At 44.6% G+C, this 72089-nt stretch overlaps 3 protein-coding genes and 1 pseudogene across 4 annotated transcripts; all 4 read left to right on the plus strand.

Annotated features, from left to right (window-relative positions):
• The first annotated feature begins 220 nt into the window (after positions 1 to 220).
• LOC121840986 (E3 SUMO-protein ligase RanBP2-like) lies at positions 221 to 20265 on the plus strand. The gene is made up of 14 exons (XM_042306445.1): positions 221 to 865; positions 1208 to 1303; positions 1482 to 1715; positions 1836 to 1992; positions 2394 to 7004; positions 10346 to 10432; positions 10547 to 10752; positions 10875 to 11667; positions 11820 to 11930; positions 12078 to 12223; positions 17760 to 18033; positions 18142 to 18317; positions 18433 to 18606; positions 18826 to 20265. Exons 1-14 carry the CDS (start codon positions 290 to 292, stop codon positions 19129 to 19131), a joined length of 7947 nt encoding a protein of 2648 aa, XP_042162379.1. The 5' UTR covers positions 221 to 289; the 3' UTR covers positions 19132 to 20265.
• An 8121-nt stretch (positions 20266 to 28386) lies between these two features.
• On the plus strand, positions 28387 to 31453 carry tpt1 (tumor protein, translationally-controlled 1). Of its 2 annotated transcripts, XM_024388540.2 has the most exons (6): positions 28387 to 28523; positions 29271 to 29344; positions 29595 to 29779; positions 29954 to 30059; positions 30280 to 30396; positions 30798 to 31453. In XM_024388540.2, exons 1-6 carry the CDS (start codon positions 28496 to 28498, stop codon positions 30798 to 30800), a joined length of 513 nt encoding a protein of 170 aa, XP_024244308.2. In that variant the 5' UTR covers positions 28387 to 28495; the 3' UTR covers positions 30801 to 31453. The 2 variants fall into 2 exon arrangements, with proteins under 2 accessions (XP_024244308.2, XP_042162698.1); XM_042306764.1 differs by lacking the exon at positions 28387 to 28523 and having other exon boundaries at positions 29271 to 29361.
• Positions 31454 to 43368: 11915 nt separating this feature from the next.
• On the plus strand, positions 43369 to 45160 carry LOC112224847 (annotated as a pseudogene).
• A 20765-nt stretch (positions 45161 to 65925) lies between these two features.
• LOC112224945 (BTB/POZ domain-containing protein KCTD4) lies at positions 65926 to 67531 on the plus strand. The gene has a single exon (XM_024388539.2). It carries the CDS (start codon positions 66073 to 66075, stop codon positions 66841 to 66843), a length of 771 nt encoding a protein of 256 aa, XP_024244307.1. The 5' UTR covers positions 65926 to 66072; the 3' UTR covers positions 66844 to 67531.
• The last annotated feature ends 4558 nt before the right edge of the window (positions 67532 to 72089 follow it).

A 72089-nucleotide genomic window follows, 5' to 3' on the forward strand; every position in this document is an offset into this window, starting at 1 on the left:
GTCTGGTTCTTACTCTGATAATTAGAACCTAATACTATCAACACTTTTTTTCTACCTGCAAATACAGGTAACTTTCCATCACTTACGTTTCCTAAAAGAGACAGAGTCCTGTTTTAACAATCCTAGCCTGGCCTCTGTCCAACACCACACCCCCTACAGACAGAGTACAGCACAAACAACACCCACCGAATCAGGAAATGTTCCCAATCTCCCACACAACAAGCATTTCCAGAGAAACGAAACTGATCTGTGATACTTTGCTGCTCAGCCTGTTGATGTGTTTACTATAATGTCAGATGCAATGGACTTGATGAATTGTTCAATTTGCCTGGATCTACTGAAAGATCCGGTGGCTATTCCCTGTGGACGCAACTACTGTATGGGCTGTATTGAGGACTGCTGGAATCAGGGTGATCTTAACGGTGTCTACAGCTGCCCAGACTGCAGAAAGACCTTTACCCCGAGGCCTGTTCTGAACAAAAATACTCTACTGATTGAATTGGTGGAGAAACTGAAGAATACAGGACTACATGCTGCTTCTCCTGCTCACTGTTATGCTGAACCTGGAGATGTGGAGTGTGATTTCTGCATTGGGAGAAAACTCAAATCTGTGAAATTCTGTCTGGTGTGTCTGGCCTCTTACTGCGAGACTCATCTACAGCCTCATTATGAAGTAGCTCCATTAAAGAAGCACAAGCTGGTCAAAGCATCCACACAACTCCATGAGATGATCTGCTCTCATCATGATAAACTGCTGGAGGTTTACTGCCGTACAGATCAGCAGTGTATCTGTTATCTTTGTACAGTGGATGAACATAAAGGCCATGATACAGTGTCAGCTGCAGCAGAAAGAACTGAAAAACAGGTAAGGACATGAGCTTTTGTATTTCACTCTCATGTCTATTACCACAGTTGATTACAAAGGAAGTGTTTTAAGGGCTCAAACAGGAAAAAGCCCGATACACCATAAAATATCCTGTGCCTCTTATTAAGTCTTATTGTCTTATGAAGTCTACTCTACATTGTAAATCTATTCTACATTTGAATTATACTTTTCTTATTTTTATTACCTCACGGTTTTGATTTACGTTGGGTTTTTAAAATATTAAAATCTATCAACATTTGATATTGTACATAGCACAATACTTTCTTTGATTTGGTGTTTTTGTGATGTATTTAATATTTATTTTGATTTATTTTTGTTCAGAAACAGTTGGATGAGAAACAGCAGATATTAAAGCAGAGAATCCAGAAGACGGAGATGGGGGTGTTTGGGGCGAGACAGTCTATACAGTTTGTCAAGGTAATTCTTGAAGAGGTCCTTTGGCTGATGGCCTTCTCAAAAAATGACTTTATTTTTGTCTAAGAAACTGTAATCCCACTGAGCCCCACTGTGGGGAACGAGCTGACTAGGGTCCTGATGAGAGCTGAGTGAGCGGAATGGTTGAAGTGGGCCCTGTCCTCTCTCTGTGTCCTAACAGAGCTCTGCACAGGCAGCAGTGGAGGACAGTGAGAGGATCTTTCCTGAGCTGATCCGCTCCATTGAGAGAAGGAGCTCTAAGGTGAAGCAGCTGATCAAAGCCAAGGAGATGGCTGAAGTGAGTCGAACTGAGGGACACCTGAAGCAACTGGAGGAGGAGGTGGTTGAGCTGAGGAGGAAAGACGCTGAGCTGGAGCAGCTCTCACACACAGAGGATCACATCCATTTTCTCAAGGTGACATCACTCATTCTGTTAACAGAGGAAACAGCCTCTCTAGACTTCTGTGGTATGCCCCCCCAAAAAATCTCCTTTCTATGGTTACATGACTTTACCTTGTTTTCTGATCTCTCATAGAGTTTCCAGTCTTTCTCTGTCCCGCCGGGAATTGAGGGCGTACCCAGCACTTTTAACCCTCATGTCTCCATTGAGGATGTCAAGAAGTCCCTCTCTGAACTACAAGACCGAATGGAGAATGTATTCAATGAGGAAATGGTAAAGATATCTAGAAAAGGTAAAGCTTATGTCTCATGCATACAGAACAATGAAGACTATATTTTAGTGATATATATATGCTCTGTTATATGCTCTGTTCAATTAAAAGTCCAATCTGCAATATTTATTGATATATATACCCATTGATTCTTGTCTCAGGAGCTTAGTACACACGTATTACCTCAGCATAACCCACAAGATACACAAACAAGTGTGTATAGTTAAAAATTATGTTTAAATCTATCCTTTGATCTTGTCCTTGCATCATTTCAGTTATTTATTTGAAAGAGGTTACATTTTTCCAGCCCCATCCCACTGCTTTAAAACAAACCATGTGGCTGGCTGCAGTTTGGCTAGGGAAAAAATAATAACAATTGTGCCTTTTAAAAATGTATTTATCTAACTTTTTTCCTTTTGAAGTTGGATATGCCTTTCATTTAGCCAGTAGCCCAATGAGGAAAATCCTCTTCTGCTTTGGAGAATGCACCTCTGGCTTCAGCTTCCAACCAGTTATCAGTCCCTCCAAGTCCCTGGCCAAGCTGAACCGGATCAGGGTGTCTGTGGACGAGGACCAGGACGTGACTCAAGACAAACAGGCTACTAAAACCAAAGTCTTTACTGGTGGGTCAGCTTCAGTGGGAGGATTTACTTTTAGATTTGGGGCCGACTCTCAGCCCACCACCAACCCTCCCATCCCTGAGTCTGGCTACTTCATCAAGCCCTTCGTCGTACCTGTCCAACCAGCTAAGAGCATTGAGCGAAAGCCTGTGGACTTTGTGAAGATGTCTTTTGGCCAGCCGATCCCTGCTGAGCCTCCTAAAGTGCTTAGCTTTGGTGCTGAAATAGTCGCCCAGTCCACTCCATCATCCGCTGCCTTTAAATTCAACTCCAACTTTAAATCCAATGATGGGGACTTCACCTTCATGTCCAAAAACAGTGAGAACCTGTTGAAGCTTCTGATGTCAGACATTCCCACCAAATTAGAGGGCCCCTCAGAGGGGAAGCCCCAATATCCTCCTAGCCTGGGAGGGATACTTACCTTTGGCACTAAAAGCGCTCCTGGGTTCTCCTTTAATGACTCAATCCAGATCCAGGACAAACCAAACCCATTTGGAAAATTTGACCAGCCATTTAGTTTCACTGATGTAACCACACCGGTATTTGGGCTGGCAAACACAGCAGAGGAGGAGAAGGGAGCTGAGAGCAATAACAACAGCACTCATGTGGAGGAGGACGAGGATGGGCCTCACTTTGAGCCTATTGTGCCCCTCCCTGACAAAGTAGACGTGAAGACTGGAGAGGAGGAAGAGGAGGAGATGTTCTGTAACAGGGCCAGGATGTTCAGATTCGATGCAGAGACAAAAGAGTGGAAAGAGAGAGGTATCGGCTTTGTCAAAATCCTAAAGCACAATACATCAGGGAAAGTGCGTCTACTGATGAGGAGGGAGAAGATTCTAAAGGTCTGTGCTAACCACTACATCACGCCAGATATGCTCCTGAAAACAAACGCTGGATCTGACAAGTCCTGGGTCTGGAATGCTGTTGATTATGCGGATGAGGAACCAAGGCTTGAGCAACTGGCCATCCGGTTCAAAACGGAAGTCAAGGCATTGCTCTTCAAGACAAAATTTGAAGAGGCTCAGAAGATCGTTCCCAAATCTCCAAAAAAGCAGCAAGATCAGTTATGTAGGAAAAAAAAATATCCTAAACACTCTGCCCCAGAGGCGACAAACTTAGGTGCCCAGTTTGCAAAGAAGTACGGGGAGTGGGACTGTAATGTGTGCTGTGTAAGAAATGCAGCTAAAGTTATGCAGTGTGTTGCCTGCCAGACTGCCAACCCTAATGCCCCATCAAAGCTGGACAGCGCACTAGCTACTGACATCAAAGGGTTTACTAGTGGGGCAGCTTCAGTGGGAGGATTTACTTTTGGATTTGGAGCTGACTCGTCAAAAGACACCAGCAGCGCAGGATCTATTGGAAAAGGATTAGGGTCTTTTGGAGCTCAGACACCCTCCTCCTTTACGGTTGGAACCAGTGGCACCACTTATATACCTGCTGCTGGTTTTGGTGCCCAGTTTGGAAAGAGGCAAGAAACCACAAAAGTTGCAGCAGAATCAAAGCCCTCAACCATGCCATTTGGCTCTGGATTTGGTGTGCAGTTCAGCATGAATCCAGGTCAGTGGGACCGCGATACATGCGCTTTAAGAAATGAGGCATTTGCAAACAGTTGTCTCTCTTGTCAAACTCCGAACCCTTCAGGAAAACCTGCTGCTGGTGCCCCAGCTTTGGCAACCCTCTCAACTGGGTCTGGATTTGGTGCCCAATTCAGCAAAAAGCTAGGGCAATGGGACTGTGATACATGCGTTGTAAGAAACGAGGCTTCTTCAAGCAGTTGTGTTTCTTGTCAAACTCCGAACCCTTCAGCAAAATCAACAGTAGAGGTAGCACCAACAACAGAGCCAACAGTGTCAGACTTTGGTGCTGATTTTTCAAGGAAGGATGGACAATGGGACTGTGACACCTGTCTAGTGAGGAATGATGCATCTGCCTCTAAGTGTGTTTCCTGCCAGACACCCAACCCCAATGCTAGCAGCTCCTCTCTTAGGGCCATGTTTGCCAGGCAGGAGGGACAGTGGGACTGTGACGCATGTCTAGTCAGAAACAACAACTCTGCTAGTCAATGCGTCTCCTGTCAGATGCCCAATCCCAATGTTAAGAGCATAGCCACAGCCGCCAATTCCAGGTCATCCTTCAGCTTTAACTTCGGGAGTCAGACTGCCTCTACTCAACCCACAGGCACTGGGTTTAAAGCGAACTTCAACGGTGACAGCTCTTTGCAGTTTGGCACAGGCAAAGTTGATAAAAGTTCCCCTGCATCCTTCAAGTTTGAGACCCCTCCTCAGGCTGAAAGCAGTACCCCCAGTGCTGCAGGCTTCTCTTTCACCATGCCCATCCCAGCAGGTGGCTTTAAGTTTGGCACTCAGGAAACTGCAAAGGAAACCCTACCAGCTGAAACTCAGACTCCTGCTTCAGGGTCTGCGTCAATGTTCCTGAAGAATATCGCAGAGCAGCACAGAGAGAAGGAATCTGGTGTCAGTGTATATGCATCAGTACTGTCAGTGGACAAGACGGGTCAGGATGAAAATCCCCTCTTCATTGGCAAACCCAACGACTTCAGTTTTGCAGACTTGGCTAAAAACTCACAAGGAGACTTCCAGTTTGGTCAGACGGACTCCAATTTCAAAGGCTTCACCCGCGCTGGTGAGCAGCTGTTCACATCCCTTCAGTCAAACCAGAGGGCAGACACCTCAGCTGACCAGGATGAAGAGGGCATATACAAGACAGAGGATAATGACGATATCCAGTTTGAGCCTGTGGTCCAGATGCCAGAGAAAGTGGACCTGGTCACAGGAGAAGAGGACGAACAGGCCGTCTACTCCCAGAGAGTGAAGCTCTTCAGGTTTGACGGAGACATCAGCCAGTGGAAGGAGAGGGGTGTTGGGGTCCTCAAGTTCCTGAAGAACGCCACCAATGGCAGGCTCAGGGTGCTGATGAGGAGAGAGCAGGTCCTGAAGGTGTGTGCCAACCACTGGATCACCACCACCATGAACCTGAAGCCCTTGGCTGGCTCCGACAAGGCCTGGATGTGGCTGGCTAATGACTTCTCTGATGGAGATGCCAGACTGGAGCAACTCGCTGCCAAGTTTAAAACCCCTGAGCTGGCTGAGGAGTTCAAGCTGAAGTTTGAGGAGTGTCAGAGGCTCCTGTTAGACATCCCACTACAGACTCCTCACAAGCTTGTTGACACCGGTAGAACTGCACATATCATCCAGAAGGCAGAGGAGATGAAGTCCTGCTTGAAAGATCTTAAATCTTTCCTGACCGATGACAAAACCAAGATCAAGGAGGACGACAGCCATGCTAACATCACGACAGCCAGTAACACCTCTGGTCTTAATATCAAGCCCCACGCAGAGAACACTGGCCCTACCTTAGAATGGGACAACTATGACCTGAGAGAGGAGGCTCTGGACGACAGTGCTGACACCTCTGTCTACGCCTTACCCCTGGCAAGCAGCCCAATCAGGAAGAACCTCTTCTGCTTTGGAGAATCCACAGAGGGCTTCAACTTCAGCTTCCAGCCTGTCGTCAGTACCGCCAAGTCGCTGGCCAAGATGAACCAGAGCGGGGTGTCTGCGGACGAGGAGCAGGACATTAGCCAGGAGGAGGAGCGGGACGGCCTGTACTTTGAGCCTGTGGTTCCCCTGCCAGACCTGGTGGAGATCTCCACTGGAGAGGAGAATGAAAACGTGTGTTTCAGCCACAGGGCAAAGCTGTATCGCTATGACAAAGACCTGAACCAGTGGAAAGAGAGGGGCATCGGAGACCTCAAGATACTGCAGCACTGCGATACCAAACGAGTCAGACTCATCATGAGGAGAGACCAAGTCCTGAAAATCTGTGCCAACCATTGGGTCACATCTTCTATGAAGTTGGAGCCCATGAAGGGTGCTGAGAAGGCCTGGGTCTGGAGCGCTATTGACTTTGCCGAGGTAACTAAGGGAAATGTTGAGCAGTTAGCTGTCAGATTCAAACTGAAGGATGTGGCTAACTCCTTCAGAGATATATTTGACCAGGCTAAAACTGCCCAAGAGAATGAGATTCTGGTCACTCCAATCACCTCCAGTGAGACCCTTACTCAGGAGGAAGCAATAGCGACGGGGACAACCATGTGTGGACAAGCTGCTGTGGCCATCCTGGAGGAGACCACCACAGAACGGACGGAGCTGTATCATGAGACTTTACACACCCCTGACTGTAAGTCCTCCACCGGTACTCCACATAGCCCTCTCAACCTCTCCAGGATGGTAATGTCCCCACCCAAGTTCCTCTTTGGAACAGACTCTCTCCAAAAGTTTTTCGGCAGCAGCCCACCATCATCCAAGGAGGATAGTTCTCCAGAGAGCTCCAAGGTTAAAGACAGCGGTCGGACCTCCCAGCCTTTAACTGCATTCAAAATCTCAGAAAAGGGTAAGCCTTTTGTTTTCCTGTCTTGATTGTTTTTGTTGATCTTGTGGTTCAGTGTAAACTGCTTGTTTTTGAGTGGTGACGCCCATTATGGAGTTTTCACATAATTTGACCCCATTGTGTTGTGATTCCATTCATGTCGCATTTCTCCTCCACATTGCTCCTCCCAGCAGCCTTGTGTTCATAGGACAGAACATAACCGTCACTCCCATTAGCCTAACTCCACTCTTCCTCACATTTGCTATTTTGATATAGGTTGTTTGATATGATAGCTGATGTAATGGATTATAATCCATTACATTTAGCATATTATATAAAATAATGCAGTCACAGGTTTTATTGCAGGCTTTGTCTTCATGAAGGCAGAAATGGGGACAGGACATAGTTAGAGGACTCTAGATTAGGCCTGGGCAATTCCAGTCCTCGATGGCCAGATTGGTGTCACACTTTTGTCCTCTAACTATGCCCTGTCCCCACCATTCTTAAAGTAGTCAACTGGATGGGACTTCCTATGGGTTACTTCATCCGAGTCATCTGCCAGTAAATTATACTTCTGAGCAAACACTAGGTGGCAGTGTGCACCCTTTCAGTTTGTTTGCCAAGGAGGAGGTAATAATAATGGAAATTGCCTCAATGGCGCTGCCCGTGAGTTTACAGACACCATAATGGAACTTAATGGAACTATATAAAGATATCTCTAGCATTCTCTATGGGACAGGACCAAAATATAGAAAGATTGATATAGGCCTAATCCATTACGCTTACTTAATGCAATGACGTTCAGCAACTGGAAGCTAACCAAAGATGCATTAATACATTTTCATTTCTTAATCCAACCACCCCCAATTCTAGTTTGTCTCACATGCCAACCATTATTTTGTAGGATTGGACTTTAGGCTTTTCAAAGATAACCCAAAGACTTTTTGGACCAGCACCTCATCCACCCAATTTGAGCCCCCAGGTACTCTGTCACTACACTGTGTGTGTTCTGTGACACGTCACCTACACAGCTGGGCACCTGTCTGGCCTTGCCTGGTAGCCGGTCTTAACCAGCCGTTGACTTTTTCCACATTTTGTTACATTGGTCAAATTCTAAAAATGATTTTTTTTTAAATATTGGTCCTCATCAATCTACACACAATACCCTACAATGACAAAGCAAGGTTTGTAGACATTTTGGCAAATTTATAAAAAAATAAACGGAAATATTACATTTTATAAAAGTATTCAGACCCTTTACTCAGTACTTTGTTGAAGCACCTTTGGCAGTGATTACAGCCTAGAGTCCTCTTGGGTACGATGATACAAGCTTGGCACACCTGTATTTGGGGAGTTTCTCCCATTCTTCTCTGCAAGCTCCCATTCTTCTCTCAAGCTCTGTCGGGTTGGATGGGGAGCGTCGCTGTACAGCTATTTTCAGGTCTCTCCAGAGATGTTAGATTGGGTTCAAGTCCGGTCTCTGGCTGGGCCACGCAAGGACATTCAGAGACTTGTCCTGAAGCCACTCCTATGTTGTCTTGACTGTGTGCTTAGCTTTTGTCCTGTTGGAAGGTGAACCTTCGCCCCAGTCCTGAGTGCTCGGGAGCAGGTTTCATCAAGGATCTTTTTGTACTTTGCTCTGTTCATCTTTCCTTCGATCCTGACTAGTCTCCCAGTCCCTGCTGCTGAAAAACATCCCCACAGTATGAGGCTGCCACCACCATGCTTCGTCGTAGGGATAGTGCCAGATTTCCTCCAGATGTGACCCTTAGCATTCAGGTCAAAGAGTTCAATATTGGTTTCACCAGAGAATCTTGTTTCTCATGGTGTGAGAGTCCTTCAGACCCCTTTTGGCAAACTCCAAGCTGGCTGTCATGTGCCTTTTACTGAGGAGTGGCTTCCGTCTGGCCACTCTACAATAAAGGCCTGATTGGTGGAGTGCTGCAGATATGATTGTCTTTCTGGAAGGTTCTCCCATCTCCAGGTTCTCCCATTTCTGGAGCTCTGTCAGTGTGACCATCAGGTTCTTGGTCATCACCATCTTGGTCACCACCCTGACCAAGGCCCTTCTCCCCCAATTGCTCAGTTTGGCCTGGGGGCCAGCTCTATGAAGAGTATTGGTGGTTCTAAACCTTTTAATTTAAGATTGATGGAGGCCACTGTGTTCTAGGGGACCTTCAATGCTGCAGAAATTTGTTGGTACCCTTGCTCAGATCTGTGCCTTGACACAATCCTGTTTCAGAGTTCTAAGGACAATTCCTTCGAACTCATGGCTTGGTTTTTGCTCTGACATGCACTGTCAAGTGTTGAACCTTATATAGACAGGTGTGTGCCATTCCAAATCACGTCTAATCAATTAAATATGCAAAACATTATTGTCCTCCCGAGTGGCTCAGCAGTCTAAGGCACTGCATCACAGTGCTTTATGTGTCACTACAGATCCGGGTTCGATCCCGGGCTGAGTCGCAGCCGGCCGCATCCGGCTCCATGAGGCGATGCACAATTGGCCCAGCGTCAACCGGGTTAGGGGAGTGTTTGGCCAGCCGGGATGTCCTTGTCCCATCGCGCTCTAGTGACTGCTGCGGCTTGGCAGGGTTGTGTTTTGGAGGATGCAACCTTCTCCTATCCCAAGTCTGTACTGGAGTTGCAGCGATGGGACAAGACTGTAAACATCAATTGGATATCAAAATTGTGGAGGAATTTAAAAAAATATTTTTTACTCTATAGCTGTTTTTGCTTTGTTTTTCTGGGATACTGTGTGATTTTTTAATTTAATCCATTTTAGAATAAGGCTGTAACTTAACAAAATGTGGAAAAGGGGAAGGGGTCTGAATACTTCCTGAATGCACTGTACAAACCTATAGTACAACAACCTAATGAGCTGCATGCCCATGTGTGATACTCAACAGTCACACTTACTCTAGTGAAATATAGATTTCTACAGATGAAAGTTAGGATAGCTGTTTAGCTATTGGAGGGGTGAAATGACTAAGTTCCTGGTAGCAGCCAGTTGTGTTGACGGCGATTCAGAGTACTTCTCCCTCTGTTTAAAAGGAGACACGGGGAGATTCCTGCCATGCTTACTGACAGAAATGTGCTGTCACACACACATTTGTAGTCCAGGATGTGTAGCAACAGTGTAAAATCAAATCCCAGTCTGGTTCGGTTTGTTCCAGAGATTTACAATATGTCCCAGTGAAAGAGCCAGAGTTGAAACTCCGGTAGCATGTTCTGTATGTCACAAGCAAAACTTGTTCTACCACTGGACAGTAATCTTTGAATTGGTTTTCTACCTGCATGAGCAACCGTTTGGTAATTGTAGTTGACAGTGTTGCTAACGTTAGTTTGTGCTGTGAATATTGCAGATGAGGACTTTGAGACAGCAGTTAAAGCCCTGAATGGAAAACTGTACCGGGATCCTCCTGAGAGGGAGGCTGCCAGTGCAGGTTCTGGTAAGTTTCATGGCCAAAGCAGCTATAGAGATGGGTATGAATAGAACAGGTTGGGGTGTAATTTCTCCTCAAAAGTTATTTCACGAATAACCTGCCCCACTCATCTCCTCTCAGCAGGCCAGGCCGAGGCAGGTGTTGAAGGTCTGGACCCGGAGGTTGAGGTTTTATGGGAGAAGAGGCCAACTCCAGAGGAGGAACAGAAAGCCAGGAACCTGCAGCTGCCTTCAACCTTCTTCTGTGGTGTAGGCAGCGACAGCGAGGCAGAGAAGGACAAGCCAGAGGACTTTGAGACAGAGTTCCGCAAAGCACAGGAGGCTCTGGTGAGATTATATGATATGCATTTGTTTGCACAAAGGTAAACAACTTTTGTGACATTGGGTTTTAAGAAATTAAAAGTGGTTCTCTCAAGCAAATGTTAACTGTTTTAGTTATTGTGTTTTAGGATGCTGAGAGAAGCTCAGACCCTGAGGATGTGTCCTCCAGCACCTGCGATACAGTGCCAGAACAACAGGTCCCAGACCAGTACCCCAGCAGCCAGGAACAGGCTTCAGATCAGTCTGGGGCAGAAGTCCAGTCCACTCCAGCAGAAGAACAGGTCCCAGATCAGTCATTAACCATACAGGAGGCTGAAATCCCAACCCCAGGTAGCCAGGAACAGGCCACAGAACAGTCAGTTACCATCCAGGATGCAGACATCCAATATTCTACAGCAGAGGAACAGGTCCCAGTTCAATCAGTAACCATCCAGGAGGCAGATGTCCAGTCCTCTACAGCAGAAGAACAGGTCTCAGTTCAGTCATTAACCATTCAGGAGGCAGAGGTCCAGTCCACCACAAAGGAGCAGCAGACTCCAGATCAGTCAGACTCCACTTCAACACCATCGCAGACTGCCGTCTCCTGCAGCAGGGAGCAGGCTACCACTCCAAACCCTTCAGAAAAACCTGCTGCTAGTGCGCCAGCTTTGGTAACCCCCTCATTTAGTTTTGGATTTGGTGCACAGTTTGGCAAAAAGCCAGGGCAGTGGGAGTGTGACATGTGTCTTGTTAGAAATGAGGAGTCTGCAAGCAGTTGTGTTTCTTGTCAAACTCTAAACCCTGCTGCCAGCAGCGGGGAACAGGCTCCAGATCAGTCAGACTCTACTCCTGCAGCTATCAGCAGCAGCCCTATAGACCTTTCTGCCAAGAAGACCTCTGACCCTGACTCTAATACTACATTTACTACAACCACTACTCAGGGTATGAAACATTTATCACTGCAAAGCCTTTTCAATTCTACCCTCACTTAACTCTTGGCAATGCCTTCTATGTCCTCCCAGCAACACAATCCCACTTCTGACACCAATGCAGCAAACTGAGCTGTCTTCTCTTCCTTATTTCCTCTTTTACAGATGCTCCTAACTCATTTGGCTCATTGGGCTTCAGTGCTCTAGGAGGGGAAGGGTTATCCTTTGCTGATCTGGCACAGAACACTGGGGGGTTATTTGCCTTTGGAAAACAAGGTTGGTACTTCTAAGTTTTCTGAATACAATTGACTGAAGAAAATTCAATATGTGTGTTCTTAAGATTTCTATTCATCACCATGACAACTGAGCTTTGTTTCTATGAAAACAAACATTTCATTTAACCTTTTTATCTTTCATTGTTAGATTCCAACTTCTCGTGGGCGAACGCCGAGGCTACGTTGTTTGGAGCTGCAGCCCCAGCCAAAGCTGAGGGAGGGGAGGAGGAGTGTGATGAAGGGGACACTAATAATGTGGGCATTGACTTTGAACCCATAGTCTCTCTACCAGAGGTACTTATCAATGCACTGCTACTCATCTATCTCCACTTCCCCTTACTGGGAATGTCATGTTATGAAGTAAAGTAAGTAGCCTTGGCGTGTGCGAGCCAGAACGGCTCATAGGAGCAGACCGGTTTCTGTAGTGAGGCAGCTTGTTGTACAAGGACAGGACTGGACAGGACACCAGTCTAACGCAGGGCCTTACCCCAAGCTCGCTCTTTAAAGGAAAAATCCAAATAAAACCACTCATTCTTTAATTTACAGGGTTAAATAACACAAAAATGTGAGAAACATTTTTTGTGAATTTATTTTTCATTTTGCCATCATAATAAGGTTTGGAGCAACATGGAAAATTGTTATGGAAATTTGTTGCATCTCAAGTTGTCTACAAAATCCACAATGCAATGCTCTCTCTACGGGCAAACGTAGCTCCACGCTATAATACAGAAGATCATATCAGCATGTTAGTTAGCTGTAAAATCTCCTAAACAAACTGCACTATCAATTTAGGAGTCTACAATCTCACCGTGTTTAAACTGCAGATCGATGTGCCTTACAGATTGGAGTCTGTAAGGCACATGCGAAACGTTGCCTTGGTATGTCAATGGGTCGCGCCAGTCCATTCTGGGTTAAGGAGTGCTCTCCTTCAAGGAGTGAATGGGAGTTTATTGGGAGCATGCTCAAAAATCCAACATTAGCATAAATTTCGTCAGCAAAAAGTACAACATTACAAATCTCTTCCGAGAGGTGAGATACATAATTTGATATCTGTAATACCGTATAGCTTTGGAATCGTAACATTGCATACTTGCAAGGAAAATATGCATGTTTATCGACATACACTGACTTTGAGAAAGGATTGCGTGACGATTAGCTTAGCAACCATGTGACGCAGCATTACAACGTGAACGTGATTGGTCGACAGTCTGCTGAGTGGGGGTACACGTTCATTCATTTATTGGATTCTTATCTCTTTTCAATAATATCTCTGGCAACGGCACCATGCAATGCACCCCGGAGTAGACAAATATTAAATATGTGCTATACCCTCCATTAAATAAAACATTTCGAGGTAGGAATATCGCAAAAATAGGATCAACAGCACATTCGAGAGAGAAGACATCCGCCCGATTTGTGACATCAGCCAGTATTGAAATCTGACATGTATGGTAGATGATTTTGCGATTTAAAAGGCGTATTCCTCTTAACCTCTCTTGGGTAGGGAGCAGTATTTTCACGTCCGGATGAAAAGCGTGCCCAAAGTAAACTGCCTGTTACTCAGGCCCAGAAGCTAGGATATGCATATAATTGGTTGATTTGGATAGAAAACACTCTAAAGTTTCGAAAACTGTTAAAATTATGTCTGTTAGTATAATATAAATGATAGGGCAGGCTAAATCCCTGAGGACAAACCATCCCCCAAAAATAATTTTTCAGCCTACAACTGTTTTCAATGGCTGTCACCTTTATTATAAGGCGAAATCCTCCCAGATTGCAGTTCCTAGGGCTTCCACTAGATGTACCTAAGGTTTGATTATAAACGTTGTTTGACTTGTTTGGAAAAGTTTATTAGTAACGTTTGGGATTCATTTTGTATGCATTTTGATGGAGGGAAACTGGGTGGACTATTGACTGAGGCGCGCCAGCTAAACTGAGTTTTTACGGATATAAAGAAGGACATTATCGAACAAAAGGACCATTTTTGATGTATGTGGGACCTTTTGGAGTACCAACAGAAGAAGATCATCAAAGGTAAGGCATTTATTATATCGCTATTTCTGACTTTCGTGGCGCACCTGCCTGGTTGAAATATGTTTTTCATGCATTTGTTTGTGGGGCGCTGTCCTCAGATAATCGCATAGTGTGCTTTCACCGTAAAGCCTTTTTGACATCTGACACAGCGGCTGGATTAACAAGACGTTAAGCTTTATTTTGATGTATTACTCTTGTGATTTTATGAAAGTTAAATATAATTCTGTAGTTTGAATTTCGCGCTCTGCAATTTCACCGGATTAATTTCCGGTGTAGTGAGAGCGACTTTATCACAGTGCTACGTCATACCGGAGGCAATTCTGCCTGCTCGAACCACAATAACTCTGATACACATGAAAACTAGTGCCCCAGCTAAAAACATGAAATTACCCAGGGAATCGATAGAACATCACTCATTGATGCACAAAACAATATAACATTCAAAATGGGTGAACCTTTCCTTTAATAATGAGTTCCAAGCAGAGACTCTACGTCATCGTTATAACTGACTAAATGTGTTCTAGGTGGAGGCTTAGTCTAGAGCTGGCATTACTCCACATTCTATCTATATGACAGATAATCTTGGATGTTCTACTCAATACATTTCTATATTTTATATTATTTTAAATTATTTTATTTTTTTATTTTTTTATTTCACCTTTATTTAACCAGGTAGGCTAGTTGAGAACAAGTTCTCATTTGCAACTGCGACCTGGCCAAGATAAAGCATAGCAGTGTGAACAGACAACACAGAGTTAAACATGGAGTAAACAATTAACAAGTCAATAACACAGTAGAAAAAAACAACAAAAAAAAGAAGTCTATATACATTGTGTGCAAAAGGCATGAGGAGGTAGGCGAATGATTACAATTTTGCAGATTAACACTGGAGTGATAAATGATCAGATGGTCATGTACAGGTAGAGATATTGGTGTGCAAAATAACAGAAAAGTAAATAAATAAAAACAGTATGGGAATGAGGTAGGTAAAAATGGGTGGGCTATTTACCGATAGACTATGTACAGCTGCAGCGATCGGTTAGCTGCTCAGATAGTAGATGTTTGAAGTTGGTGAGGGAGATAAAAGTCTCCAACTTCAGCGATTTTTGCAATTTGTTCCAGTCACAGGCAGCAGAGAACTGGAACGAAAGGCGGCCAAATGAGGTGTTGGCTTTAGGGATGATCAGTGAGATACACCTGCTGGAGCGCGTGCTACGGATGGGTGTTGCCATCGTGACCAGTGAACTGAGATAAGGCGGAGCTTTACCTAGCATGGACTTGTAGATGACCTGAGCCAGTGGGTCTGGCGACGAATATGTAGCGAGGGCCAGCCGACTAGAGCATACAAGTCGCAGTGGTGGGTGGTATAAGGTGCTTTAGTGACAAAACGGATGGCACTGTGATAAACTGCATCCAGTTTGCTGAGTAGAGTGTTGGAAGCAATTTTGTAGATGACATCGCCGAAGTCGAGGATCGGTAGGATAGTCAGTTTTACTAGGGTAAGTTTGGCGGCGTGAGTGAAGGAGGCTTTGTTGCGGAATAGAAAGCCGACTCTTGATTTGATTTTCGATTGGAGATGTTTGATATGAGTCTGGAAGGAGAGTTTACAGTCTAGCCAGACACCTAGGTACTTATAGATGTCCACATATTCAAGGTCGGAACCATCCAGGGTGGTGATGCTGGTCAGGCGTGCGGGTGCAGGCAGCGAACGGTTGAAAAGCATGCATTTGGTTTTACTAGCGTTTAAGAGCAGTTGGAGGCCACGGAAGGAGTGCTGTATGGCATTGAAGCTTGTTTGGAGGTTAGATAGCACAGTGTCCAAGGACGGGCCGGAAGTATATAGAATGGTGTCGTCTGCGTAGAGGTGGATCAGGGAATCGCCCACAGCAAGAGCAACATCATTGATATATACAGAGAAAAGAGTCGGCCCGAAGATTGAACCCTGTGGCACCCCCATAGAGACTGCTAGAGGACCGGACAGCATGCCCTCCGATTTGACACACTGAACTCTTTCTGCAAAGTAATTGGTGAACCAGGCAAGGCAGTCATCCGAAAAACCGAGGCTACTGAGTCTGCCAATAAGAATATGGTGATTGACAGAGTCGAAAGCCTTGACAAGGTCGATGAAGACGGCTGCACAGTACTGTCTTTTATCGATGGCAGTTACGATATCGTTTAGTACCTTGAGCGTGGCTGAGGTGCACCCGTGACCGGCTCGGAAACCAGATTGCACAGCGGAGAAGGTACGGTGGGATTCGAGATGGTCAGTGACCTGTTTGTTGACTTGGCTTTCGAAGACCTTAGATAGGCAGGGCAGGATGGATATAGGTCTTTAACAGTTTGGGTCCAGGTTGTCTCCCCCTTTGAAGAGGGGGATGACTGCGTCAGCTTTCCAATCCTTGGGGATCTCAGACGATATGAAAGAGAGGTTGAACAGGCTGGTAATAGGGGTTGCGACAATGGCAGCGGATAGTTTCAGAAATAGAGGGTCCAAATTGCCAAGCCCAGCTGATTTGTACGGGTCCAGGTTTTGCAGCACTTTCAGAACATCTGCTATCTGGATTTGGGTAAAGGAGAACCTGGAGAGGCTTGGGCGAGTAGCTGCGGGGGGGGCGGAGCTGTTGGCCGAGGTTGGAGTAGCCAGGCGGAAGGCATGGCCAGCTGTTGAGAAATGCTTGTTGAAGTTTTCGATAATCATGGATTTATCGGTGGTGACTGTGTTACCTAGCCTCAGTGCAGTGGGCAGCTGGGAGGAGGTGCTCTTGTTCTCCATGGACTTTACAGTGTCCCAGAACTTTTTGGAGTTGGAGCTACAGGATGCAAACTTCTGCCTGAAGAAGCTGGCCTTAGCTTTCCTGACTGACTGCGTGTATTGGTTCCTGACTTCCCTGAACAGTTGCATATCGCGGGGACTATTCGATGCTATTGCAGTCCGCCACAGGATATTTTTGTGCTGGTCGAGGGCAGTCAGGTCTGGAGTGAACCAAGGGCTATATCTGTTCTTAGTTCTGCATTTTTTGAATGGAGCATGCTTATCTAAAATGGTGAGGAAGTTACTTTTAAAGAATGACCAGGCATCCTCAACTGACGGGATGAGGTCAATGTCCTTCCAGGATGCCCAGGCCAGGTCGATTAGAAAGGCCTGCTCACAGAAGTGTTTTAGGGAGCGTTTGACAGTGATGAGGGGTGGTCGTTTGACTGCGGCTCCGTAGCGGATACAGGCAATGAGGCAGTGATCGCTGAGATCCTGGTTGAAGACAGCGGAGGTGTATTTGGAGGGCCAGTTGGTCAGGATGACGTCTATGAGGGTGCCCTTGTTTACAGATTTAGGGTTGTACCTGGTGGGTTCCTTGATGATTTGTGTGAGATTGAGGGCATCTAGCTTAGATTGTAGGACTGCCGGGGTGTTAAGCATATCCCAGTTTAGGTCACCTAACAGAACAAACTCTGAAGCTAGATGGGGGGCGATCAATTCACAAATGGTGTCCAGGGCACAGCTGGGAGCTGAGGGGGGTCGGTAGCAGGCGGCAACAGTGAGAGACTTATTTCTGGAGAGAGTCATTTTCAAAATTAGTAGTTCGAACTGTTTGGGTATGGACCTGGAAAGTATGACATTACTTTGCAGGCTATCTCTGCAGTAAACTGCAACTCCTCCCCCTTTGGCAGTTCTATCTTGACAGAAAATGTTATAGTTGGGTATGGAAATCTCAGAATCTATGAGTTCTGTAATCTTACACCTTCCTGATTAATGAGCCCTTGGTCTCGTCATTAACCTGCGTGTAACTGTGTTGTCCAGGTGGAGACTAAGTCAGGGGAGGAGGATGAGGAGATCCTGTTTAAGGAGCGTACCAAGCTGTACCGCTGGGAGAGAGACCTGGGCCAGTGGAAGGAGAGGGGTGTGGGAGACATCAAGATCCTCTTCCACCCCGATAAGAGGTTCTACCGGGTGCTAATGAGGAGGGAGCAGGTGCTGAAGGTCTGTGCCAATCACACCATCTGTCAGAGCATGGAGCTCAAACCCATGAACACCTCTAACCAAGCCCTAGTCTGGACAGCTACTGACTTTTCAGGTAGGTCTATACATAGCTCGGCAACACACACACAAAGATACGAAAATATATTGATTCGTATATAATTTGAATTGATAAATATTTTTTATCAACAACAAAAAAATCCAGAGGGTGAGGGTAAGGTGGAACAGTTGGCAGCCAAGTTTAAGACTGCGGAGCTGGCCGAGAGTTTCAGGAAGATCTTCTGTGAGTGTCAGAGTCGAATGAGCCAATCAGAGGCCTCCACCCTCTCCTCCCCCCAGCTGTCCAGGGTACAGGAACATTCCAGAGACACCAATCCCCAGGTCAGTGTTTCCCCTGTCTGCTAATGTATAGGTGGACCGCCTACCACTTTTGTCCCCTCCACCTACAATAATGTTTAATAATTGTACTAAAGAGTCCACTAAACCCTGCCCCCAGGTGTACCTCTCTATCTCCGCTGACGACGAGCCCCTGGGAACGGTCACCATAGAACTGTTCTCTCACATCGTCCCCAAGACAGCTGAGAACTTCAGAGCACTGTGTACAGGACAGAAAGGCTTCGGGCTGCGCAACACTGTCTTCCACAGGGTCGTACCCGACTTCATGTGTCAGGTGAGAAGCGGGGAGTTGTGGGGTTAGCCTCAAACCAGAGTGGGGTTAGCCTCAAACCAGACAACAATCAGAGCCAAAGTGCTTTCATAACCTTCAATACCATGTTTCCCAAAACATAGGTCACAGTTAGTGCCTCTTGGAACATAAAACATTTTGTAAACCTCTGCAAGAATGTATAACTCTGCTTGGTCCGGTCTCTGTATTGTCCTCTTTCCTCAGGGTGGAGACATCACCAACCAGGATGGGACAGGAGGGAAATCCATCTACGGGCACAAGTTTGAGGATGAGAATTTTGACGTGCGCCACACAGGCCCGGGCCTGCTGTCCATGGACAACCACGGCCGAGACACCAACAACTCCCAGTTCTTCATCACTTTGAAGAAGGCTGAGCACTTGGACTTCAAACACGTGGCCTTTGGCTTCGTCAGAGAGGGCATGGATGTGGTTCGCAGCATGGGAGAGCTGGGCACCAAGACTGGCAAACCCAGCAAGAAGATTGTCATCACCGAATGTGGACAACTGTAGAGCTGAGATCTGGTCACTGACTGGACGTCTATCGGCCTTCGCTCTGGCCATGGACTGGACAGTGATAGGCTTTCAAACGGTGGAGTGGACAACTATAGTAGGAACATCTCAAATGAGACCCTATACCTCATGTAATGTAAAACATGTTTTTAATTTTGTTTTACCAGAGCCCATGTGGAGTGCACAAAGGGTTCTGGTAGTGTACTACAGGGGAAATAGGGTGTCATTTGAGACAGAGATGGTCTACTTTCCATAAGTGTTAACCCACCCTGAAGGTAGCATGTGACTGTGTGAATCCCCAGTCATGTGTTCCAATAAGAGTTGAAAACGCTGGTTCCTTCCTAAGCTCCCTAACTTGATTGTTTTGCATAGTTAAGCCTTAATTGAGATTAACAAGAAACCTTGTTTAAAAACCAACCTCAGTTCAAAATGAACAATGTTCCTCTCTCCTGCTCCCTTTGAATACTTTTAGGTGTGGTGGTGTGTTTTTGTGTATACATTGATTTCATAATGTACAAATTATTGAGACGAACCTTGTTCATCTTAAACTCCGAAAGTAGGAATATGAAGAACTATAACCTGCTTTGTGACACTTTGGGAGAGGTATGACATAATATCTGGTGGTTGTGGAAGAACCTTCTATGGTATTCTTTTGACAAATATCACTTGAAGTTGAAACAATTATTATTGTCAATATATAAATGATGCTGGAGAATGTCTTTAGAAATAATGTTGCTTTATACTGATAATTATGAGGATGCCCTTTACGATTTCAAACATACACTACATGACTAAAAGTATGTGAACACCTGCTCGCTGAATATCTCATTCCAAAATCATAGTCATTAATATAGAGTTGGTACCCCTTGCTGCTTTAACAGCCTCCACTCTTCTGGGAAGGCTTTCCACTAGATGTTGGATCATTGCTACTGGGAATTGCATCCGTTCAGCCACAAGAGCATTCGTGAGGTCGGACACTGATATTGAGCGATTATCCCTGGCTCGCAGTCAACGTTCCAATTCATCCCAAAGGTGTTCGATGGGGTTGAGGTCAGGGCTCTGTGCAGGCCAATCAAGTTCTTCCACACCTATCTCGACAAACCATTTCTGTATGGACCTCGTTTTGTGCACAGGTGCATTGTCATACTGAAACAGGAAAGGGCCTTCCCAAACTGTTGGCACAATGTTGGAAGCACAGAATTATCTATAATGCCATTGTATGCTGTAGTGTTAAATTTACCCTTCACTAGAACTAAGGGGCCTAGCCCCAGGGATGTATTAAGCCGTACGCACTACCCTCTGTAGTGCCTTACTGTCGGATGCTGAGCAGATGCCATACAAGGCGGTGATGTAACTGGTCAGGATGCTCTCGATGGTGCAGCTGTAGAACTTTTTGAAGATCTGGGGACCAATGCCAAATCTTTTCGGTCTTCTGAGGGGAATAGGCCTTGTCGTGCCCTCTTCACTACTGTGTTGGTGTGTTTGGACCCTGATAGTTTGTTGGTGATGTAGACACCAAGGAACTTGAAGCACTCAACCCGATCCACTAAAGCCCTGTCGATGTGAATGGGGGCGTGTTCAGCCCTCCTTTTCCTGTAGCCCCCAATCACCACACTGCCAGGTCTCTGACCTCCTCCCTATAGGCTATGTCATTGTTGTTGGTGATCAGGCCTACCACCGTTGTGTTGTCAGCAGATTTAATGATGGTGTTGAAGTCGTACTTGACCACGCAGTCGTGGGTGAATAGGCAGTACAAGAGGGTACTAAGCACACACCCCTGAGGGGCCTCCGTGTTGAGTATCCGCATGTCTGATGTGCTGTTGCCTACCCTTACCACCTGGGGGTGGCTCGTCAGGAAGTCCAGGATCCAGTTGCAGAGGGAGGTGTTGAGTCCCAGGGGTCTTAGCTTAGTGATGAGCTTTGTGGGCACGATGGTGTTGAATGCTGAGCTGTAGTCAATGAACAACAGTCTCACATTTGTTTGTTCTAGTAGCTAGGTTTCAATCCAATTTGTGACAGCTTTTCATGTGACTATTCTGAAAGAGGCATACGCATAAAGAAAATATGCACATTTTCCCACCAGTAGTGTGTTTCCACCAAACAGACTTGTTGCCGATAAAAATCGGTGAGTGATGACGTTGTGGACAAAAAAATGTACACTTTTTGCCTAAGTTTTCATGTGCCTATTAAATATCTACAGTTCAATATGTTTCCATTGCATTTTGTCAAATGGCACTCAAGCATCGATCATCATGTCATCAGAATAAGACCCTCAATATTTTTTGGAAAGGAGCATCGAAATCATCGTGCATTTTCACTACCCTGGGAAGTTCATCATAATTGATTTAATATTTAGCCTAATAAACTGTATGGTTTCCCGTTGTTGTATTGGGAAGACCTCACACCATATCATTGTGTGACTACAAGTTTACCTTCGACTTAACGGTTATGATAACGGTTATATTTGTGCATAAAGGCATTTCCACTGCCTCCTCTCGCCTAGTTCATTTTCCGACACAAAAAGATCCCACCATGTCAAACTAACAAATTATCTGTAACAGTGGAGGCTCCTCAGAGGAGGAAGGGGAGGACCATCCTCAGTGAATTTCATAAAATTAAAAATTGTAAAACATTTAAAAAGTTATCCTTTTTAGATAAAACTATATAAAATATACACGTCACCAAATAATTGATTAAAACACACTGTTTTGCAATGAATGTATACAGTAGCCTCAACAGCACTCTGTAGGGTAGCACCATGGTGTAGCAGGAGGGCAGCTAGCTTCTGTCCTCCTCTTGGTACATTGACTTCATTAAAAAACCTAGGAGGCTCTTGGTTCTCACCCCCTTCCATAAACTTACAAAGTAATTATGGCAATTTCTAGAGGATGTTCTCCAACCTATCTGAGCTCTTGCAGCATGAACTGACATGGTGTCACCCAATCAAAGGATCAGATAATTAATCTAGTACTGAAAGCATAAGCTACTGATAGCTAGCACTGCATGCATATCATGTGGTGAGTAGTTGACTCAAAGAGAGAGATAGACAATAGGTGAACAGTTTTCAACAAATTAATTGAATTCAAAAATGTTGGAGAAGCCAGAGACGATTGCACCGACAGATGGCCACCTCACTTCAGGTCCTTACAAAACTATGCAGTTATTTGTTTTTTTATGTACTATTTCATACATTGTTAGCCCAGAAAATGTCAAGTGTTATTACATTCAGCCGGGAAGAACTATTGGATATAAAAGCAATGTCAACTTACCATCATTACGACCAGGAATACGTCTTTCCCGAAGCGGATCCTTTGTTCGGTCCTCCACCCTGGACATGCGATCTTATCCCAGAGGCCGACCCAAAACAACGCTGTCACCGCAGGAGAGGCGGACAGAGCGGCCTACTAGTCAGACCCAGAAGGCGAACACAGCATCCACCGCTCCCGAGCATATTACTTGCCAATAACCAATCTCTAGATAACAAGGTGGACGAAATTAGGGCACGAGTTGCCTTCCAGAGAGACATCAGAGATTGTAACATTCTCTGTTTCACAGAAACATGGCTCACTCGGGATACGTTGTCAGAGTCGGTACAGCCACCTGGTTTCTTCACGCATCGCGCCGACAGAAACAAACATCTCTCTGGTAAGAAGAAGGGCGGGGTGTATGCCTTAACGACTCATGGTGTAATCACAACAACATACAGGAACTCAAGTCCTTTTGTTCACCTGACCTAGAATTCCTTACAATCAAATGCCAACCGCATTATCTACCAAGAGAATTCTCTTTGATTATAGTCACGGCCGTGTATACCAATCAATCACATGGACTGGGATATGTTTCGGATAGCCTCAGACAACAACATTGATGTATACGCTGACTTGGTGAGCGACTTTATTAGCAAGTGCATCGGTGACGTCGTACCCGCGGTGACTATTAAAAGATTCCCTAACCAGAAACCGTGGATTAATGGCAGCATTTGCGCAAAACTGAAAGTGCGAACCACCACTTTTAATCATGGCAAGGCAACCGGAAACATGACCAAATACAAAAGGTGCAGCTATTCCCTCCGCAAGGCAATAATACAAGCTAAGGGTCCCTATAGAGACAAAGTAGTGTCGCAATTCAACGGCTCAAACACGAGATGTATGTGGCAGAGTCTACAGTCAATCACGGATTACAAAAAGAAAACCAGCCCCGTCGTGGACATAGACATCTTTCTCCCAAACAAATTAAACAACTTCTTTACTCGCTTTGAGGACACTACAGTGCCACTGACACGGCCCGCTACCAAAGCCTGTGGGCACTCCTTCTCTGTGGCCAACGTGAGTAAAACATTTAAACGTGTTAACCCTCGCAAGGCTGCCGGCTCAGACGGCATCCCTAGCCGCGTCCTCAGAACATGCACAGACCAGCTGGCTGGTGTGTACGGACATATTCAACCAATCCCTATCTCAGTCTGTTGTCGCCACATGCTTCAAGATGGCCACCATCGTTCCTGTTCACAAGAAAGCTAAGGTAACTGAACAAAATTACTATCGCCCCATTGCACTCACTTCTGTCATCATGAAGTGCTTTGAGAGACAAGTCAAGGATCATATCACCTCCAACCCTACCTGATACCCTAGACCCTCTCCAATTTGCTTACCGCACCAATAGGTCCACTGACGATGCAATCGTCATCACACTGCCCTATCCCATTTGCATAAGAGGAATACCTATGTAAGAATGCTGTTCATTGACTATAGCTCAGCATTTAACACCATAGTACCCTCCAAACTCGTCATTAAGCTCGAGACCCTGGGTCTCGACCCCGCCCTGTGCAACTGGGTCCTGGACTTTCTGATGGGCCGCCCCCAGGTAGTGAAGGTAGGAAACAACGTCTCTACCCCGCTGATCCTCAACACTGGGGCCCCAGAAGGGTGCGTACTCCCTGTTCACCCATGACTGTGTGGCCATGCACGCTTCCAACTCAATCATCAAGTTTGCAGACGGCACTATAGACTGATTACCAACAACGATGAGACGGCCTACAGGGAGGAGGTGAGGGCCCTCAGAGTGTGGTGTCAGGAAAATAACCTCTCACTCAACGTGAACAAAACAAAGGAGACGATTCAGTCTCCTAGCTGCCCGTATATACTCCAGATTCTGGTGGTCGGTCCAGATGAGAAAGGGGTGCTTACCCTTGACCACCGTTAACAACTCCCGGTCCCCCATATCATAGTTACGCTCCGCCGGACTGAGCTTCCTCGAAAAGAAAGCGCAGGGGCGGAGTTTTGGTGGCGTACCCGAGCGCTGTGATAGCACACCACCCATCCCAGCCTCGGACGCGTCCACCTCCACTATAAATGCTAGAGAGGGGTCCGGGTGCTCCAACACGGGTGCATCCATGAACAGCGCCTTCAACCTATTGAAGGCTCTGTCCGCCTCTTCCGACCACCGCAAACGCACCGGACCCCCCTTCAGCAGTGAGGTAATGGGGGCTGCTACCTGGCCAAAACCCCGGATAAACCTCCGGTAGTAATTGGCATCTCGACTCCCAGACGGGCCCCTCCTCCTCCGGTACCCCTCGGCACGGCCCCCCCCAACTCCATAGGAATGGGAGCAGGGGTGCTGGGTGGTGGAACGTACAGGACCCTTTCCGAACGCCGCAGGCAGCCAGCAGATTGTCCAGACGGATGGACATGTCGATAAGTTCATTTAGGGAGAGAGCGGTGTCCCGACACGCTACCTCCCTGCGGACGTCCTCCCGGAGACTATACCGGTAGTGGTCTATCAGGGCCCTGTCGTTCCAACCAGACCCAGCGGCCAAGGTCCGGAACTCCAAGGCGTAATCCTGGGCGCTCCTCTTCTCCTGCCTAAGGTGGAACAGTCGCTCTCCCGCAGCTCGGCCCTCTGGAGGGTGTCAAACACGGCACGAAAGCGGAGGGTGAATTCCGGGTAGTGCTCCTTTACCGAGTCTGGGCCATTCCAGACCACGTTTGCCCACTCCAGAGCACGACCCATAAGGCAGGAGACGAGGACACTCACCCTCTCCGCTCCCGAGGGAGTGGGCCTCACGGTCGCCAGGTACAGTTTCAGTTCCAAGAACCCCTGACACCCCACCGCCGCTCCATCATAATCCTTCGGAAGCGCAAGACGAAGAGCGCTGGAGCCTGGGGATGGGAAGAGAGGAGAAGGGGGATCCAGAGCTGGGGAATCTGAAGGTGGAGAGAGGAGACCACTCCTCTCCTATTGGACCATTCTCTCCATCATCTGGTCCATGGCGGATCCGATCCGATGGAGTACGGTGGTGTGGTGGAGGACACATTCCTCCATCGATGGGAGGGGGTTGGCAGCTGCTCCTGCTGACTCCATTCTTAACAGGTGCAGGATTCTGTAATGCCCGGGTGTAGTGGAGGAAGAAGTCAGGCGCAGGATACAGAGAGTTCAGGGTAGTGATACATTTAATTCACCACACTGGTGAAAACGACGCCAACCCAAACAAATGCCCCAAAACATGGGAAACTAAACAGTTCAGCAAAACCCACTTAGGTTGGAGTCATTAAAACTCGTTTTTCAACCACTCCACAAATTTCTTGTTAACAAACTATAGTTTTGGCAAGTCGGTTAGGACATCTACTTTGTGCATGACACACAACATTTTTCCAACAGTTGTTTACAGACAGATTATTTCACTTATAATTCCAGTGGGTCAGAAGTTTACATACACTAAGTTGACTGTGTCTTTAAACAGCTTGGAACATTCCAGAAAATGATGCCATGGCTTTAGAAGCTTCTGATAGGCTAATTGACACAATTTGAGTCAATTGGAGGTGTATCTGTGAATGTATTTCAAGGCCTACCTTCAAACTCAGTGCCTCTTTGCTTGACATCATGGGAAAATCAAAAGAAATCAGCCAAGACCTCCACAAGTCTGGTTCATCCTTGGGAGCAATTTCCAAACGCCTGGAGGTACCACGTTCATCTGTACAAACTATAGTACGCAAGTATAAACACCATGGGACCACGCAGCCATCATACTGCTCAGGAAGGAGACGCGATCTGTCTCTTAGAGATGAACGTACTTTGGTGCGAAAGGTGCAAATCAATCCCAGAACAACAGCAAAGGACCATGTGAAGATGCTGGAGGGAACAGGTACAAAAGTATCTATATCCACAGTAAAATTAGTCCTATATCGACATAACCTGAAAGGCCACTCAGCAAGGAAGAAGCCACTGCTCCAAAACTGCCATAAAAAAGGCAGACTACGGTTTGCAACTGCATTTGGGGACAAAGATCGTACTTTTTGGAGAAATGTCCTCTGGTCTGATGAAACAAAAATAGAACTGTTTGGCCATAATGACCATCGTTATGTTTGGAGGAAAAAGCGGGAGTCTTGCAACAAACACCATCCCAACCGTGAAGCACAGGGTTGGCAGCATCATGTTGTGGGGGGTGTATGGGTCTTCCAAAGTAAATGGAAGATGGACATTGACCCGAAGCATACTTCCAAAGATGTGGCAAAATGGCTTAAGGACAAAGTCAAGGTATTGGAGTGGCCGTCACAAAGCCCTGACCTCAATCCTATAGAAAATTTGTGGGCAGAACTGAAAAAGTGTGTGTGAGCAAGGAGGCCTACAAACCTGACTCAGTTACACCAGCTCTGTCAGGAGGAATGGGCCAAAATTCACCCAATTTATTGTGGGAAGGTTGTGGAAGGCTACCCGAAGCGTTTGACCCATGTTAAACAATTTAAAGGCAATGCTACCAAATACTAATTGAGTGTATGTAAACTTCTGACCCACTGGGAATGTGATAATACAAGCGGAAATTAATCATTCTCTCAACTATTATTCTGACATTTCACATTCTTAAAATAAAGTGGTGATCTTAACTGACTTAAGACAGGGAATTTTAACTAGGATTAAATTGTTAAATTGTGAAAAACTGAGTTTAAATGTATTTGGCTAAGGTGTATGTAAACATCTGACTTCAACTGTACAGCTGATGTGTTGTGCATTGAAGTCCACAAACAAAGGGAAATGGTGAGAGGAAGAGAGTGAATAGATGCGAGATGAAATCAACTGTGGCTGCTATGAAAGTGAACTGTGTGTACGTGTGATCAGGGGTGAATTCATTCCGCCGATTCTGTTGAAAAACGTTTCATAAAAATGGAAACAAACAAAACGGGGGGGAAATCACCTGAATTTGTCCAATTGAAACTCTTGTTTGCAACTGTTGGACTAATGATTTCACCTTAGATAAGCTAGACGCAGGCGAGTGTGTGGAAGGCGGTATGTGTCACCTTCTCTCACCTCAAGATTGTTTTTGACCTGTGTTCCTACGTTGTAAACTTTCATTCATAGGCTAGGTTGTAGCAACCTGATGAATGGTATAGGGACATTTTGAGTGTCATGTGTCTAACCCTATTGATGTTACATTGAACTGGGTGAATGGAATATGAATGACAGTCATCCAATATGCTGTAATAGAAATACGACTATGCTCATGAGAAGAAAATAAATTGTCCCCCCTCATCTTAAATGGCACTGACCGCCACTGGTGTCAACAGCTGCCCACAGTGTGTATAAATATTTATATTTATAGAAAGACCTTTACCCCGAGGCCTGTTCTGAACAAAAATACTGTACTGATTAGATTGGTGGAGGAACTGAAGAATACAGGACTACATGCTGCTTCTCCTGCTCACTGTTATGCTGAACCTGGAGATGTGGAGTGTCTGACCTCTTACTACGAGACTCATCTTCAGCCTCATTATGAAGTTGGGTGGGTCCCCGCGCGGGACGGTTGAGCTAACGTAGGCTAATGCGATTAGCATGAGGCTGTAATTAACAAGTGCAGGCTTACCCTGGCGTATCGTTTTGATAACCATGTACATCTCTCTCGGACAAGGTGACTTTGATCAATATATTCGGCTCTATTTACTCACGGATTCTAAAAAAGGTTTTATGGGTATTATCATACTGACTCATACTGTGGTACTCTATGGTGTTAGTGCATGATGTTTCTGTCCTCTACTTCTATACTGATGTGACAACACCACATCTCACACACATTGGTGTCCTCCACAACCCGGTCACCCCAACCATCATTCCACCCAAAACGAACTTTTCAATTTAAAAACATAATAGCATTTATCGCTCCACTTTATTTCTAGTAATGTAATGTATTTTATGGGTATTCGTATTTTTATCCACCAGGGGGCAGACTTGCCTCATAAATGGGTCAAATATAAATTACTTCAACAGCAAATTGTACACTAGACCGCGTTGGATGCATGACGCTCTTTTCTGGTCAAGCCAGTGAGGGTGAGGGTACTCTGTTGTCTTTGTGTCGAATTCGAAACTTCAATCCGACAAAATGATCATCTACAAGGACATCATCACTGGTATGGACAAATATCTCGTATGCCCATTAATGTATATATTTTTTAAATTATGTTGTTGTCATGCTATCTATATTCAGAATCAAGTGTGTTGGTCTCTAATGGTTCCCGGTGTTGTGAAATCAAAGGCTAAGGCCTTGCACAGGGCCACACGTAACCTCAACTGTGTATGTGTTTACTATAAACTGTTTTACTATTACACCACATCTCACACACATTTTAATCAAGAAAAAATGAATGTTTGGTAATGTAACCAAAGGAGAATATTTACTTATTGCGATGCAAAACAGGTGCAGTTTACGGTACTGGGATATGTAGACCTTGTTAGTTAGTCAGCCTGCAGCTGCTCGTGTTCCATGCGCGCGCTGACAGATTTGACAGCTGACAAAAGACCGTCAACTAACAGCAAACGCTATCAATCACTCAATGGTTGAACTGTACATTCTTCGATTATCCACATACTAACCATTTGCACACATACTAGTATCTTAATGTTATGCTTCTAATCCAGTTATATTAGCATTGTAAACCTAGCAGATGTTGCTAGTACCACAGCAGTAGCTGTAGCTGTAGCATGTCTGTCAGCCGTCTAACAAATAGGATTAGTGGGCAAGCTCAGCTATGTTAGCCGGCAGCAGCAGGACCTGGCCTGGGGAAGTCTGTAGAAGGCCTAAGGCAAACTACCTGACAACAATGTAACCTTGTGACTGAGCTATTAATGTGGTTTCTATTCATTCTGTTTTATTGCAGGGGATGAAATGTTCTCTGACATTTACAAGATCAAAGAATCACCAAATGGGATGTTATTGGAAGTTGAGGGAAAGGTGCGTCTCCACTGCAGGTATAAGCTCTCTGAGTTGTGGTGGTGAGAGGTGAGGTGTATTAGGATTTGGAACCACTTATTGACTTGGGTATCATCTCAACTCGTAGTTTTGCATTATGCCTGACTTTACATAGACAAGTCCTATAAGATGGTCCTGAAATAGAATAAGATGTTTGACAGTAATGGGACCCAACCACTGAGTGATTCAGCACTCACTCTCCTTCTTCTGATATTCCCCCTCCTCCCCTCAGATGGTTAGTAGAACAGAGAATATCGATGACTGTCTGTTGGGGGCAAATGCGTCGGCGGAGGTGCAGGATGACGGCTGCGAGTCCAGCACAGTTAGTGGAGTGGACATTGTCCTCAACCACAAACTGCAGGAGACATCCTTCACCAAGGACTCATACAAGGGCTACATCAAGGACTACATGAAGGCGTGAGTGTTTTAGTGACGGGTGTCTGCGCATGTGTTGTGTGTGCTAGTACTGATACAGGCAAAACCCATCAGTCTCCCTGTATGCCCCTCACAACTGTGACTGTACTTATGTAGATGAAAATGTCCTTATTTGAAATGAAAAGCAGTTGAAGGTGTGTGGGGGGGTGTGTGCAGGATCAAGGCTAAGCTGGAGGAGAACAACCCAGACAGAGTGAAGCCCTTCATGGCTGGAGCTCAGGAGGAGATCAAGAAGATCATGGGCAACATGAAGAACTACCAGGTAACCACTAGTTACAGCTATACATCTACTACTGCCTACAGCAAATTCAGCTACACATACATTCCTCACATCACAACGATGTGTGCTCAGTCAAGCTGTGATGATTGAAGGTCCAGGCCTATGAAACTAAAAATATCTAGATTGGAGAAGAATCTTATGGATGTAGTTTCACTGACCTAATTTCTTACATTCCCTCTCTCTGTTCCCCCTCCCACTGTAGTTTTTTACAGGTGAGTCCATGAACCCAGATGGTATGGTTGGGCTGCTGGATTTCCGTGAGGACGGCATCACTCCCTTCATGACATTCTTCAAAGACGGCCTGGAGATCGAGAAATGCGTGAGTTCCTTTATCCCAGTCTACTCATGTCTAATAACACAGTGATTATGTTATAACTTATAACCAGTCTACTCATGTGTTATAACCACTGATTATGTTATAACTTATAACCAGTCTACTCATGTCTAATAACACAGTGATTATGTTATAACTTATAACCAGTCTACTCATGTCTAATAACACAGTGATTATGTTATAACTTATAACCAGTCTACTCATGTCTAATAACACAGTGATTATGCTATAACTTATAACCAGTCTACTCATGTCTAATAACACAGTGATTATGTTATAACTTATAACCAGTCTACTCATGTGTTATAACCACTGATTATGTTATAACTTATAACCAGTCTACTCGTGTGTTATAACCACTGACCTTCCTCTCCTCTCTTTCACAGTAACACTGGACTAACTCTGTTTCTATTGGCTGCTCAGCTGCATCTCACCTGACCCACGACCACCAACCAACGAGACGACTGCTCTGCATTACATTTGGATTGAAAGCATTTAGTTACAATTGTTATATTATATCTGATTGGAATGGAAGTATTACTTTAAAGTATTATAAGATGCCCAAACCATGTCATGTCTATGGGGTTGGCTGAAGGGGTGCTGTGACAGTATTTTGGTGTTGATTCTGTAATTGACCTTACTGACTACTGTGTTAAACTATTGCGTTCTGGTAACTGGTATATTCAGGAAGGCCCAATCAGAACATTCAGATGGAGGCATATATGCTCTATATATATATACATTTCTATCATGTAGAATAAGAAATTGTGTCAGCTCTAATATGTTACATTTCTACCTGGGAAATTCAATATGTCACACACAGTTTGCTGGGATGATTTGTTTATCTCTGCGAAGACAATGTCTCAGTCCATTGAATAGTTATTCATTAATTGGTTATTTATTGTTGATTGATTTAACTCTCAGGCCTCCATTTGCTTGGTTTACAGTTACATTAGATGTGACACCCTTACTAAAAGTAGTGGGATAGCTTAGGACTTCCTGATTTGAGTTGTGAAATATAAAACTAACACTGGGTAAAACATTTACAGTTGTGTTGATTTGTTTAAAAACGTAGATAGAATCATTGGATCCATGAAAGATATTTTATGTTAATACCAATGGCCTTTTTGTTGAAAAGTTTATCTCTGAAGCTTGTTCTGTCAGGTAAGTAGTCCTGCATATTTAGTGAAAATGGAAAATATGCAAATACCAGTCATTCCATTATTTTATGGATTCTTTATAAATTCTTTATTGCAGAGTTGAAGGTTCTGTAAGTAAGGTGAAAGACAAAATCCAAAGAACCCATCCAAAGTACAGTGTAGCTTTAAGGCAAGTGCTTCACACAGTATGGTTCATGGTGCAAGATCCCCATCCTACCAACAGGTTGACAACAAGCAGACACTGGTCATGTAACTTTGGGTACCAGTCAAAGAACAGAAAGACTCCCCCCAACTCTCCAACATGATGGGAGGCCCTTGGGTCAGCATTTATATCCCGGGCAGGATGCTCCTTTCTGGGCTAGTCACCCTTCATATCCTCCCTCTTCCCTGGTAGTGGTGGTTCCCAGGTGCTCTTGTGGGTTCCTTTAGCGTTGTACACGCCTATCTCCCTCAGGTTCTCCTTCAAGTAGGTCTACAGGAAACAAACAAAACACATCTCTCTGGATCTCCTTTACATATGTCTATGAAACAAAAAAATAAAAAAGGCAGTAAATTAAGCTAAATGAACTGTTTCGCTGCCAGACAAGGGTCCCCTGATACCCAGGAGTAGCGGTGGTAAGGATTCACTCCATTGTGCTGAAAAGAAAGCTCTGCTGTTGGAACAGTTTTATGTAGGCTCTAACTGTTTGTGGGCACCGTTTGTTACCCTTATACTGTAATTAATGTATTGTTTAGTGTTGTGATGTGTCGTGGCTTTGCTAGCATGCATCTAATACAATTTATTTACTTTTTTGCCCCACCATGATTTACATTCTAAAATCGCCACTACAAACACCTCTGGGAGAAGCAGATCAATTAATGGTCTGATTTAGAGAAGCAGAGAAATTAATGAAGATATAGGGTCTCCTTGAGAGAAGCAGAGAAATTAATGAAGATATAGTGTCTCATTGAGAGAAGCAAAGAAATTAGTGAAGATATAGGGTCTCCTTGAGAGAAGCAGAGAAATTAATTAAGATATAGGGTCTCCTTGAGAGAAGCGTCCCATTGGGCAGAGCAGGTGATAAAGACACAATGGCACACTCTATGTTGTACAATGGTTGAATAGTGAATATAGCCTACTAGTAAGAATGCACAGTACTGTCACTATACAGACACAGGCAAGCATGCATGTTCTCAAACACTCAGGGAGAGAGAAGGGTTGCTATAGCACACACAGAACAGTTACTATAGCAATCCCTGTCAACCTCAGCTACAATAAAACAGTATGGAAGACATTTATTCCATTATTAGGTATTCTCCTGGACTCCACATCTACTAAACTCACTCAGAAAGGAAGCCAGGAGAAATAGCCTACAGTATCTATCAGTAATGCTTTTTAAAACAGTTGCCTCATTATATTTAGTTGTATTGAATTTTGTTTCACTCTTTAGTTTCATGTAGTTTTCATTGATGTGAGGTCTGCACTCTGCTCTCTGTACCATTATGCCCTCCAGACTGATCTTATCTGAAACAAAGAGAGTATATGTTTGCATCACTGACACGCACACAGACACACACACAAATCAATAACAGAATTCTGGTTTTAATCAGATTGTATTCTTTATTTCAGTACAACAGGGCTAAAACGTGTTACTTAATATCCTTCAGCACTGAACTGAACCACTTAAATTCGTTCAGGTGGGTTTGGATTGATGCACAGTTTGGTAAAAAGACTGGGCAGCTGTGGGAGTGTGACATGTGTCTTGTTAGAAACAAGGCCTTTTGCTGTTGCTGATGTCAATCTTGTGAACAGAGTGCCAAAGGGTGGCAGTGGGGTTACGGTATGGGCAGGTAAAACCTACAGACAACACAATTGCATTTTATCCAGGGCAATTTGAATGCACAGAGATACCCTGATGAGATCCTAAGGCCCATTGTAGTGCTATCCATCCGTCGCCATCACCTCATGTTTCTGCATGATAATGCACAGCGATGTCGCAAGGATCTGTACACAATTCCTGGAAGCTGGAAATGTACTAAATCTTCCATGGCCTGCATTGTCACCAGACATGTCACCCATTGAGCATGTTTGGGATGCTCTGGATCAATGTGTATGACAGCGTGTTCCAGTTCCCACCAATATCCAGCAACTTTGCACAGCCATTGAAGATGAGTGGGACAACATTCCACAGGCCACAATCAACAGCCTGACCAACTCTATGCGAAGGAGATGTGTCGCCTTGCATGAAGCAAATGGTGGTCACACCAGATACTGACTGGTTTTCTGATCTTCGCCCCTTTTTTTTCAAGGTATCTGTGACCAACAGATGCATAATCTGTATTCCCAGTCATGTGAAATCCATAGATTAGGGCATAATGAATTGATTTTAATTGACTGTTTACCTTATATGGATTGTAACTCAGTAAAATCTTTTAAATTGTTGCAAGTTGCGTTTATATGTTTGTTCAGTGCTTACAATTGAATAAAAACTCAAGAGGTAGCCTATAGGTTTTTGGCTTTTTTACTGAACAATACAGTTAGGCCTAATTGAAGACAGAATGCACAAAAAAGGCTGACAGCCTGGCCTAAACTTTCCTTGGGCGCCGAAGACGTGGGGATGTCGATTATGGCAGCCTCCTGCACTTCTCTAATTCAGAGGGGTTGGGTTTAATGCGGAAGACACATTTCAGTTGAATGCATTGAACGCTTGCATTTGAAGGAAGCGCACGAATATCAAACAACGATTTGTAGTTATGGCTAGGCGAATATTGGTATGGAATCGGTACTATTGGGAATTTTCCAGTACATATGTGCACATTATACATCTTAGAGTAGTAAGCCAAATCAATACAAGCCATCTGGGCCATTAGACGCACACTCTGAAGCCATTAATCAATAGGTCATTAGGTTAAGGGAAGGCATATGTGTCTGGGTCATTACGCTAAGGGAAACCAATAATCAATAGGTCATTAGCATAGGGACGCCATTACCTAGTCTCGTGAGGTTCATTAGATGCACATTAGGAGTGTATTACTAAAAGCACCATGAGACATGCACCTACATTAGGAGTGTGCGTGTCTGTTTCTTTTTGTATCATTGCTATGGATACACAACAGATTCTATCCCCTAAGATCTGTGCCAATGTAACAGTACTCTTCTTGCGTTGTGTACAATCAGTCATCGACACGGAACTCCAACATGTAGCACCAGTCATGTAGATTTATTCTAATAGGAACGGCACAAAATTGCACGTCATGCAATGCACGTCTCACCATCCAACTCTGCACTCACGCACGCTGGTTTGGTGCTTGTTCACTGGGGTAGTTACCGAAATAATACAATATACAATATAATATCTTTAACAATGTACCTGATAGGAACGGCACAAAATTGCACGTCATGCAATGCACGTCTCACCATCCAACTCTGCACTCACGCACTGTACAAAATATATGACATGCACCCCCCCCCACCAGACACAGTAAGTTGCTAGCTAGTACTGGCGGGAATTCTTTACAACAAAATGCACAACAAATATTCTCCAAAAACCGCTGCATCTTATGTGTGATGTTCGAATAACATTTACAAACAATTTGATATAAATTGTACATTTAAATCATCACTTGAGAGTATAAAAATCACTTTTGATGTACAGTGCTTTGCAACCAACAACTTACCGCTGGTTTGGTGCTTGTTCACTGGGACGATTCTAACTGGGACGATTCTAACTGGAACATCCCCCCCTCGTAAGCAAGCTACGCAAACCAGCCAATAAGATGCCATGTTGAGTAGGTGAAGGCAAGACAAACTCAAACCAAAAACCCATTGGCTTAACAATAAAGTGGCAAGGGGAATCACCAATATAACCCTGTTACACCAAACAAGAAAATGGAAACCAAGTTGAGATACAGAGGAAGTCGGAAGTTTACATACACCTTAGCCAAATACATTTAAACTCAGTTTTTCACAATTCCTGATATTTAATCCTAGTAGAAATTCCCTGTCTTAGGTCAGTTAGGATCACCACTTTATTTTAAGAATGTGAAATGTGTCATATATATATATATATGTATTCATACACATAGCTCATATATTATACAGCGCCAAACTAAACCGCCTGACTCAAGTCATTTTACGTACCCCTGCTAAAACAGGAACCAGCTCACACACCCAGCCCCCCTCAGCTCTTTTGTCTCATGACCCCAAGAAACACAGACATTCCATCGCACGAACACATACACCCAGCCATAAAACTGCCCCCTCTCTGTTGTCCTGCCTCACGATCCCCTGACACACAAATACCTTCTTGCATAAACACACACACCTCACCCCCCCTCTACTGGTCGGGTGCTCAGAGCAGAAGACTCTGCTGTGCACCAATGGGGCTCCTGCTCTGGCTAGAGCAGGTCCGCCTCCAACCCTTCGGGACCATTCAGAAGACCAACACGACAAGACTCCACCTACACATTCCATGTATAAAATCTGCTGTAACCAATGTCTAGGTCCCTCTTTCACCTGACTCCATACTGAGTTATATGAACTAGGTCCGTGCACGTTAAACTGCAGGACAAGATATCTTTTGACCCAATAAACTGCCATTTTGCTACAACTGAAATGCACTCTGTCCAGCGTCCATGATTTGGTCTCGTTCTCCTGTATTTGAACATCAACAAAAGTCAGAATAATAGTAGAGAAAATTATTAATTTCTTTATCACATTCTTATTATCACATTCCCAGTGGGTCAGAAGTTTACATACACTCAATTAGTATTTGGTAGCATTGCCTTTAAATTGTTTAATTTGGGTCAAACTTTTCAGGTAACCTTCCACAAGCTTCCCACAATAAGTTGGGTGAATTTTGGCCCATTCCTCCTGACAGAGCTGGTGTAACTGAGTCAGGTTTGTAGGCCTCCTTGCTCACACACGCTTTTTCAGTTCTGCCTACACATTTTCTATGGGATTGAGATCAGGGCTTTGTCATGGCCACTCCAATAACTTGACTTTGTTGTCCATAAGCCATTTTGCCACAACTTTGGAAGTATGCTTGGGGTCAATGTCAATTTGGAAGACCCATTTGCGACCAAGCTTTAACTTCCTGACTGATGTCCTGAGATGTTGCTTCAATATATCCACATAATTTTCCTGCCTCATGATGTCATCTATTTTGTGAAGTGCACCAGTCCCTCCTCCAGCAAAGCACCCCAACAACATGATGCTGCCAACCCTGTGCTTCACGGTTGGGATGGTGTTCTTCGGCTTGCAAGCCTCCCCTTTTTCCTCCAAACATAACGATGGTCATTATGGCCAAACAGTTCTATTTTTGTTTCATCAGACCAAAGGACATTTCTCCAAAAAGTACGATATTTGTCCTCATGTGCAGTTGCAAACCGTAGTCTGGCTTTTTTATGGCGGTTTTGGAACAGTGGCTTCTTCCTTGCTGAGTAGCCTTTCAGGTTATGTCGATATAGGACTAATTTTACTGTGGATATAGATACTTTTGTACCTGTTCCCTCCAGCATCTTCACATGGTCCTCTGCTGTTGTTCTGGGATTGATTGTACTTTTCGCACCAAAGTACGTTCATCTCTAGGAGACAGACTGTGTCTCCTTCCTGAGCGTTATGATGGCTGTGTGGTCCCATGGTGTTTATACTTGTGTACTATTGTTTGTAGAGATGAATGTGGTACCCTCAGGCATTTGGAAATTGCTCCCAAGGATGAAGCAGACTTGCGGAGGTCTACAATGTATTTTCTGAGGTCTTGGCTGATTTCTCTTGATTTCCCATGATGTCAAGCAATGAGGCACTGAGTTTGAAGGTAGGCCTTGAAATACATCCACAGGTACACCTCCAATTGACTCAAATTATGTCAATTAGCCTATCAGAAGCTTCTAAGGCCATGACATCATTTTCTGGAATTTGGCAAGCTGTTTAAAGGCACAGTCAATTTAGTGTATGTAAACTTCTGACCCACTGGAATTGTGATACAGTGATTTATCAGTGAAATAATCTGTCTGTAAACAATAGTTGGACAAATTACTTGTGCTATGCACAAAGTAGATGTCCTAACCGACTTTCCAAAACTATAGTTTGTTCACAAGAAATTTGTGGAGTGGTTGAAAAACGTGTTTTAATGACTCCAACCTAAGTGTATGTAAACTTCCGACTTCAACTGGAAGTGCAAGGCAAAATGATAATGGTGGCTAAATGCCCAAGGCGATGAATCATTAACATAAAGAGGAACGACTATATGTGTGATGTAAGGAGGAAAACTGTATAAAAAGTATGTGCCGAGGCTGGAAAGGCAGTTGATCCATGGACCAGCTAGGCTTGTTACTCTGTAATAAAATATATTTGACAAGTTCATAAGTTCCGGTATCTGAGAAATATTATTGAGCGAATATTTCTACGACAGTACATTCATATTTTATTGTTTATTTAGCTAGCTAATATTTAGTAAAACAGTTGTAGCCTGCCAGGATATTGAGCAAGATGGCCAGCTAGCTAGCAACAGTCATGAGCTCCATCTTCGAACTAGCCTGTTGACAGAGATGGTGAGTCAAAAATGTATTTCAATAGCAGTGAGTCATTGGTGATACATTATATATTGTAATGTGTGTGTTTGTACTCGAAAAAGGATGTGCTTTTGTTGGTTTGAGAATAACACCAGCTAGCTAACTAGCTAGCTAGCTCAGTGATTGGGAGACTGACAACTCCTGAGTGCCCCCCTCCCCCACTGCACTGGGTCCGCAGGAATAACATTTCAGACCTTCAGAGAATGCTACACAAAGAGCCTGCTTGTACAAGTTTGGCTACAGATGTTTGTTTCAGTGTATATAGGTAACTTTAATTACATTCATGTTTCTTTGGTTGACATTAAGGTAAAATGCCAGGCGACTGAGTTGTAATTGGATGAGAATATGATAGTGGATGTAGCTGAATATTGTAGCTATGAAGACTACTACCTAGTATGAATGCCATTTTGATTTCGGAATGATAGCTAGACCTCATAATTTTAAAGTTGCCACCTCCACATGCACTAAATCGATATATTACTACTGTAGGCCATACAATGTATCGCTACTGCCTGTGTGTACATTTAGCAACAGATTAATTGTTAGAATAGCATGTGTTGTAAACAAAGTTGTGGCCATAATTGTCTAACATTGCGAGGTTCCGCTGCTGCTTCTAAAGCACTCAACCGGAATTTGCGGTTTTTTCTTTTTCACACATCCACTCAAGTCGCTACATCTAGATAGGCTCGAAGTGTTTTCAGTAGACTGTTTTCAGTGAATCATCCATATACTGTAAACATCTGATAACTTGTGTGTTTGCAAGGTTTTGACTGCAGAACTCAGTCCACCTAACTACTGGTGGCTTTGCTGTTTTAGACGAAACAGCTGAGTACAGTAATGTAACCATTATTAAAGTGACTAGTGTTCCATTATTAAAGTGACTAGTGTTCCATTATTAAAGTGACTAGTGTTCCTTTATTAAAGTGACTAGTGTTCCTTTATTAAAGTGACCAGTAATTCCATGTCTATGTATATAGGGCAGCAGCCTCTAAATTGCAGGGTTATTAAGTAACCAGGTGGTAGCCCACTAGTGATTGCTATTTAACCTTCTGATGGCATTGAGATAGAAGCTGTTTTTCAAGTCTCTCGGTCCCGGATTTGATGCACCTGTACTGACCTCCTTTCTGGATGGTAGCGGGGTGAACAGGCTGTGGCTCAGGTGGTTGATGTCCTTGAAGATCTTTTTGGCCTTCCTGTGACATTGGGTGCTGTAGGTGTCCTGGAGGACAGGCAGTGTGCCCCCGGTGATGCGTTGGGCAGACCGCACCACCATCTGGAGAGCCTTGCAGTTGTGGGCAGTGCAGTTGCCGTACCAGGCGATGATACACCCTGACAGGATGCTCGAACGGCAACGAGTAAAGAGTGTGATGCTTTATCGCTGACTAACTTGGTCCTGTCAGAGCTAACAAATGTTGGCCTTAGCACAGAGAAGATTCTTAGTCAATGTTATGATAGGGCCAGTGTGATGTGTGGTAAGCATGGGGGCATGCAAAAGGTAGTGGAGGAAAGGTAGTGCTGAATCAGGAAGTGCCTTATGTGCATTGCTTTAACCACCAGCTGCATTTAGTCATAGTGCACGCTATATTCTCTGAGCATTGGATTACGTTTTTAATTTGTGTAATTCCCTTTACAAGTTCCTCAGGAAACCAACTGTGGCTGCGCAATATATGGGAGAGAAACTGAAACGGCTGCTTGAGCAGTGATGGACTGGTCATCTGGCCATGGTGAGTGTCGTTATAAAATTATGGTACAGAGGTGCGACTTGAGGCTGTGGACCTATTGAAAGCTATTTGCGAGCAGAGCTTCAGATTCATTGCCTTCATGGTCCACAAAGTCCTCAGCCTGCTTGACCCCTCTAACAAGTTACTTCAGGTTGAAGCAACTGATCTGTACACTGGCATCTGAGTCGTCCGCTGTGCCCACAATTGCGTGGAAAAACTGCACCGTGACAGTGAGTTTGATGAGTTATGGGAGAAATACAATCACACAGATACCCCACTCCAAGCAAACGACAAAGAGCAGTAAGTAGTAATCTAAAAGAATATGTGGTCGAAACAACAACAATGGGTGAAACAATGAATCAACAATGAAACCTTTATGGAATGTGGAAAATGTGAAACCACTGCTGGACTTAATCTCAGGAGACTTTGTGGAAGCTGAGATTACTGTCACATGCTAGGTTCTACAGAATGAAATCGCCCGATCTGGAGAAGAAAAATGGAGTACACAGAGCATTTTGGATGGAACACCCATGGCAACATGCGAGAACTCTTTGTCAACATTGAAAAACGTATTCAGTGAGCACAGACGGAGCATGTTGTACAGGAGGAAAGCGCAGCTGATTCAACTAGTATTTGAGAGGGATCTTACAAGCAAACTCTGTGGGGAGGGAAAGAGAGACTGCTGAGCAGGTTCAACACAGCATCAAGGTGGCTGCAACTCTTTTGAATCTGGGTAAGAACAGGTTGGCTGGACTGTGAAGGACAGGCTGGCAGGAGTGTGAAGGTGAACGGAAAGGCACTAGAGCCACGAACCGCCCTTGCTGTTTCTGGGTTGAGTCACTGACGTGATCTTTCTGTCCGGGTTGGCGCTCCCCTTGGGTTGTACAGTTGGGGAGATCTTCGTGGTTGTACTCGGCCTTGTCTCAGGATGGTAAGTTGGTGGTTGGAGATATCCCTCTAGTGGAGTGGGGGCTGTGCTTTGGCAAAGTGGGTGGGGTTATATCCTGCCTGTTTGGCCCTTTCCTGGGGCATCGTAAGACGGGGCCACAGTGTCTCCTGACCCCTCCTGTCTCAGCCTCCAGTATTTATGCTGCAATAGTTTGTGTCGGGGGGCTAGGGTCAGTCTGTTATATCTGGAGAATTTATCTTGTCTTATCTGGTGTCCTGTGTGAATTTAAGTATGCTCTCTCTAATTCTCTCTCTCTCTCTCTCTCTCGCTCTCTCGCTCTTTCTCTCTCAGGGCCTGAGCCCTAGGACCATGCCTCAGGACTACCTAGCATGATGTCTCCTTGCTGTCCACCTGGCCGTGCTGCTGCACCCTGACCTGTTCACCGGACGTGCTACCTGTCCCAGACCTGCTGTTTTCAACTCTCTAGAGACAGCAGGAGCGGTAGAGATACTCTCAATGATCGTCTATGAAAAGCCAACTGACATTTACTCCTGAGGTGCTTTTGCACCCTCTACAACCACTGTGATTATTATTATTTTACCCTGCTGGTCATCTATGAACATTTGAACATCGTGGCCATGTTCTGTTATAATCTCCACCCGGCACAGCCAGAAGAGGACTGGCCACTCCTCATAGCCTGGTTCCTCTCTAGGTTTCTTCCTAGGTTTTGGCCTTTCTAGGGAGTTTTTCTACACCTGCATTCCTTGCTGTTTGGGGTTTTAGGCTGGGTTTCTGTACAGCACTTTGTGGCATCAGCTGATGTAAGAAGGGCTTTATAAATACATTTGATTGTATTATTTTGTTATTTGCTAGCTTCTGGAAATGCATGGCAAATGTCAGAAATAGGCGTAGACGTGATTTCTTTATTGGCGTTGCTGCCAAGTATACTGCTTGATTTCTGTGATGTGATTGGAAATGTTTGGTTTATAATATAATCAGATTGTTTTGAATATTGTTTTATATGGTAGAAGAGGTGTTTTGAATTACATTGAGGATGGGCAGACCTTGACCAATGGTTCAGTAACGATGTAGCTATAGTGTTTCCATAAACATATCGTTGCTATGGAATATACATTTCTCTGTTATCATACCGCACTCTTGTGGGACGACAGCTTGGTAGCTGCATTGTACAGTTAAATCGTGATATTGCATTGTACATTATTATTTGCGTTCCGCGATTGGAAATGCATTGTATTGTCATGGGAACGTGTTATTACGGTAATTAGCAAATGTTTTGCATTGCATTGATGGGTATTGTGCATGTAGCTGTTTAGCATTGTCATAATTTGTCATTTCTCGAGCCAGTTATGAATTGTCCATGTCTGTAAAGCGTTGCAGTAGCCCTATTCTTGCGGCAAGACAGCCGTGCGTGGCTGCAAATACATTGTATGTAATTGTACTATCGATTATTATCGATCCTGTGTTATCAGCAAGCAAAAAATAGTTGTGCCCCCTTACTCATTTCTGATGCCCCCTTGCGGAGTTAATCCTGCCACAGGGCCTGGCTAGTATCGCATCTAACGGTGTGCTGTTGTGCCCATAGCATCATGTGCCATATGCTTGTGTGTTTTGTTTTATGACTGCAGCGCGAGGACTGGGCCGCATGTGAGTGCTTTGGGTGAATACTCGCTAAATATAGGGACAAAGTCACTAAATTGGCAACACTGTCTGAGAATACCAGGTGCTGTAAGCATTTTTCTCCAGTAGAGTGCACTGTTCGTTGCATTAAGCAAATTAAAAATCTTTGAACTCGCAGCAAAAGGAAATCGGGCATAAAATGAACACCTGCCGCTTGCAAAATGCGGGTAGATTTAAGTATTGGCTTGTAAGAATGTGTATTTCAGCAGCCACGTTGATGGGTGGTCAATTTGCAGGGCTCTACAGTGCGAGAATTACATTAGCATTTGCGAATAAAAATAGTAAAAAGTCAATCGTGAGCACATGTGGGCGTTATAGCAGAAAAATGCGGCAGTAGCTGTTTTAAACGTTTTTCTGACATTTTGTTTCATAGCTGCAACCTTCTGGTTGGGGAGCTAAAAGCAAATGCAAAAGGTTTATGAAGCACAGGGCCACACGTAACCTCAGCTGTGTATGTTTTTACTATAAACTGTTTTACTATTACACACTCAGGGGATTTTAATCAAGAAAAAATGAATGTTTGGTAATGTAACCAAAGGAGAATATTTACTTATTGCGATGCAAAACAGGTGCAGTTTACGGTACTGGGATATGTAGACCTTGTTAGTTAGTCAGCCTGCAGCTGCTCGTGTTCCATGCGCGCGCTGACAGATTTGACAGCTGACAAAAGACCGTCAACTAACAGCAAACGCTATCAATCACTCAATGGTTTGCATTTGCATGCATACTATATTAGCTTAAAGCTGTGCTTCTAATCCAGTTATATTAGCTTTGTAAACATAGCAGTGCTTGCTAGCATGTCTGTCAGCCGTCTAACAAATAGGATTAGTGGGCAAGCTCAGCTATGTTAGCCGGCAGCAGCAGGACCTGGCCTGGGGAAGTCTGTAGAAGGCCTAAGGCAAACTACCTGACAACAATGTAACCTTGTGACTGAGCTATTAATGTGGTTTCTATTCATTCTGTTTTATTGCAGGGGATGAAATATTCTCTGACATTTACAAGATCAAAGAATCACCAAATGGGATGTTATTGGAAGTTGAGGGAAAGGTGCGTCTCCACTGCAGGTATAAGCTCTCTGAGTTGTGGTGGTGAGGTGTATTAGGATTTGGAACCACTTATTGACTTGGGTATCATCTCAACTCGTAGTTTTGCATTATGCCTGACTTTACATAGACAAGTCCTATAAGATGGTCCTGAAATAGAATAAGATGTTTGACAGTAATGGGACCCAACCACTGAGTGATTCAGCACTCACTCTCCTTCTTCTGATATTCCCCCTCCTCCCCTCAGATGGTTAGTAGAACAGAGAATATCGATGACTGTCTGTTGGGGGCAAATGCGTCGGCGGAGGTGCAGGATGACGGCTGCGAGTCCAGCACAGTTAGTGGAGTGGACATTGTCCTCAACCACAAACTGCAGGAGACATCCTTCACCAAGGACTCATACAAGGGCTACATCAAGGACTACATGAAGGCGTGAGTGTTTTAGTGACGGGTGTCTGCGCATGTGTTGTGTGTGCTAGTACTGATACAGGCAAAACCCATCAGTCTCCCTGTATGCCCCTCACAACTGTGACTGTACTTATGTAGATGAAAATGTCCTTATTTGAAATGAAAAGCAGTTGAAGGTGTGTGGGGGGGTGTGTGCAGGATCAAGGCTAAGCTGGAGGAGAACAACCCAGACAGAGTGAAGCCCTTCATGGCTGGAGCTCAGGAGGAGATCAAGAAGATCATGGGCAACATGAAGAACTACCAGGTAACCACTAGTTACAGCTATACATCTACTACTGCCTACAGCAAATTCAGCTACACATACATTCCTCACATCACAACGATGTGTGCTCAGTCAAGCTGTGATGACACCTTTGGAGGAATGGAGTTCCAGGCCTACGAAATTCAACAGTTATGAGCTTGCTTAAAAAATGTTTTTTTTTTTTAAGTTGGAGAAGTGTGAAAGGGTTATAACAATTCCTATGTGTTCATTAACCAATTTAAATCACTGTCTGTTTCTAAGAATTTGTAAGATCCTTATTTGCATAATGGACAGAGACCAATCTACCAAAATTAGCCAATAGCATTTATTCTCGAGAGAGCTGATCATAGTACCATGTACATCAGTTTATATATTACATATGACGTCATAGGTTTTAAAATGTCCCTCTCCAACCAGGACAAAGCAGCGTCAAAAGTTCATTCCAACTCCCTAGCGCACATACATGACACACAATATATCTAGATTATCTCCTGAAGTCTCACCACAGTTTATTACCACTTAGCAGACAGTTCCGGTCCCCCCCCAGATACGGAAAACCTGGAGGGGCTCTCGCTGTCTTATTCTATCTCCACAGAGTTATAGCCGGGTCGGTTCAAACATAGGTTAAGGACCCTCTTTGCTTATTTTAGACACACACACATGCATTCCTCTCTTCCCCACTCCAACCTAGTTGGAGCAGTGTTTATTATTTTGAATTTCTCCTTGTTCATGCTACATAACCTCTAATCCCTAATGGTTAAGTTTGAGTAGAATTATTCAATCATTTATCTTAAACCTTGATCAAATATCTTAACAAGAAGTAACGTGTGGAGTTACAATGACCAAATGTCTTCATCCACTTACACTCACTCTCCCTCCTAGTTCTTTACCGGTGTATGAACCCAGATGGTATGGTTGGTCTGCTGGACTTCCGTGAGGACGGCCAACCGAATTGTTTCTAGTCCAGCTTTGTGGAGTGTACGGCTTACGGACAGATACTCCAATCTCCGCTGTGGACCTTTGCAGCTCCTTCAGGGTTATCTTTGGTCTTTTTTTTTGCCTCTGATTTAATGCCCCCTTTGCCTGGTCTGTGAGTTTTGGTGGGCGGCCCTCTCTTGGCAGGTTTGTTGTGGTGCCATATTCTTTCCATTTTTTAATAATGGAATTAATGGGGCTCCATGGGATGTTCAAAGTTTTTGATATTTTTTTATAACCCAACCCTGATCTGTACTTCTCCACAACTTTGTCCCTGACCTGTTTGGAGAGCTCCGTGGTGCTGCAGACTCTGGGGCCTTTCAGAACAGGTGTATATATACTTCAATCATGTTACACTTAGATTGCACACAGGTGGACTTTATTTAACTAATTATGTGACTTCTGAAGGTAATTGGTTGCGCCAGATCTTATTTAGGGGCTTTGTGGCAAAGCGGGTGAATACATATGTGTAACAGTATAACTTTAGACCGTCCCCTCGCCCATACCCGGGCGCGAAGCAGGAACTCTCTGCACACATCAACAACATTCACCCACGAAGCATCGTTAACCATCGCTCCATAAAAGCCACGGCCCTTGCAGAGCAAGGGGAACTACTACTTCAAGGTCTCAGAGCAAGTGACGTCACCGATTGAAATGCTATTTAGTGCGCACCACCGCTAACTAGCTAGCTATTTCACATCCGTTACATGTGCATGCACCACTTTTCCTGTAGTTCTTTAACAAGTTATTGTTTTTCACTCCACCATTTTGGACTATTTTGTGTATGTCCATTACATGAAATCCAAATATAATATATTTAATTTACAGGTTGTAATGCAACAAAATAGGAAAAATACCAAGTGGGGTGAATACTTTTGCAAGGCACTGTATGATGCCCAAACCATGTCATGTATATGGGGTTGACTGAAGGGGTGCTGTGACAGTATTTTGGTATTGATCCTGTAAATATATATATATATATATATATATATATATATATACACTACCTTTTTATTTTTATTGGTCAGTCTGAGATGTGGCTTTTTCTTTGCAACTGCGTAGAAGGCCAGCATCCTGGAGTCACCTCTTCACTGTTGATATTCCGTTAAAAATCATCCGTTTCCAGCTACAATAGTCATTTACAACATTAAATGTCAACACTGTATTTCTGATCAATTCGATGTTATTTTAAATGGACAAATTGCTTTTCTTTAAAAAACAGCAATCACTGTTTCTAAGTGACTGCTTTTCTTTCAAAAACAGCAATCACTGTTTCTAAGTGACCCCAAACGTTTGTACGGTAGTGTATATAGTAGAGCAGATATGCCTCTGTCATGCAGAATAAGGAATTGTGTCAGGTCTAATATGTTACATTTCTACCTGGGACATTCAATATGTCACAGTTTGCTGGGATGCTTTGTTAATCTCAGCAAAGACAATGCTTCAGTCCAGTAATTAATTAATTGGTTATTTATTGTTGATTGATTAAATCTCAGACCTCCAGTAAGAACCTACGCTGGAGATGAGAAACAGGTACCTGGAGTTGAACATTTCATGAATGGCCAATGGACAGGACCAGCATCAGAACAGGGGGAACAAAATGACATGACAATAAATGCTGAAGTGGGGAACAGCTGGTGACGGACAGATATAGGGGAGGTAATGAGAGCAGGTGATTGAGTCCAGGTGAGTCCAATGAATCGCTGATGCATGTGAGGAGGGAAACAGGTGTGCTTAATGATGGTGGCAGGAGTGTGTAGTGCTGGGCAGCGAAGGAGAGCGGGAGCAGGTGTGACTCCTCCATTTGCTTGGTTTACAGTTACATTAGATGTGACACCCTTACTAAAAGTAGTGGGATAGCTTAGGACTTCCTGATTTGAGTTGTGAAATATAAAACTAACACTGGGTAAAACATTTACAGTTGTGTTGATTTGTTTAAAAACGTAGATAGAATCATTGGATCCATGAAAGATATTTTATGTTAATACCAATGGCCTTTTTGTTGAAATGTTTAGTAAGTAGCAAGTAAGTAGCCCTACATATTCAGTGAAAGAAAATGTCAAAAATGCAAATACCAATAGTTCCATTATTTTATAGGAGTTCTTTATAAATTATTTATTGCACAGTTGCAGCTTCTCTAAGTAAGGTGAAAAAATTAAATCAGAATAGCACATCAAAAATACCCAGTGTAGCTTTAAGGCAAATGGTTCATAGTTCAAGATCCCCACACCATCCTACCAACAGGTTGACAACAAGCAGACACTCTGGTCATGTAACTTTGGGTACCAGTCAAAGAACAGAAAGACTCTCCACCATGATGGGAGCATTTATATCCCAGGCAGGATGTTCCTTTCTGGGCTCGTCCCTCTTCATCTCCTCCCCGCTTCCCTGGTAGTGGTGGTACTCTGGCTTCAGTTCCCAGGTGCTCTTGTGGGTTCCTTTAGCATTGTACACGCCTATCTCCCTCAGGATCTCCTTCAAGTAGGTCTACAGGAAACACATTTCTCTGGATCTCCTTTACTATAGGAGAGAGGCAGTTCAGGGCTGGACTCTTTACAGTATCTATGTTCACACAGCTACTGCCTGCACCCTTAATCTGAAAACTAGAAGAAGCATTTGTCTACTTCTAGTGTCAAAAGCCATGTTCTCGTTGGCTGGCCCTCGCTTCATACTCGTCGCCAAACCCATTGGCTCCAGGTCATCTACAAGTCTTTGCTAGGTAAAACCCCTCCTTATCTTAGTTCACTGGACACCATATCAGCATTCACCCGCAGCACGCGCTCCAGCAGGTGTATTTCCCTGGTCACCCCCAAGGCCAATTCCTCCTTTGGCCGCCTTTCCTTCCAGTTCTCTGCTGCCAGTGACTGGAACGAACTGCAAGAATCGCTGAAGCTGGAGATTCTTATCTCCATCACTAACTTCAAGCACCAGCTGTCAGAGCAGCTCACAGATCATTGCACCTGTACATAGCCTATCTGTAAATAGCCCATCCAACTACCTCATCCCCATACCGTATTTATTTTGCACCCCAGTATCTCTACTTGCACATTCATCTTCTGCACATCTGTCACTCCAGTGTTTAATTGCTATGTCGTAATTACCTCGCCACTACGGCCTATTTTTTGCCTTACCTCCTTAATCTTACCTAATTTGCACACACTGTATATATAGACTTTGCTTTCTACTGTATTATTGACTGTATGTTTGTTTATTCCATGTGTAACTCTGTGTCGTTGTATGTATCAAACTGCTTTGCTTTTATCTTGGCCAGGTCACAGTTGTAAAGGAGAACTTGTTCTCAACTAGCCTCCCTAGTTAAATAAAGGTGAACAAAATAATAATTTTGTAGTTGATAATGTCCACTAGATGTCAGTAGTGGGTAACAGTTGACGCTTCTCCAAATATAATAGATCTGTGTTCGGGTTCTGCCTTACTTATGTGTGACTAATCAGGCCTCAGGTAACTATAGTCCACTCAGACATGCTGGTCTCTTTGTGAAGCACCCTGGAGAATGAGGGTTACAGTGGTGGAGTGTAATCTATCCTTGAGAGCTGAGCAGAATAGCTCGCAGCTTACACTCACCTATGGTAATGCAATCATGCAGAAGAGCGGACAGGTTTCTGAATGTGTGTGTGTGTGACACTAACCGCAGGTTGCTTGGCGACCTCCAGCAGGTCTTTGATGTTGTAGTACTGGTGTTCCTCGAAGGCGGAGAAGAGCATGTCCATCACCTGCTGTCTGTATGCTCTCACCATCCTACCCTCAGCCTTCTTCCTCTTCTCATACTCCACCTACACACACAACACACAGCCCACAGAAAACCCACACGGGCAAGGAGGGAGCATGGTAGAAGTGCACATAACAGTTCCAGGTGTATGTTGATCCAACACTATAAAGATATGCATGTAACCTTCAGGAGCATGCAAGCAGGCAGTTACACATACACACTGAGAAATGAATGAAAATATAGGGTCTCATTGAGAGAAGCGCCCCAGTGGGCAGAGCAGTGGTACACACTATGTTGTACAATGGTTGAATAGTGAATATAGCCTACTAGTATAATGCACAGTATTGTCACTTCTGTGTACATATACAGACAGCGGCAAGCATGCATGTTCTCATGTACATTTATTTTCTTTGTTCCTTTTATAGATGAACGTGCGCAATACTGCCTTATCAAGACACAGAATGATAAAATAGTCAGGCTTAACATTGGTTTTGCCCCCCAGCGGAGATCTGTGTGGGCTATACTCGGCCTTGTCTCAGGATGGTAAGTTGGTGGTTGGAGATATCCCTCTAGTGGTGTGGGGGCTGTGCTTTGGCAAAGTGGGTGGGGTTATATCCTGCCTGTTTGGCCCTGTCCGGGGGTATCATCGGATGGGGCCACAGTGTCTCCTGACCCCTCCTGTCTCAGCCTCCAGTATTTAGGCTGCAGTAGTTTGTGCCGGGGGGCTAGGGTCAGTCTCTTATATTTGGAGTATTTATCCTGTCTTATCCGGTGTCCTGTGTGAATTTAAGTATGCTCTCTCTAATTCTCTCTTTCTTTCTCTCTCTCGGAGGACCTGAGCCCTAGGACTATGCCTCAGGACTACCTGGCATGATGACTCCTTGCTGTCCCCAGTCCACCTGGCCGTGCTGCTGCTCCAGTTTAAACTGTTCTGCCTGCGGCTATGGGACCCTGACCTGTTCACCGGACGTGCTACCTGTCCCAGACCTGCTGTTTTCAAGTTTCTAGAGACACTAGGAGAGGTAGAGATACTCTCAATGATCGGCTATGAAAAGCCAACTGACTTTTACTCCTGAGGTGCTGACCTGTTGCACCCTCGACAACTACTGTGATTATTATTATTTGACCATGCTGGTCAATTATGAACATTTGAACACCTTGGCCATGTTCTGTTATAATTTCCACCCGGCACAGCCAGAAGAGGCCTGGTTCCTCTCTAGGTTTCTTCCTAGGTTTTGGCCTTTCTAGGGAGTTTTTCCTAGCCACCGTGCTTCTACACCTGCATTGCTTGCTGTTTGGGGTTTTAGGCTGGGTTTCTGTACAGCACTTTGAGATATCAGCTGATGTAAGAAGGGCTATATAAATACATTTGATTTGATTTAACATAGCAGTTAGACCAAACATTTTGTTGGATGAAAGCTGAATTGAGAATGTCATGATGTATTGGTTATGTTAACATGTATTTGTGGATCAACAGAACTGCTGTATTAATGTGGGGAATCTGTAAGTATCCTGTCAAATCTCATGTTGGTGAAGCAAGGCAGGTTTATGGAGTCGGGTATACAATTGATTTAAACATGTCAGGCTCACAGGCATTTCATTAGTGTTGTTGTTTTTCTGGGTGAATAAGGTTCTTAAAATGTCCTTGTGGTTGGGCGGTAATGCCTAAAGTATGGTAAGTATACGTGGTCTCATCTCATTAGGAACAATAGCAAGGTAAGTTTATCACAGTTGCAGAATGCAGTGTCCAGTGGACTAACTGGCATAGCCTGCACAGATGAGCAGCGACAATGGAATGCAGGGACTCGGAGGAACCTTGAGCCAATGCGGTTAAACAGCATTGACTTCACACACCATAAGGCTAGTGACCAATATGCAGAAAAGCATCCAGAATGTTCACCCCTGCCTCCCACGCCTGCATTCCACTCACAGGAGGAATTGAATAGGATCCTGAAACACCTGAATCTGCCTGTGGGGAATCTTCTCTATAAGTGTGTTAATGCTGAAACGACAATAATATCACAGCCAGTATCATCACAACGCAGGTTACACAGGGCAGCACAGATTCAAAGTATTTTGTAAAATGTTAATATTTATTTGTGGTTATACCATTTTAATGTATTTGAACTGATGTGTGTCTCTTCTGTTCAATGCTTTCTAACTCCATATAATAACTCAAGGAAGCTTCATTTTACTGCAAGCTCAGCCAAGAAGATCCTTGTCATGGAATCCAACAACCCTGGTAAGTTTCTCCAGAAGCATCTGTATCCCAGGTTCCAATGGAATGCAGCCACACGCTATGGGAAAGATAATGAGCCAATGGCCTCCCAGTGGCTAGCAGACTGTGGATACTCTGTGGACCACAGAGGCACTGTTGTCAGTGTTGAAGAGCCATGGCTATCAGCAAGCCCCGACGGAGTGCTGAACTCCATGGAGCTGTTGGAGATCAAGTGTCCTGTCATGGGGAAGGCCTGTGATTCTCTGGATGAAGTCTTTAATGGGAAAGCCTGTGATGTGTAGGTAGTGGAGGGCACAGCCCAACTGCAACCACATGGGCCACATGGCTACTACATGCAGCTGCAAATTGGTATGTTTTGCATAGGATTGAAAGAAAGTAAGGTACTCATCGACTCTGTCCAAGCAAGTTGTCATCCCTGTTCCCTATGATAACAGTTCTGTGCAGAGGCTGTCCTGAGGTTGAAGGCATTCTACTTTACACTTTTTTTGCTGCCATTTATTGTTGAGGAGCATCAGGCAGGCAGACTGTCATTGAGTGACAAATAAACTCAGCAAAAAAGTAAATGTCCTCACTGTCAACTGCGTTTATTTTCAGCAAACTTAACATGTGTAAATATTGGTATGAACATAAGATTCAACAACTGAGACATAAACTGAACAAGTTCCTCAGACATGTGACTGACAGAAATGGAATAATGTGTTTCTGAAAAATCAAAAGTAACAGTCAGTATCTGGTGTGGCCACCAGCTGCATTAAGTACTGCAGTGCATCTCCTCATGAACTGCACTAGATTTGCCAGTTCTTGCTGTGAGATGTTACCCCACTTTTCCACCAAGGCACCTGCAAGTTCCTGGACATTTCTGGGGGGAATGGCCCTTGCCCTCCCCCTCCGATCCAACAGGTCCCAGACGTGCTCAATGGGATTGAGATCCGGGCCCTTTGCTGGCCATAGCAGAACACTGACATTCCTGTCTTGCAGGAAATCGCGCACAGAACGAGCAGTATGGCTGGTGGCATTGTCATGCTGGAGGGTCATGTCAGGATGAGCCTACAGGAAGGGTACCACATGAGGGAGGAGGATGTCTTCCCTGTAATGCACAGCATTGAGATTGCCTGCAATGACAAGAAGCTCAGTCACTGCCCAAGGCCATAACGGACCCTCCATCTCCAAATCGATCCCGCTCCAGAGTACAGGCCTCGGTGTAACGCTAATTTCTTCGACGATAAACGCGAATCCGACCATCACCCCTGATGAGACAAAACCGCAACTCGTCAGTGATGAGCACTTTTTGCCAGCCCTGTCTGGTCCAGCGACGGTGGGTTTGTGCCCATAGACGTTGTTGCCGGTGATGTCTGGTGAGGACCTGCCTTACAACAGGCCTACAAGCCCTCAGTCTAGCCTTTCTCAGCCTATCGCGGACAGTTTGAGCACTGATGGAGGGATTGTGCATTCCTGGTGTAACTCGGGCAGTTGTTGTTGCCATCCTGTACCTGTCCCTCAGGTGTGATGTTCAGATGTACCGATCCTGTACAGGTGTTGTTACATGTGGTCTGCCACTGTGAGGACGCTCAGCTGTCCGTCCTGTCTCCCTGTAGAGCTGTCTTAGGCGTCTCACAGTACGGAAATTGCAATTTATTGCACTGGCCACATCTGCAGTCCTCATGCATCCTTGCAGCATGCCTAAGGCACGTTCACGCAGATGAGCAGGGTCCCTGGGCATCTTTCTTTTGGTGTATTTCAGAGTTAGTAGAAAGGCCTCTTTAGTGTCCTACGTTTTCAGAACTGTGACCTTAATTGCCTACCGTCTGTAAGCTGTTAGTGTCTTAACGACCGTTCCATGGGTGCATGTTCATTAATTGCTTATGGTTCATTGAACAAGCATGGGAAACAGTGTTTAAACCCTTTACAATGAAGATCTGTGAAGTTATTTGGATTTTTACGAATTATCTTTGACAGACAGGGTCCTGAAAAAGGGACGTTTCTTTTATTGCTGAGTTTATATGCAGCTCTTTAGTATGTAGTCTGATGTCTCTCCTGTTTGCAGTTACTATTAGCAAATAGTTTTTCAATTAAAATGCTTGACTTAATGCATCAACAGTCACAGTATTGTAGAAATTGTTTTTATTGCTTTTTAAAATTAATATTAATGAGTATGTAAAACAAATAATTATGTTGAGTTGTTATAGAATTAATTGTAATGTATTTAACGGAACTTTTGACTCATAACTTTAATTCATATTGGGAAATCGACCATGAGAATGGCATTTGACTGGCCAGTTCATTCAGCATCTTCATGAATGATGTCACAACGCAGGTTACACAGGGCAGCACAGATTCAAAGTATTTTGTCTATTTTAGATGAGAGGTTGATTGGCACTGTCTGTGAGAGGATTCTAAACCGTTTGAGTCTTTGAATTATGCGTTCCACATGAACCTTCATGTTAGTTATCCATCTTGTACATGTGGTGTCCTTCTCTTACAGCTGTGTGTCTCTTTTTGTGAAAGCTGGAATTGTTCATTTGACCTTCCTCTCGTGTAGCAGATCAAGAATTGTGAAGGAACGGTCAGCCATGACCTCATTTTATTTTTATATTTTATAATATAAATAAATAAATAAATACATTTGAATAAACTTTAAATAAATAAGGCAAGTCAGTTAAGAACAAATACTTATTTACGAAGACGGCCTATCTCGGCCAAACACTAACCCAGAAGATGCTGGGACAAATGTGCACAGCCCTATGGGACTCCCAATCACGGCCGGTTGTGATACAGCCTGGAATTGAACCAGAGTCTGTAGTGACGCCTGTAGCACTGCGATGCAGTGCCTTAGACCGCTGCGCCACTCGGGAGCCCCCTCATCACCTGGACAGAGGTACTCCAGGAACCCAGAATCTCCATACGCTGAGGAGATGAACATCACTAGACCACAAGGTGCAATGGCCACCAGGTACGTGATAGTGTTCTGGGCGTAGTAATTTTCTGAATGACTCCCCCCTTGAATCCAGATTCTTGCACTTCCTAAAGATGTTTCTGAGCAGTCAATAATGCAGGTTGTTCATGGGTAGTGGTCCTTTAAACATTGAGGAATTGTAGCACGGATGGTCTTCCTTGGCAGCCAATGGAATGTACTCCCTCAGATTCTCTTCCATCATGTCAATCCAATAACTAATCACTAAAAATGTCTAAGTGACCCCAAACCTTTGAACGGTAGTGTACGTCTCGTGTCTTCACTTTGTCTCTGTACTGACGTTTTGCGTGTTTGATTTCCTTATGGAAGGAATAACTACACTGGTTGTATTCAACCATATTCCCAGTCACCTGGACATGGTTAAATACAGTGGTTTGCGCTTTCAGTTTTGTGCGAATGCAGCTATCTATCTACAGCTTCTAGTTTGGGTATGTTTTAATATTGACCGTTGGCGCAACATCCCCTATACACTCCCCAATGAACTCAGTCACCGTGTCCATGTAAGCGTCAATGTTATTCTCAGAGGCTTATCCCAGTCCTCGCTATCAAAACAATCTTGAAGAATGGATTCAGATTGGTCAGACCAGCGTTGAATAGACCTTAGCACGGGTACTTCCTGTTTGAGTTTCTGCCTATAGGAAGGGAGGAGCAAAATGGAGTCGTGATCTGATTTGCCAAAGGGAGGGCCTTGAAGTCATCTCGAAAAGGCGAGTAGCAATGAGCTAGTGTTTTCCCGAAACGAGTATAACAGTCAATGTGTTTATACACTGCTCAAAAAAATAAAGGGAACACTAAAATAACACATCCTAGATCTGAATGAATGAAATATTCTTATTAAATACTTTTTTCTTTACATAGTTGAATGTGCTGACAACAAAATCACAGAAAAATTATCAATGGAAATCAAATTTATCAACCCATGGAGGTCTGGATTTGGAGTCACACTCAAAATTAAAGTGGAAAACCACACTACAGGCTGATCCAACTTTGATGTAATGTCCTTAAAACAAGTCAAAATGAGGCTCAGTAGTGTGTGTGTGGCCTCCACATGCCTGCATGACCTCCCTACAACGCCTGGGCATGCTCCTGATGAGGTGACGACATGGTCTCGTGAGGGATCTCCTCCCAGACCTGGACTAAAGCATCCGCCAACTCCTGGACAGTCTGTGGTGCAACGTGGCGTTGGTGGACAGAGCGAGACATGATGTCCCAGATGTGCTCAATTGGATTCAGGTCTGGGGAACGGGCAGGCCAGTCCATAGCATCAATGCCTTCCTCTTGCAGGAACTGCTGACACACTCCAGCCACATGAGGTCTTGCATTGTCTTGCATTAGGAGGAACCCAGGGCCAACCGCACCAGCATATGGTCTCACAAGGGGTCTGAGGATCTCATCTCGGTACCTAATGGCAGTCAGGCCACCCCACACCATGACTGCCCCCCAAAGAAATGCCACCCCACACCATGACTGACCCACCACCAAACCGGTCATGCTGGAGGATGTTGCAGGCAGCAGAACATTCTCCACGGTGTCTCCAGACTCTGTCACGTCTGTCACATGTGCTCAGTGTGAACCTGCTTTCATCTGTGAAGAGCACAGGGCGCCAGTGCCGCATTTGCCAATCTTGGTGTTCTCTGGCAAATGCCAAACGTCCTGCACGGTGTTGGGCAGTAAGCACAACCCCCACCTGTGGACGCCGGGCCCTCATACCATCCTCATGGAGTCTGTTTCTGACCATTTGAGCAGACACATGTACATTTGTGGCCTGCTGGAGGTCATTTTGCAGGGCTCTGGCAGTACTCCTCCTGCTGCTCCTTGCACAAAGGCGGAGGTAGCGGTCCTGATGCTGGGTTGTGGCCCTCCTACGGCCTCCTCCAAGTTTCCTGATGTACTGGCCTGTCTCCTGGTAGTGCCTCTATGCTCTGGACACTACGCTGACAGACACAGCAAACCTTCTTGCCACAGCTCACATTGATGTGCCATCCTGGATGAGCTGCACTACCTGAGCCACTTGTGTGGGTTGTAGACTCCTTCTCATGCTACCACTAGAGTGAAAGCACCGCCAGCGTTCAAAAGTGACCAAAACATCAGCCAGGAAGCATAGGAACTGAGAAGTGGTCTGTGGTTACCACCTGCAGAACCACTCCTTTATTGGGGGTGTCTTGCTAATTGCCTATAATTTCCACATGTTGTCCTACCATTTGCACAAGAGCATATGAAATGTATTGTCAATCAGTGTTGCTTCCTAAGTGGACAGTTTGATTTCACAGAAGTGTGATTGACTTGGAGTTACATTGTGTTGTTTAAGTGTTCCCTTTATTTTTTTGAGCAGTGTAGAACTTCGGTAGCATTTTCCTCAAATTTGCTTTGTTAAAATCCCCAGCCTCCGGATATGGCTTCCAGTTTCCATAAAGTCCAGGGTAGTTCCTTGAATGCCGTTGTGGTATCGGCTTGAATGGGTGTATATACACGGCTGTGACTATAACCGAAGACAATTCTCTTGGGAAGTAATACGGTCGGCATTTGATACAAAAGTACTTGAATTTCTGCATGTTATCACAATCACACCATGAGTAGTTAATCATGAAGCATACACCCCCGCCTTTCTTCTTCCCAGAGAGGTTTTTATACCTATCTGCATGATGAACTGAGAACCCAGCTGGCTGTATGGACGGGGACAGTATATCCCAAGAGAGCCATGATTCTGTGAAACAGAGTATGTTACAGTCCCTGATGTCGCTCTGAAAGGAGATCATCGCCCTGAGCTTGTCTACTTTATTGTCCAGAGACTGAACATTAGCGAGTAATATACTCGGAAGCGGTGGATGGTGTACCCGCCTCCTGAGTCCGACTCGAAGTCCATCCCGAATACCTCTTTTCCGCCGATGGCGACTTGGAGCAGCCTCTGGGATAAGTTTAATTGCCCTGGGAGCAACGAACAAAGGATCCAATTCGGGAAAGTCGTATTCCTTAATGTAATGCTGGTCAGTTTCCGCCACTCTGATATCCAAAAGCTCTTTCCCGGCTGTATGTAATGACATAAAAAACCGTTCTGGGCCAATAATGCAGGAAATAATGCACAAAAAATGAAATACTGCAAAGTTGCCTAGGAGCTAGAAGCAGAGCTGCCATGTCTGTTGACTCCATCTTACTTGATCATCCCCACAGCATGATGCAGCCACCACCATGCTTCACCGTGGAGATGGTGCTAGGTTTTCTCCAGACGTGACGCTTGGCATTCAATCTTAGTTTCATCAGACCAGAGAATCTTGTTTCTCATGGTCTGAGAGTCCTTTAGTTGCCTTTTGGAAAAATCTAAGCGGGTTGTCATGTGCTTTTTACTGAAGAGTGGCTTCCGTCTGGCCACTCTACCATAAAGGCCTAATTGGTGGAGTGCTGCAGAGATGGTTGTCCTTCTGGAAGTTTCTCCCATCTCCACAGAGGAACTCTGGAGCTCTGTCAGACTGACCATCAGGTTGTTGGTCACCTCCCTGACCAAGGCCCAGAAATGTTTTGGTACCCTTCCCCAGATCTGCGCCTCGACAGAATCCTGTCTAGGAGCTCTACGGACAATCCCTTCGACAATCCCATGACTTGGTTTTTGCTCTGACATGCACTGTCAGCTGTGGGACCTGATATAAACAGGTGTGTGCCTTTCCAAATCATGTCCAATCAATTGAATTTACCACAGGTGGACTCCAATCAAGTTGTAGAAACATCTCAAGGATGATCAATGGAATGCAGTCTCATAGCAAATACTTTTGTAAATAATGTATCGTTTTTTTATTTGTAATACATTTGCAGAAATGTATAAAAACCTGTTTTTGCTTTGTCATTATAGAGTGGTGTGTGTAGATTAATGAGGAAAACATAATTTAATACATTTTAGAATAAGGCTGTAACGTAACAAAATGTGGAAAAAGTCAAAGGGTCTGAATACTTTCCAAATGCTGCCAAAATTATAATATTTGGTTATTCTGTCTGTGCCACTTGACTAAATCAACACAGAAAGAGGTGAAATAGGTGTCACCACCCGAGCTGAGTACTCCACAGCCAACACTCCAAAACTCCACTCATCAACTGCCATTGGAATGCTCATCAACAGCTTGACATTTCAAACTGTAGTGATTCCTCTGTTTGGGTTTTTCTTTGTCATGAAGTGTGTGAGTGTGTGTGTGTGTGTGTGTGTGTGTGTGTGTGTGTGTGTGTGTAACAAGGGGGCGGGGACAGGTTCACAAGATGGTATGACACACTTTCATACAGAGATAAGGGGATGGATACACTCTGTCGAGACTTCGCCCAACAAACGTTCAAGAACAGCCAACAGCTACTGAAGTCCAGTTGGTGTCCGTTGGCGTTAGTTGGCTAAACTCATGTTTTGCTCTACTGAAACAAAATGTCCAGTTTTCGTTTGCTGGTGCAGTTAAAAATCTGCTACTTTTACCAGGTGGCTCCGGATAAATCACTTTACAGTCAAATGTCACAGATCTCACTCACTCACTAATATCCATTACTCACTGTTTTCACAAATGGACACAATTATGTGCAATTATTGCATGATAAGTGCTGGAACACTTGTCGGTGCATCTCTATAAACACGCCTACACACAAACGCATTTTTCAACTTCAGAGCAGCCTGCCTCCAACTATCTTGCTAGTTACCCACAGTGGCTAGTGTCACCTGGATCAGGGTCATATAGGAGAGAATAGTATAGATCTCCTCCCTCAAAGGTTTATGCTTATTTTCACTCTCTTCCCATCTTCTCCCTCTCTCAAGGCTCCCCCTCTCCTTTTCCATCCTCTCTCTTTGTGTCTTTTGTCTCTAAATCTATCCCCTACACTATCCCCCTCTCACTAGACTGCTCATGCCTCTTCTCCTGTAGGATTGTTCAAGACTGAGAGTGTTGCGGATTTATGTCCATTTAGCGTGGAAGGATATTGGTATGTAGGAGAGCAAAGCTGCACATGCAGAGATGGAAAGAGGGATGAAGTGGAGCAGAAAGAAAGGAGATCAGAATGAGAGGAGGAGTAGGAGTAGGAAAACTCAGTGAGGTGGAATGGCCACAGCACTTGTTGCTACAGGCTGCCGAGCAAAGAGTGAGAGGAACGGGAGGAGAGAGAAAAGAGGGAGATGAACGGGAGGAGAGAGAAAAGAGGGAGAGGAACGGGAGGAGAGAGAAAAGAGGGAGGAACGGGAGGAGAGAGAAAAGAGGGAGAGGAACGGGAGAGAGAGAAAGAGGGAGAGGGAGAGGAGAGGGAGGAGAGAGAGAGAAAAGAGGGAGAGGAACGGGAGGAGAGAGAGAGGGAAGGACCGGGAAGAGAGAGAAAAGAGAGGAACGGGAGGAGAGAGGGAGGGAGAGAGAAAAGAGGGCGAGGAACGGGAGAGAGAAAAGAGGGCGAGTGGAACGGGAGGAGAGAAAAAGAGGGCGAGTGGAACGGGAGGAGAGAGAAAAGAGGGAGAGGAGAGAAATGAGGGAGAGGAACGGGAGGAGAGAGAAAGAGGGAGAGGAACGGGAGGAGAGAAAAGGAGAGGAACGGGAGAGAGAGAGAAAAGAGGGAGATGAACGGGAGGAGAGAGAAAAGAGGGAGAGGAACGGGAGGAGAGAAAAGAGAGGACGGGAGGAGAGAAAAGAGGGAGAGGAACGGGAGGAGAGAGAAAAGAGGGAGAGGGAGGAGGAGAAGGAGAGGAACGGGAGGAGAGAAAAGAGAGGCGAGTGGGAGGAGAGAGAGAAAAGAGGGAGAGGAACGGGAGGAGAGAGAAAAGAGGGGGAGGAGAGAGAAAAGAGGGAGAGGAACGGGAGGGAGAGAAAAGAGGGAGAGAAAAGAGAAAAGAGGGAGAGGAACGGGAGGAGAGAAAAGAGAGTGGACGGGAGGAGAGAGGAGAGGAACGGGAGGAGAGAGAAAAAGAGGGAGAAAAGGAGAGAGAAAAGAGAGGAACGGGAGGAGAGAGAGAAAAGAGGGAGAGGAACGGGAGGAGAGAGAAAAGAGGGAGAGGAACGGGAGGAGAGAGAAAAGAGGGAGAGGAACGGGGGAGAGAGAAAAGAGGGACAGGAAAAGAGAGAAAAGAGAGGAAACGGGAGGAGAGAAGAGGGAGGAGAGAGAAAAAAAGAGGGAGAGGTGGAACGGGAGGAGAGAGAAAAGACGAGTGGAACGAGAGAAAAGAGGGAGAGGAACGGGAGGAGAGAGAAAAGAGGGAGAGGAACGGGAGGAGAGAGAAAAGAGGGAGAGGAACGGGGAGAGAGAGAAAAGGGAGAGGAACGGGAGGAGAGAGAAAAGAGGGAGTGGAACGGGAGGAGAGAGAAAAGAGGGAGAGGAACGGGAGGAGAGAGAAAAGAGGGAGAACGGGAGGAGAGAAAAAGGGAGAGGAACGGGAGGAGAGAGAAAAGAGGGAGAGGAACGGGAGGAGAGAGAAAAGAGGGAGATGAACGGGAGGAGAGAGAAAAGAGGGAGAGGAACGGGAGGAGAGAGAAAAGAGAGAAAAGAGGAGGGAGAGGAACGGGAGGAGAGAGAAAAGAGGGAGAGGAACGGGAGGAGAGAGAAAAGAGGGGTACGGGAGGAGAGAAAAGAGGGAGAGGAACGGGAGGAGAGGAGGGGAGAACGGGAGGAGAGAGAAAAGGAGAGGAACGGGAGGAGAGAGAAAAGAGGGAGAGGAAGGAGAAAAGAGGGAGAGGAACGGGAGAGGGAGAGGGAGAGGAACGGGAGGAGAGAGAAAAGAGGGAGAGGAACGGGAGGAGAGAGAGGGAGAACGGGAGGAGAGAAAAAGGGAGAGGAACGGGAGGAGAGAAAAGAAAGAGGGAGAGAAAAGAACGAGGAACGGGAGAGAGAAAAGAGGGAGAGGAACGGGAGGGAGAGAAAAGAGGGAGAGAAACGGGAGGAGAGAGAAAAGAGGAGAGGAACGGGAGAGAGAGAAAGAGGGAGAGGAACGGGAGGAGAGAGAAAAGAGGGAGAGGAACGGGAGGAGAGAGAAAAGAGGGAGAGGAACGGGAGGAGAGAGAAAAGAGGGAGTGGAACTGGAGGAGAGAGAAAAGAGGGAGTGGAACGGGAGGAGAGAGAAAAGAGGGAAAGAGAAGAAGCTTCCGCTCCCTCCCTCATCTTCTCCCACAATGTCTAACCTCTCCGCTCCAAGGACCTTCCTTAAAGCGCACTCACACACACACACACACACACTGCCCCCACAACCTAATACTTATCCCCAGACACCTCCCTCTCTGTATCTGAATATTCCAGAAGAGAATGACATTGCGAGCCTTCAGATTTCTCAAGCCTCTGGTGAATCTCAGATAGACTACCAAAAACCATCCCATAGAAAAGTGTCTCAAAGGAATGTATTGAAAACTGGCAAAGGTGATAGTCAGATGATTGCGGTATTTATCCTTGAGGTGACAAGAAAAGAGAGAGAGAAAAAGAGGAAACCTGTTGACTAGATTGCCTATTACTATTAGCCTGGGTACAGGAATAAGAGACAGCCTTATGATCTCTCAGATTACACAGAAGTGTCTAAACTGAACACTATCTCATGCACCTGATCATAATTCATTTTAAATGTTGTTTTACTTAAACAGGGAATCCCATTGAGACCAAGGCCTCTTTTACAAAGGAGTCTGCACACAATCATACAAATTCCAAATATTTACAATTCCAACACAATAAAAACATTTTAAAAACAACTTAAGAAAAGTAACTTACAAAACACCATCTTGAAGAGAAAAAAACATTACAAATCGTCACCAAAACATCCGATCTAGCTAACTCAGTGGAGATCATTACACAAGGTGCAACCCCCCCCCTCCCCCCCCGTAGATCTAGCTAACTCAGTGGAGATAATTACACAAGGTGCACCCCCAGATCTAGCTAACTGGAGAGCAAGGGGAGTTAGCCATCCCTGTGATCTGGTCTTGTCTGGTGACTCGTCTGTAATTTAAAAATGAAGTAAAGTATGGCAGAAGTTTGCACAAGAGGGATTTATAAACTAAGAGAGATAAGTGCACTGATCTATGACACTTAAGAGAGGGTCAACCTACTTCCTGATAAAGAACGTAGTGATATGTACTGAGCCTATTGCCCATAATAAAGCAGAGTGTGCTCTTATAAACTGTGTCCAATTGCTTCAAAAGTGGCAGCTTCATTCATGCAGACAATGTCGCCATAGTCTAAAGCCGGAATGAATGTCGACTGAATTATTGGTTTTCTGCTATTTAACGAAAGGCATGCCCTATTTCTAAAGGAAACCCATCTTAATTCTTAATTTCTCAACTAACTCATCAATATGCTTTTTGAAAGATGGCTTTTCGTCAATTCGGATATTCATGAGTGGGAACATGATCAATGTGGGCACCATCCAATATACAGTACATATGCTTTTTGGAAAAGAACAGTTTTACCTGCATTAAGTACCAATTTCAGTTCAACAAAGATGTTAGCCATATTGCATTTTCTTGTTCTATTGACAACCCACACAACACTATCTTACTGTCCTACACAACACTATCTTACTATCCTACACAACACTATCTTACTGTCCTACACAACACTATCTTACTATCCTACACAACACTATCTTACTGTCCTACACAACACTATCTTACTGTCCTACACAACACTATCTTACTGTCCTACACAACACTATCTTACTGTCCTACACAACACTATCTTACTGTCCTACACAACACTATCTTACTGTCCTACACAACACTATCTTACTATCCTACACAACACTATCTTACTGTCCTACACAACACTATCTTACTGTCCTACACAACACTATCTTACTGTCCTACACAACACTATCTTACTGTCCTACACAACACTATCTTACTGTCCTACACAACACTATCTTACACAACACTATCTTACTGTCCTACACAACACTATCTTACTATCCTACACAACACTATCTTACTATCCTACACAACACTATCTTACTATCCTACACAACACTATCTTACTATCCTATACAACACTATCTTACTATCCTACACAACACTATCTTACTGTCCTACACAAAACTATCTTACTCTCCTACACAGCACTATCTTACTATCCTACACAACGCGATCTTACTATCCTACACAACACTATCTTACTATCCTACACAAAACTATCTTACTCTCCTACACAACGCGATCTTACTATCCTACACAACGCGATCTTACTATCCTACACAATGCGATCTTACTATCCTACACAACACTATCTTACTATCCTACACAACACTATCTTACTATCCTACACAACACTATCTTACTATCCTACACAACACTATCTTACTATCCTACACAACACTATCTTACTGTCCTACACAACACTGCCTTTCAAGAGCAGCACTATTCTTAAGGCTGTAATGTCTCTCAATAGTGAAAGAGATGTAAGGTGACTGCATGCCTAAAGCGATCTCTCTGTAAATACGCTATCTATAAATTATTTCACATGAAGGGGTTTTGCAAACATCAGAGCTTGTTTGACATAGAGAGAACCCATGTGACTGAGAGTTTGAACCCAGGTTGTCTGTACATTACTAAACAGTGTTAGCCTGCTGAACTAAAGCCTAGGCATTAGCTTGGGGAGATTAACGCAAGGCTACAGGTCTCAGGCAAGGCTACCTTACCACCTCTGCCTCACACACACACACACACCACATCTTTGTTCCTCAAGTCTACAGGTCTCAGGCAAGGCTACCTTACCACCTCCGCTACACACACACACCTCATACACCACATCTATGTTCCTCAAGGCTACTGTTGCTATGCGAGCTTCACTGCAGTTTGTGTTACAGCTCTGTCTTGGCCAGTAACATTATGAATAATTCAATATCTTTAATGAAAAGAGACAAAGTGATTTTACTGATGGGAATAGACAATACCGTTCTCAGTACTTTCTGAGGGAAAAAAAGACAAATAAATGAAATAGATTCCGACATGAAGTTGAACAGTTATCCAGAGTAACAATGGTGTGGAAGAGCTGGGAAGGAAAGCAGTTCATCCACCCACCCACCATCTCTTCTCTGCTGTTCTTTCATTCGCTGTTCCACTGTCTCATTTGCAATTCTAATACAGGGATGATTCCACTAATCATATTATGATTAAAAAGCACCACGGTACGGTAGCGCCGCCTCGTTGATCGCCGACGTGCCACTCAGACGTCACCATGGTGAGCTGTCGCACCGGAAATGAATTGAACGGAAAGGGTTGTCAGACTGTCACACTGATTGTCCACAGGTACGTTCATTGAAGGTGATGGGTGAATGGAAGTCGGGCCTCCACTTCTGGAGATAAGACATAGGGGATATTCTATTTGATAGGTTGTGTCACTGTCAAGGCTGTGTGGGAATGTTCTACACCTGGATTCTGGGGTGATTGCTTGGTTTAATTACAATTTTAACACCAGCATACACACACCAAAGCTTTCTGTATAACTGTGGACAACACCAGGCCAGCTCCATCAAACAGACTTCACACTGAGAGAAAAAACAACTTAATTACACATCTCACTGTTTACTATAATGACACTTCTGTATGCTAAATGTATGCTAAAGGGAGAGAAGGGGGGTTGAGAAACATCACTGACTGTCTGTGACAGCCCATCACCTGCAGGACACTCTCTCACCTCTGGGAGCAAAACTGTCAAACACACACGTCAATATTTGTTACAATAAGTGTCAGGCGAAGACATCGTCCAGACAGTTTGTCATGGTCAGCCCATGTAGAAAGAAATATTGTGCTGTATTATACAGTATTGATTTAAGCTCCTTGCGCCATGTTCTGGAGGCTAACAATATGAGTCTATGACTCACCATAATAATACACAAGGCCTTTATACACATCACAAGCCTCTCTTCCTTATAGAGCAGTAAGAGACATTACCCTCAGTTTAGACCTAATTACCTTCCAGTCAACTCCCGAGGCTGTGGGTGGATACAGGAAGATGTGGACTAATCAAAGACCCTGCAGGCTCAGACCCTGCCTGCATTCACCAGTAGTTAGGCGCACACACACACACACACACGTCTCTGAGGGGTTTACTCTTAGGGAGATCTTAACCAACTGCATGCAATCTTTGAGAGAAATCAGGCATTTGTGTAAATACACTCTCATTTACATAAATACCCACAATCTGCCCACTTATCCCTATCTCTCTATCACACTGCCAATGAATGTGCCTACCATGCTGCCAGTGAATGCCCACCAAGCTGCCAGTAAATGCCTGGACAAAGCTGTAAACATGGTTTGAAGCACACTGCAGAAAGTCTCTACAGCAGAGATACTTACACAACTACAGTCTATCTACACCAACAGGTTCCTAGGATGGGGTTGGGGAGAGAGGTTCCCTGCCACGACAACCTCCTGTGTCTGTGTGTGTGCATATAGGGTGTGTGTGTGTGTGCATATAGGGTGTGTGTGTGTGTTCAGGGGCCTCCTGTTGTCTCACGTGGGGAAGCACAGCTGGGGAGCTTTTTCATCAGCGAAAAAAGAGGGCTAATTACTAAGATTGGGAGAGAGAGAGAGATGGGTAGAGAAAGAAATAGAAGAAAGAGGGAGGCTGGAGGAGAATGAGAAGGGGGGAACGAGAGAAGATGATGAGAGAAAGGGGACAAGACAAAGGAGAAAGAAAAGAGGGGGTGTAGAAAGTAAGGAGAGAGCGGTAAAGGAGAGCACCTGCCACCCTTTCTACTCATCGCTTTCTCTCTCCAATGCACACACACACTCCCTCTCCTCCCACCCTGTGACAGAGGGTGGCCCCCCTCTTCCTCCAGCAGAGATGCAGAGAGAGAGAGAAATAGAGAGAGGTAAAAGGGAGGGAGGGATGTAAGAGGGAGGAGAGAAAGGGAGAGGCAGACTCATTCTGCTACCAGTGCGCTCTGCGCTCCTCTCTATGCCAGTACCTCTCCGAGTGGCTCCCACACACACACTCACTTTTTACTGCACGCTACACACTTATCCTGAGGACCGCAGACACAGACACTGTGAGGTTGTTGAGCGGCATGGAATGGAACCTCAGAAGGATGGACAGTGAACTGAGACAGATCAACTCGGACCTGCTGCAGCCCAGTAAGAGCATCAAGAAGCCCTCGTCAGGCACCATCACCCTCAACGTGGGGGGCTTTCTGTATGCCGCGCACCGCACCACCCTCAGCCGCCACCAGGGGTCAGTGTTGGAGGAGCTGGCCAGCGGCAAAAAGACCATCCAGCACACTGACTCCATGGGCAACCCCTTCATTGACCGTGACGGCCCTGTGTTCCGACACATCCTCAACTTCTTGCGGACTGGAGACCTGCAGCTACCCGACGACTTCCGAGAGGCGGGCCTTCTGAGACGGGAAGCAGAGTTCTACCGCCTCAGTGGATTGGTGGAGGCCATTTTGGAGTGGGAGGAGCTGCGGGCGGTACAGCGGGAGCCCGCCTTCCTGGAGGTGACTGACGAGAGGTCACAGGGCTTCAAGGTGTACTGTAGTGACCCCAGTTTCATTGACAAGGTCAAAGGTCGCCTGGTTCAGATCTCAAAGAGCCGTCTGGACGGCTTCCCGGAGGAGTTTGAAGTGTCGTCCAACGTGATCCAGTTCCGCCACTTCATCAAGTCAGAACCGGGCTCCAGGCTGGTGCTGAAGCAGGACAGTACCTTCGTGTGTACTCTGGAGTGTCTGAAGCTAGAGACGGTGATGCTGGCTCTGAAGGCTGGCTTCTCTATCATCACCTCTCTGGACAGCAGCAAGGGATCTGTGGTGGCCGCAGAGGCACTGCACTTTGTCAAGTAAGAGAGGGAAGAGAGAGGGGAAGAGGGAAAGATGGGGGAGAGGGATCTGGGAGAGAATGGACAGGGAGGTGGAAAGAGAAGGGAAGAGAATGGGGCAGGTAACAGGCAGGTAGAGAGGGGAACTAGAGGGAGGAGAAAGGTGTCTGATTCCAGATTGACCCCTAGCCCCTGGGCTGGAACTGCTGCAGGACAGAACACACACTCTCAGAGGAAGAGTCTCCTACTGGATTGCATCAAGCTGCTTTTTCCATCCTGTCTGCTCCACCTTCAAACCAGCCTTTGTGTGCACAGTGAGGTATTACAGTGTGTGTGTTCAGTTGCTGTGGTCTAATATTTAGTTGTGTGACCAAGCCTTTTTCTGGATCCTGGGGGGAGTGGTAGAGTGGAAGAATGTACTGACTGACCTACTGACGGTTGCTGATTATTGGACGAAAACAATTGTTTAATTCCAGAAACTTCTCACACATAGCCTGACTGGATGAGAGGTGTGCTTTGCAGAAAATATACACGTAGGGTTTAGACCCAAGTGTTCAAATCTAGCATGATGCGCAGTGAAGATTTTCAAATCAGAAACCAACTTTGTGATTGTTTGATCACCTGTGCTGTGAGTGAGTGAGTGACAATGTGTTCATTTGGATATGTCAATGTTTTGTTTTACACACAATAAAAGTAATGAATATTGTCAGTCATTACATGATTATCTTGTTAAATATTACAGACATGTAGCATCTGGAAATTGGTTTGGAATATTTCTTCCAAAACACATGGAATTTGTGTTTATTCTATTATATAGTACAAGGGGACTTGGAAATACAGTGCATTCAAAAAGCATTCAGACCCCTTCCTCTTTCCACATTGTGTTACGCTGCAGCCTTAATCTAAAATTGCTTAAATTAATTGTTTTCCTCATCCATCTACACATAACACACCATAATGACAAAGCGAAAACAAGCTTTTAAGAAATGTTGTACAACTGAAATACCTTATTTACAAAAGTATTCAGACACTTTGCTATGATACTCAAAATTGAGCTCAGGTGCATCCTATTTCCATTGATCATCCTTGAGATGTTTCTACAACTGGTTGGAGTCCACCTGTGGTAAATTCAATTGATTGGATATGATTTGGAAAGGCACACACCTGTTTCTATTAGGTCTCACAGTTGACAGTGCATGCCAGAGCAAAAACCAAGCAATGAGGTCGAAGGAATTGTCCGTAGAGCTCAGAGACAGGATTGTGTCAAGGCACAGATCTGGGGAAGGGTACCAAACAATGTTTGCAGCATTAAAGGTCCCCAGGAACACAGTGGCCTCCATCATTCTTAAATAAAGTAAGTTTGGAACCACCCTGACTCTTCCTAGAGCTGGCCCCCCTGTCATGTTCACTGTCTTCAAACTCCCTGTCATAAATGAGCCAAGGTGCAGCGTGAATATAGTTCCACATCTTTAATAAAGTGAAACCTTCACAAAAAACAGGTAAACAGAAACCGAACGCAACAGTGGCGCACACAAACACACACAGAAAATAAATAATTACCCACAAACACAGGCGGGAAAAAGGCTGCCTAAATATGATTCCCAATCAGAGACAACGATAGACAGCTGCCTCTGATTGGGAACCATATCCGGCCAACAAAGAAACAGACAAACTAGAATGCCCACCGAAATCACACCCTGACCTAACCAAATAGAGAAATAAAAAGGCTCTAAGGTCAGGGCGTGACACCCCCAGCCAAACTGAGCAATCGGGGGAGAAGGGCCTTGGTCAGGGAGGTGACCAAGAACCCGATGGTCACTCTAATAGATCTCCAAAGTTCCTCTGTGGAGATGGGAGAACCTTCCAGAAGGACAACCATGTCTGCAGCACTCAGGCCTTTCTGGAGAGACCTAGTAATAGCTTTGCAGCGACTCTCCCCATCCAACCTGACAGAGTTTGAGAGGATCTGCAGAGAAGAATGGGAGAAACTCCTCAAATACAGGTGTACCAAGCTTGTAGCGTGATACCCCAGAAGACTCTAGGCTGTCATCACTGCCACAGGCGCTTCAACAAAGTACAAAGTAAAGGCTCTGAATACTTACTGAATGTGAAATGTCCGTTTTTTAAACATTTAATTTGCAAAAAATTCTAAAAACCTGTTTTTGCTTTGTCATTATGGGGTATTTTATGTAGAATGGTGAGGGAAAAAACTATTTAAAATCAGTTTCAGAATAAGGCTGTAATGTAACAAAACGTGAAAAAAGTCAAGAGGTCTGAATACTTTCCGAATGCACTGTGTTTATTTGCATCAATATTATGACAGCTCATTAAGGCAGAAAGATTTTACCATATGGATTTAATAGAACAGACAAGTAACTAATGCTGTAGACTTAGAACTATAATAGAGTTAACTACTAACTGTAATGTAAGCTTACTGTATTGGAAAATGCATCAGAGCCCAACAACCCAGCGCAGTTACTTCCAGCCAAACCCTCAACAGACAGGTTATTACGTCATGTCAAAAACAATGCATATTTGTAAGAATCTGAATTTAATCAGAATTCCTATATTAATCTCAGACTCTCGTATCCCATTTCATGATTTTTATAATCTAACATGTCTTATTGGAAGTGATCACTGGTGAGAAAGATCAGTGACTGACAGTTGTGCTGGTGTGTCTTCTACTCCCCAGAGTTTAGAGACTGGTGATATTTAAAGAAGTGGGTCAGAAAGGCAATTCAATAAACGCTGCTCTCTTCCCTCAAGGTGGACCTCTTTTTAAATTCATGTCTCAATGTTTTACATTTGTAGTACTATCAATTACTTCACTTTCAATTTGGGCCATGTCTACATTTGACAACAAGACTAAACATATTGAATATTTCATTGTATAATTTTCCAAAATTCTGCAAAAGGGGTTGTTGTTGATCAGTATGTACACACAGTATTCTATTACATTGTTGTACAGAGCACAAGTGGTAGAGTATCATATGGTGTGTCTCTGCCTAACCAGACACATTCCCTTTAGTTTGGACTTAGAGTTAGGCTACTTGGTATTCCCCTGCCTCCCAGTGCTAATTGCTTTACCATCTTGTAATTAATCTCTGCCAGAACCCTTCTGACACAAGGAAACAGATGGTGCGAGACTAGAACATTAGGAACTAAAATAAGTTAACTCAGTCTGTGCTTGAAAAACAGTAGCTGTAGTGTTTAACACATATGGAGTCGCCCACCTCGATTCAGCCTGTGTCTCAAACACCCCAAAAACCATCTGTTGCAGCCAGGGCTCGAAATTAACATGAGTCATTGGTAGCATTGGTGCTCCCAATTCTTTTAAAGTTAGAAGCACAAGAAAGTCTAGGAGTGCCAGATATATTATAGGATTCTAGCTTCTTTTGAAGCACATGTTGTGCTCTAGAATCCAATATTTAACCCTGTAAAAACATTTGTTTATAATAAAAAGCTAAAATATTGATACAAAAACATTCGTGGTTTCCACTAATGCAATGCTGCTGATTGTTGGGAACCACCAAGACTCTTCCTAGCACTGGCCGCCCGGCCAAACTGAGCAATCAGGGGGGAAAGGGCCTTGGTCAGGGAGGTGACCAACAACCTGATGGTCACCCTGACAGAGCTCCAGACTTTCTCTGTGGAGTTGGGAGAACCTTCCAGAAGGACAACCATCTCTGCAGCACTCCACCAATCAGGCCTTTATGGTTGAGTGGCAAGACGGAAGCCACTCCTCAGTAAAAATGACAAATGATAGTCCGCTTGGAGTTTGCCAAAAGGCACCTAAAGGACTCTCAGACCAAACTCTGGTCTGATAAAATCAAGATCGAACTCTTTGGCCTGAATGCCAAGCATCACGTCTGGAGGAAACCTGGCACCATCCCTATGGTGAAGCATGGTGGTGGTAGCATCATGCTGTGGGGATGTTTGTCAGCGGCAGGGACTAGGAAACTAGTCAGGATTGAAAGAAAGATGAACGGAGCAAAATACAGAGAGATCCTTGAAGAAAACCTGCTCCAGAGCGCTCAGGACCTCAGACTGGGGTGAAGGTTCACCTTCCAACAGGACAACAACCATAAGCACACAGCCAAGACAACGCCGAATTGGCTTCGGGACAAGTCTCAATGTTCTTGAGTGTCCCAGGCAGAGCTCGGACTTGAACCCGATCGAACATCTCTAGAGAGACCTGAAAATAGCTTTGCAGTGACACTACCCATCCAACCTGACAGAGCTTGAGAGGATCTGCAGAGAAGAATGGGAGAAACTCCCCAAATACAGGTTTGCCAAGCTTTCAGCGTCATACCCAAGAAGACTCAAGGATTTAATCAATCTCAAAGGTGCTCTAACAAGGTACTGAGTAAAAGGGTCTGAATACTTATGTGAATGTGAAATTGTTTAATCTTTAATACATTTGCAAAAATGTAGTACATTTTAGAATAAGGCTGTAAAGTAACAGAATTAAGAAAAAGTCAAGGGGTCTGAATACTTTCTGAATGCACTGTAGATCCACAAAATGACAGATCAGTCTATGAACTCTGTTTGTGGTCTCACTCTCCCTCCTCCTGTCTGTCCATGGATAGCAACATGGCTGCCTCTCTCTTGTATGTAGGTAATACATGCAATACATCATCTAGACCAGGGATGGGCGCTGAACACGGAACGAGAGAGTGATCAGAAACAAAAAAATAAAAAAAATAAAAAATTAGCCTACCTGTTTAATTTGGATCCCGCGATGCAGTTGGCCTCAGTTGCTGGGACCACTACCATCTGTCCCGGGATACTGCCGAACCGCAAAGTCTGAAGAGCTGCTGCTTGGCAAACAGCTACCCTAGCTGCTCACTATCACGCTAGCCAGGCTTCCATGATAGTTTGAACACTACATGTGAAGCAGTTAGCCCTTGTGACTGGCACTACATATAGTTCCAGGCTTCTGGCTGTTTAAATTCGTGCTGTTTATATCCCTGCAGTTTCAATCGACCCTGCGATTTGTGCTGGCTGGAACTGCATGGAGTACCAGCTTTAGCCTATGTTGCTACCATCATGCTGCCCAAAGTTAAAGAAGGTTGGAGTAATGGGGATCACAGGTGCGTGATCTTTTAAATCAACAACAAGATGTCTACAAGCAATTGTTACAGCAATTGGAAAATAGCTTCAAGAGCTTTGTCCAAATACTTGTGGACTCAACTAACAAAATAATGGACGATCTGACCAGAGGTCCAAGACCTTAAGAACAGATTGCAGTTATCCCAGGAAGAGGTGGAT

This window comes from Oncorhynchus tshawytscha, linkage group LG26 (genome assembly GCF_018296145.1).
Source record: "Oncorhynchus tshawytscha isolate Ot180627B linkage group LG26, Otsh_v2.0, whole genome shotgun sequence".
Classification (NCBI taxonomy): domain Eukaryota; kingdom Metazoa; phylum Chordata; class Actinopteri; order Salmoniformes; family Salmonidae; genus Oncorhynchus; species Oncorhynchus tshawytscha.

Excerpts from the sequence above, each read along its gene's own strand:
- LOC121840986 (XM_042306445.1), top strand. The coding sequence starts at position 290 with ATGTCAGATGCAATGGACTTGATGAATTGTTCAATTTGCCTGGATCTA. Across the intron at positions 10,433-10,546 it reads GGCTGCCAGTGCAGGTTCTG|CAGGCCAGGCCGAGGCAGGT; the intron begins GTAAGTTTCATG and ends ATCTCCTCTCAG. Across the intron at positions 10,753-10,874 it reads GCAAAGCACAGGAGGCTCTG|GATGCTGAGAGAAGCTCAGA; the intron begins GTGAGATTATAT and ends ATTGTGTTTTAG.
- tpt1 (XM_024388540.2), top strand. The coding sequence starts at position 28,496 with ATGATCATCTACAAGGACATCATCACTG. Across the intron at positions 28,524-29,270 it reads CTACAAGGACATCATCACTG|GGGATGAAATGTTCTCTGAC; the intron begins GTATGGACAAAT and ends GTTTTATTGCAG. Across the intron at positions 29,780-29,953 it reads ATCAAGGACTACATGAAGGC|GATCAAGGCTAAGCTGGAGG; the intron begins GTGAGTGTTTTA and ends GGGTGTGTGCAG.
- LOC112224945 (XM_024388539.2), top strand. The coding sequence starts at position 66,073 with ATGGAATGGAACCTCAGAAGGATGGACAGTGAACTGAGACAGATCAAC.